The sequence below is a fragment of the Aulonocara stuartgranti genome, assembly GCF_965226115.1.
Source record: "Aulonocara stuartgranti genome assembly, chromosome: 1".
Taxonomy (NCBI): Eukaryota; Metazoa; Chordata; class Actinopteri; order Cichliformes; family Cichlidae; genus Aulonocara; species Aulonocara stuartgranti.
The window spans coordinates 32,073,997-32,134,080 of NC_138939.1; the positions used below are offsets into that span (position 1 = coordinate 32,073,997).

The 60,084-nt window shown below is 40.6% G+C and overlaps 1 protein-coding gene across 1 annotated transcript; it reads left to right on the forward strand.

The window, feature by feature from the left end:
• The first annotated feature begins 1,042 nt into the window (after window positions 1-1,042).
• lingo1b (leucine rich repeat and Ig domain containing 1b) lies at window positions 1,043-20,822 on the forward strand. Its single transcript, XM_082541155.1, has 2 exons — window positions 1,043-1,331; window positions 17,301-20,822. Exons 1-2 carry the CDS (start codon window positions 1,320-1,322, stop codon window positions 19,158-19,160), a joined length of 1,872 nt encoding a protein of 623 aa, XP_082397281.1. The 5' UTR covers window positions 1,043-1,319; the 3' UTR covers window positions 19,161-20,822.
• The last annotated feature ends 39,262 nt before the right edge of the window (window positions 20,823-60,084 follow it).

Genomic DNA, 60,084 nt, shown 5'->3' on the forward strand with positions numbered 1-60,084 from the left:
CTGGCTAGGGTGGTGTCCTTGTGTGTGCGTGGGCTCTCTTGGGTAATTTGCCTGCTTCCCACAGTCCAAAAACATGTTAGGGTTAACTGGTTGTTCTAAATCGGCCATAGGTGTGAATGTGAGTGCGAATCTCTGTGTTAGCACTTGCGACCTGTTCAGGATGTACAGTGACAGCTAGGATGGGCTCCAGCCTGACCCGAACAGAAAATTCAAGTATTTGAATGGAAACTATATCCTTTTCATACAGAATCAATGTATATAATAAATCATAAGTCTCCTTTTCTAACACTTACAGCATTTGTCACACGGTTCATTCAGTAGGAGCCCTTCATGTCCACCACCACTCCACTAAATCCTGAGCCTTCTAATCTCCCGTAAACACTCCCTGACTGTGGAGCCTCCTTGGCACTGCCAGCATGTGTTTGCCAGCTCCATATACCCATTAGCACCGTTAAGCCGCTGCTTCTTACCCCCAACTCTCAGTGCTCACAGCAAAGGTGAGTTTGTCTGATGATTACCTCACTTTGCATTGTGGGTGGCAATAATCCTCGACTTTGGCAAGGAATCCTGAAAACAGAAACTTATCCATCCCTATCCTCAAAAGTCTTAAGTTGCCTGTCATTACAGGAGAGATTTGCATATACTGCTAAAAATGAACTCCTATGTCCCTGTATTTTCCCCCTCCTCCCCTTCATAACCAAAGCCTTCCTTTCCCCCCTTATTTTCATCCATATTTTTAAATATATATATTAACACTTCTCCCTCTCCAGCCTCCTCTTCTGTCACTACTACTCTGAATTTCTGCCTCTCACGCACCACCCTGTAATTCAGTTAACCAGATCATTCCGATCGTTCCATAAATAGGAAAAGTACGGTAAACAAAAATCAAAAGGAGATGCTGCCAGTGCGATCAGAGAACATTTCTCTCCATTTCTTTTCAACTCCCCTCGCTGCCTGTGCTCTGAGCCTCTCATTCTCCCAGAGCACTGCAGCTCCTCCTTCCACCTCTCTCATCAGCTGCCCCTCCCTCTTCCTCTCTGTCTCTGCTAGGTGCAGCATGTATGTGAGCGTGTGTGAGCCAGCAGAGCTGCCTGTGTGTTTACATGTCAGCCTATCAGTGCTGCCGGATTTAGCGCATCTGGAGAGGACGGAGGCATTTTCTCAAATGCCCCTCAGACAAGGGATTCACATCTCGGCATATATCCCTCTTTGCCATTTGAATCTAGCCTGTCTTGAATCCTGCATCCCTGTCTCCATGCTTTTGGAGGCATTTTGAATTTCCTTGGCAACATGGAGCTGCCTGAATTAGAATTCTCTGCATGACAGTCCTGGTAAGTACTCTGTCTCTATGGTGGGCTTTGAGCACTGAGTCATTGGATCAGATTTATTATGGTGCAGTGGTGGGGCCAGAGGATCGCCAGGGAGCAAATTAATGTCAAGAATAAAACTGTGTATCATATGCAAATGTGGCGGGGGATATAAAGAATAAGAATTTTACTCTTAGGAGAACTCCAATTGTTATTTGTGCTTTGTCATTCAGATGGATTTCATTTTGCTGTTTTTCTGTTCAATCTGGGTTTGTACTGAGGGAACACACACACATATGGTGTGTGCTTATAACATCTCACTGTTCAATATGAAGCTCAGATATCTCCCATGGTGTGTGTATATGAATGTGTAGTGCACACTGAACACATTATACTCTGAGAGTTTGGATGGATCCATAAAAAAACAAAACCCCAAATCCAACTCATATATCCTGGCTTCCTGGCTCTTTAGAGCCCAAATAAAGGTGTGAATCTGAGCAATAGAGTGTGTGTTGTGCTCTGCCAGGTTGGTTTCTTGCTGCTTCCTAGTCTGCTCATTTGCATTCGTGTTCCTTCAAATGCCAATAAACTCATCCAGACTGACACTTACACATTCTCGGCAGCAGTTTGCTGTTGGCCATTTCCAGTGGCAAAAGAGGGATCCTATGCAGGTGCTTGATTTGCCACAGGTTACATTCAGCAGATGGATGGCGGGCAGTGTTGATGGAGAGGGTGGGCGTGGGATATGTGTGTGTGTGTGTGTGTGTGTGGGGGGGGGGTGACTTTGTTTGATTATTTATGCAGGTCAAATGAACGATCGCTCAGTTTTAATTTTTATTGCCTGTTATATTTGCATCTTCGTAATCATGGCTGCAACGCTTCAGCAGGCAGACAGCAATGGTATGGGTGGGGGGGGGGACTCTTCCTCTCTGTTCTCAACAGTGCTAACAACCTCTCCAAGCCACAGACCCCCGACAATCTCTGAGTGATGGGCTGATAGGCTCTGCTCTTCACGTCAACATTTTATGAGCTAGACAAAGCTTTTAATTGGGTCCCTGTAATCAGGTTAGAGTGGCTGATTTGACTCTCTACTTTTGAGGTTGGGGGTGGGGGTTGATATTTATGCTTGTCACTGTGTGCACGTCCGCAGCTTCAAAGTATTCAAGCCTAATTTGATGAAGTGAAATAAGCGAGGCACGTTTAGGACTGAGATGTCTGATTATAGCTGGTGAACAGCTGGGTGATTGAATCTGTCACTGCTATTGTTCACACAGTTATTCAGCAATCCACGCCACATATTGTCAGTATCAGCTTGTTTTGTTTGCCAGAGTATGTAACTCTGTGTGACTGTGCTGTGAAATACACAGATTGCGTATCATATACGTTTACATTCTATCTGTATAGCAACACTTTAGTATTGTCCTGGATTCCAGTGAAATTAACAGTGATTGACAAATTTGCACATTTCAGAACTTTTTTGTAATACCTCAGTGCCTAAATTGTGAAGCCCAGATATGAAACAGCTGTAACTGTTAACTCTGTAGGCACCTGCGTGTGTCAGACTTGCTATTCAAACCATCTGAGTAATGGCCCAGGCTTTAATGAGAGACTCAATATTTCAGCCATAAAAAAATGGTAACACGACAAACCAGTGGAAGCCAGTCGCACTGAAATAATGTGTGGTTCATTTCATATTAGATGCTAGCTAAGCATCCAAAGCAACAGTTAAAGCAGAAAACAATTAGCTGCTTCCTTCGCTTTAGGAGTCTAAAAAGATAAGGCACCAGAAAGACATTTCCAGACAGTTTCCTTACTAAGTGAAAAAAAAGCTTTTATTTACTAGGATGGTGAAAATGGAAGGACTATGACGTGACTAAGAAAACAATACGACTGCAGGCAAACCTCTTTGTAACTAAATAATAAGGATTTGATGGTTGCAAGGGATAATAATGTGACACCAATCCTCAAATCAGTAACTATTTTAAGCATTGTTTACAGTGTAGCTACCATTAACAGGTTGTATTGATCAGATCAGTCATTTCATTTAGTTGTTCATATTAACTGTAAACTACATTCCTGTCTCTGAGCGTTAAAGGCAGCGACAGAGTACCTGACAGACGTATGCATGCATATGACTTAATAGGTGAAAAGACACATAGGCTCTGAGATGCTCGTCGCTCTATCACAGCCACAGGGAACTTGGACTTACTGAGCAGGGTACATTCAGTAGATATTTAAAATTATTGGTATGAGATCAAAAAATGTGGATAGAATTTTTGGATCTTCTTCTCAAACTTGCAATGTTACTCTGTGTATCAATACATGCACAGAATTGTTATAATTAAAACATGATGCATGCACAAAGAGGACTCTAAACTTGCTTTATGGTGACATCTCAATAAAAACACAATAAAGTGCTACCAAGAAACAATGCTTCTAAAATTCTCCAGCATTATCTGATTTACTTCTGGCAAAATAGCTGGCCGGATTCCTTTCAGGGGCGATGTTTTAGTGCGTGAATGAAGCACTACCACACTGGTCATGCAGAAGGGTGGATAGAGTAGATGGTGGAATCCAACACCTTGACTCCAGGGACCACGGTTTTGATTAGTTTTAGCCAACAAAGGCACTTTGGTTGCAGTGAAGTCAGAGGCAAACAAGCCAAAATAATCATTTAGACCTACAAGTTGGCATATTTTATTGGTAATATGTATAAATGTTTTCAGGGGGACATGTTACTGATCTGCAGCACCTCCTTAAAATTATGATCTCATACAAGTACACAGCTTCAAGGGAGAGATATCTTATGTTTGTTTGCGATCCACAACAAATACATGTGTAATGAGCATATTTTCTTCTTTTCCGACTATTTCTCCTTCCCAGGCAGCTACTGATATATTAGATTGGGCAGTACTGGCTACCCTTACAACCCCTAAAATTGCCTTAATAAAGACAAGAGCAGCACACATGCTACAATCTGCTCCATTCCAAACAAAATATAACCCAATAAGCACAATCAAAGAGACTCTGCTTTTTCACACTGCTTTGTTCCACGTTATCACATGTTTAATAATCTGCGATGTAGTCATGTGTATATAATCCTGAAAACAGCTATTTTTCTGACAGTAAGATCAAGAGCAGATCATCAAAGCTAAGCTGTTTGTTGTGTAGTGAATTTACAGTTTTCCCCATTTCAAATAAAATACTAAAGAAGCTGAGAAAACATATGTAGGATAAAGTTACAATTAAGCTATATTTGCAAGCACTTTCAAAAGGGACCATTATGATTAAGTGAATGCCACAAATGGCCTCACACTTCGTGAATGGTTACATTTTTATTTAAAGCCTCTGTATGGTCACTGATGCCTCATTTCTTTCTGATCTTTGATACTGGGTTCAAACGAAAGCCTGTTTCACTACAGCTAAAATCAGGGCACTCCTCCACATAACAGTTCATTTGTGATGTCCCAGAAAACAGCCAGAAAACATCTAGGGTGTTACTATTAAAACATTTTCTAAAGCAAGATCCGTGGTGAATGAAGATGCTGCTGCATAATGAGCACCATCAGCTACACTGAAAACGAAATTGCAGAAGTGATTGGGGTGAAGACTGTCAGACTACGTGTTTATACAGTGTCTGCTGGATGGAGAGGTGACAGACAAAGGCAGATCTCTCACAGGATAGTCAAATTTGCGTTCTACAAATATATTCAGAAGGTCACAGTTCTGCTGCTCTGCAGCAGCCTTCTTCATTTAAATTTGATAATAACAGCTTTATGCAAAATATGAGCCAGTCAGGGGCCAGTAGGATGGAGAACGGAGGTTGTTTCATCTTCTTGCATATTGGCAGCCTCAAGCCCAAGTATAACATGGCTTACAACGATATGAAGTCGGAATTAATGGAATTGATCACAGAGAAAATCAGTTGTCTTTTTTCCTACATTGTAAACAGGACAGTGGATTACTGATCTATATTTCTGTAATCTTAGAATTGTAAGGACTAGGGCAGTGAACAGATAAGCCTCTGGAATCTTAAGGCACTCTAACTTCATATTTGTACTGTATCCACTTGCCCAAGTGATTTTGTGAGAAAATCTCTCAAAATCTCTCATTGTGCCTTCTATGATGGCCTATAAGAGGCTTGTCTGCTGTAAAATGCCTTTAGCATGGCACCTAGCCCTTTCTTTTCAGTTTCATCCCAAACATCTTATATTCCCAAATGGTGGGTAGGGGATAAAGGTTTGTGTAATTTCGAGCTCATGCTACTTGACTTTCAGGATGAATGGGTGTTAATGAAGAAAGAACCTCTTTTGTAGTACTACTGTTAGACTGCCGCTGAACCAAGAAACCCATCTGCATGGCAATACCATGTAATAGGTTAAGTATATTGTAGATTTCTTTCCTGGAAAGGATCTTTTTTTAAAGTCAGCCTTCGCTGTGGATCTCGCTGATTTTGCTATTAAGCCAGAAAAAGTCAAACAAGATGTGATTAGCTCTTAACGTTATTAAATAATCAGTTGTGAGACCAAAAATGAAATTAGCAATTAAAATAATGTGATAAAAAATATAAGGAAAATGTCTTTAAGTAGCAAATTAAATCTCTCTTAAATGACATTTTCCATATTAGCACAAAATCAAATGACACTGTAAAATGAGAACGAACAGCGCTGTATGCAGCTTTCATTCTCTTTCAGTTAATTGTATTGGTTCATCAGCCTGTCTGCCTGTGTCCCTCTGGCTCTCACTGGCCTGCCCATAAAGCTGTAGGCAGCTGTTCACAGCTCTAAAGCTTCTAGCACAGAAGTTCCCACACACTGATTTTAAGGTACCTGACCAGAGTATCATTTGGAGAGTAGAGTGCTAGGTAAAGCCAGTCAGACATATAGGTACCCAAAGACACTTATTAAAAAAGGGCAAGCCAACTCCAGAATGAAGGTACGTAATGGACCATTTAGAAGTAAAGAATCCAGATGCATACAGAATGAGTAAGTAACCATGGGTCAGCCTTGGGCAATGTGGTATTGGCTCACATTACTCATAGGAACACCAAAGTACTTGAAGGCTCTTGAGCTATGACTTTTTGTTTTCAAGTCTACTTTCTGAATCCAATGGCTGCTTCAGACAGCAGCTGTATTCATAACTGACCGTAAACTAGCAATTCTGCAAAACAGTTTTTTTGTTTTGTTTTGTTTTGTTTTTCCAACAAAGCAAAATTCAAATCAACCCCTCTAGCAATTGCAGTGTTGGAAGTTAATATATTACATTTCCGCCTGTTCTCATGGATATGGAGAAATGAGCTGTTACGTTTTTTGGTGTGCATGATTTTGTAAACAATCCATTTCAAAAGGAAACATTTCGCGACAGGACCATCAACACAGCATCATGAGTCAACATGCCAACCAAAAATACAAAGTTTTACAAAATGTGACAATTGCTGTATTTTAAGCCCTATTTTATTCTAAAACTAACCAAATGGTAATTTTTGATGTCTAACACTAACAACATGTGAAATGTTTGATTTGAACTTGGATTGTCTAAAGTCAAGAAAACTTGCTCCTCTATCATCAGCCTTCAGCATGCAAATCCATATTTTTTCTTGTCTTGTAATCAGTACACACTGCATGACGGTGGACTCATGAAAAATCATTTTTAAGGACACAATATAATGTAGGAAAATCAATAGATTAAAGGAACTCACAAACTGCTGTGAGACTAGGGTGTACAATAACAGTTGATTACAATTCTGTGTATTTATGATTGCCATCCCGATCTCATGTTTTATGTCTTTAATCAGCTATTTCAAATGAAATTCTAAATCTATATCATGTGTTTCAGCCAAGTCATTTTTTCCATAACCGATCATGACCCAGTTATTTTTAGTTTTCCTATAAACAGCCCTGCTCCCTTCTTGTACACACTCTAGTGTAGGAGTTTAACATTTTGGGAAATGTCTAATGGTAATATTTAAAAGCAAAGTCTGTTGCAATATCAGTCAGATTAATGCAAACCTTGAGGTTAACAGAAACCAAGACAGTAAAATTTAAGCTTTTATTCACACATACCTCAAATAAAAGTCATGCTTGAATAAAAGCATGAAAAAAAGCTTTTATTCAAGCATGACTGACACCCACATGTTTCAGCAGGAGTCTTCTTCAGGGTGTGACATGTAGGTGGAGGTTCAGAACTGAGCGCTTTAGATTTCCCTTTTTGCACATACCTCCAAGCCTGGACTCCAAACAGTAGCTCCTAAATGAAAATAAACAGAACTGAACTCTAATCATTAGTGCTTGTTACACTGTGATGTGTCAAAATGTGGTGTGTGGGGGGCTCAATTCATGTAATTTCATGGGTTCAAATCGGCATTAAGCTGAAAGTGGTTTTATATAAAAATTACCTGACTTGATTCATTATCAAGAAAATACTGGTACCAGTAGACAAAATAGTCTTTATCCGTGGGTGTTTAGCATAAAGAAAGGGTCCACTGAATAGGGTTCACTAAGATCAAAAGTGATAAGGTTAGTCTCGTCCACTGACCACACAGGAGATGACAGAGGCCTTATAGATGATTACTTCCAGACCTGCAGTGTAGTGGATGAACATTTGCAACAATGCAATTTATGCAAACTTGCTGCTGGCCATAACCCTTGGGGTGCCTTTGAGCATAGTGGTGGTCCTGATGAGGTGCTTCAAGGGGCATCCCTTGAAGCAGTAAAGCATACATGATCAAAAGCACCACGCATCAAAGTGAGCACTGTTAAAAGACTGCATGAATTATTGGTTTATTGTGCTGCAAATGGAAAGGTAAATGTTTGCTTTTAGTTTTAGGCTCTCATACTATGTCTGATTTGAGCCAAGTGATGACACAAACAGGATTTAGAAGTGCGCATGTATTAAATATATATTTATTGGCTTGCGACCACCACTACAAGCCACGGTCTGGATAAATTCTGTGTTGGTCAGAGTGTAGTAAAGGTACCCCACAATAGACAGAGTTGGATGGAAAGCCTAGACATCGTTATTTTCTGTTCTATTAGGCACAGTTGCCGGTAGAGAACATGCTGCTGTGATCGCTTTATGTCCCTTGCCATCTTTAAGGCCATTAATCTATAGTGTCACCTGTCAAACTGAAAATTACGGTATTCGTCATGAATGCTTAAGTGTCAGTCCCTGCTCGAATTTGCTGGAGAAACACATTTAGGTTTTAGACTAGTATCAAGGACCCAGAATATCCAAAATTCCACGAAAGTACTCCACGAAACCAGTTGGCTGAGAAAAAGTTCCAGGTGTTACTGTCATGGATTTTGCAGTTGTTTGAGTTCTTATTACTTGTTATGATGGATTATGGGGTAGATCTGGAGTGTAGGTCCCTTTGGAACTTTAAAGTATCACTGCAAGGACTTTTTGTCTCGGGTTTAGCAAGCCGTGGGTGATTTACTGTGCATTACAAAGACATAAAATTGGCTCAGGTTAATACATACTCTAAATACACTTTACTTTTTGCATGAACCGTTGCCTGGAAAAGTTTTGTGCATTTTGATGTCATGCTCAGTGATCACTTTAATTACCTAAACTCCTCCTGGGACAGTCTTTTACCAAAATTTAGCACAGGGGTGAACGTCTTCATTGAAGCAACTTCCGAGGCAAAAATGCCTTTCTGCATGAAAATCTGAGACTGAGAGTACACTTCTGTCAAATATAGAAAGCTCGAGTTTGCTGACCTAGGTGTGTTTCTGCATGTCAACAAGGGTAGTTCCCATGCACTGAACTATTTTGTCGTTCTTTAAGCATTTTTTCCTGGCATGGTGGATAATCAGGCTATGCAGTTTCTTTTTAGGTTTGCAGGGAGTGTTACCTTTGACTTTCTGTGGGGGATTTGTTTTCACAGGATATCTCGTATCTGACTCCTTCTGGAGGATGCTGATTATTTGGCAACATTGACTCTAAAATACTTTTGAGATGTTTATGCTCACCCAGCAAGTATTTCTTCTAATATTATTGCTGGTCAATGAATATCATGTCAGGCTCAGTGCTATCAGCGTATGCTTCCATTTAAACATTCCCATGCTAATCATGAATCACTGAACTTTGGGCTATGTGTAAACTGATTAATTACAATTAATTGTAATTCATTTTGATTTTGTTATTCAATTAATGACAGAAGAACCTTTGGTCTCGATAATTAAAGTATGCAACAGAACACAGAAGGTATCACAAACTGAACTGCAGGTGAAGTTCACAATCGTAAAATACGTCTCTGGATAGTCTAAAAGACATGTCTGCTTTTATCTCCCACAAACACTTCACTTCCACGTAGCCCATAAGCTTATCTTATTTATTTGATTTTTGGTGTCTAAATGTTTGCTTTCAATTTATTGTCAGTTGAACACAAACGCGCCAGTGGAGGCAATCTTTATTTCTTAATCCTATGTGTTTATTTTATTGCTTCTGAGCTGTAGCTTTTTCCTTTTATTCTTGCTGTTCATTAAACAATTGCAGAATAGCAAAAGTTGTTTGGGATATGTTTGCCACTAAACAAGTTATATATAAAAAGGATGCTAATAAGCAGATTGTTCACAGCAGTAATAAGCAGAATCAAAGCTACAGGTCACCCAACAGTAAAACACTGTTAAGAACACGCACTGAAAAATGAGAGCTGAACAAGATAAATTATGTTTAATTTTAAAATAAACAAAAGTCTTTATTTGGCTTAACTAAATACAGTTTTACATGAGTATGGTTTGAATAAAAGTATATCAAACTTTCACAGAAGAGGACATTAACTCTAATTTAATCACAGTTTCAAACACTTCTACAAAAATGGATCAATAAACAGCACTTCTCTGCTATGTTGAAAATATAGACACGTCATCCGTGTCCATAATGCAGGTGCATCAATAAGTGCAAAAAGCAAAATCATCTATTATATTAAGGAATATAGTCTACAAACTCAAGCTGGTGATTCAAGATGGCAGAAAAAAAAGAAAGAAACTCGAGCAGTCCAAGACTGCAAACAGATCTTTCTTATAAGCGTATCCTTATGGATAAGTTAAGATAGCAGCGAGCTAGAGATAGCTAACCACCACCAAACCTGCATCCAGGTTAGTTAGAGATATTTTGTTGAGAATATACATACACAGACACACACACTCAGAGCCACTATCCAGGATGAAACGACAAAAATCCATGAGTACATCAGTAAGATGGCAACAACTGATCATGTGCTTAGTATCTCAGGCAGCAGAAACCTGAGAAAGAAGAGGAGCAAAAAGAGGAACCATCATGCAAGGAGAGGCCCCTACACAGCATGTACCAGTGGCAGATAGAAGAAGTGGCTGTTGTTAAAAATCCTACCAATAACACTGTCAGTCTGCCCCAGGGCAGCTGTGGCTACAACTGTAGCCTCCACCAGTGTGTGAATGTGAGAGTGACTGAATAGTGGAATTGTAAAGCGCTTTGAGGGCCCCGAAAAGCACTATATAAATGCAATCCATTATTATTATTATTATTATTAATAATACCAAAGTTAAAATGAAAGACATCAGAGAGGCACCGATTATGCATCCCAATATGGCAAAATGTCTCTCTAAAATGTGAAATGTACACAAATGCAGAAGTTGCAGTAAGCTGAAGTAACAACTGAGGGAGATATTTTATTTCAAGCCAACATAAGATATTTTGGGATAGCGTTTGAACAGACATTACTAACACATTTACATGTATATACATATTAGCCAACCAGCTTAATCGTTTCTGGCGATTAAGGACACTGGAATGTACTGTCTTTGTGGCTGTAAATATATTATCTCCCCCGATATCATATTCTGCATTCGTGTCCGTTTCACATTTTTAAGAGGCAAACTGTGAAATGGACATGGTGGACTGGCATGTCCATTACATAGTTTGCCGTGATACTGGGACAGAAGCATCATGGAAGCACAGAAACAAGCTCTAGGCACAAGAACGATAGCGGCTGTGGTCTACCACACCAACCTAATCTCAGGTGTAGGCTGTGCAAAAATGATCCTGAGACTATCCAGCATAAAACAGCAGGGTTTAAGGTGCTAGCAGGCCGGGCATAGATGGAACACCATGACCAAGTGGTTGGCATAGTATACAGGAAGATCTGTGCCGAGTATGCCCTGGAAGTCCTAGGCCTCCTAGGGTGGTTGAGCATGATCGAGCTAAGAGTTTGTGGGACTTCCAAATAGAGACAAACTGACCGGACATAGTAGTGCTGAACAAGCAGAGGAAGAAGGCTGTAGTGATAGATGCAGCTCCAGAAGAGTGCAGTCCTAGGAACAGCAAAGACACTCCACAGGATCCTCAAGCTCTCGTTGAAGACCCAAGCTTATATACTTAAGGATTAGAAACATGGAAACAAACTAGCAAATCTAGCCAAATACATTGATGCTACAACTGACAGTATTTTACCCACCTCTAAAGAAGAAAAAAAGTAGAACAGGTTTAATAACCGTTCTATTTAAAACACTGAAGCATCCTTTCAATGTAAATACTACAACAGACCTTCTAACATTATGCCACACAATAGGTACTTAACAATAACTAAAAACAGCTAAAGGGCATGTATGCACTGATGCATATAGGTCATTTGTCTGTATGCTACTTGGAGACATTCAGTGACCCATTAGCAGTGCACACATTTCTCTCAGTTTTCCCTATATCAAACCACACAGCACCACAAGAGAGGAGATGCAGCGATTCAAGGCAACAAGAGACTAATGGTGAGCCCAGACATGCTTTTGAGAGAAGACTGTGACAGGGTGAGAGGTCCGCAGAGAAAAATGCAAGCAGTCATAAAAGGGCAGAAGAGAAAAGGCTTGTCCACTCATATTCTCCTCCTACACAATGCTTTCAAAAAAAGAATGGAAATAATCAGGATCACGACAAAGACTATGTGAAATAGTAGATCAAGCGATAAAATTCTCTCAAAGGAGAGAGCATTTTTTTAAAGCTCACGCTAACATGTAAAGACTATAAACTACAAACAAGGATTGCAGATGAGAGTTTATTTCCCAGCTTTTGTTTCCAGAGTTCCAGCTCAAGGTCAAAACGAGGTGGTGATACAGTGAGTAGATATGGACTGTAAGGCCAGATTACACAGATAGTACCCTTGCCCTTACTACACGCTGAATCATAAATTATGCATGATACTCTGGTTAAAAAGTAAGAAAAAAAAAACACGGCTGCATTCAAGCTTGCTTGTTTTCGATCAGCAGCGACATCGGCATACCTCATCTTCATTCATATTCTCGACAAGATTAAACTCATATTTGGAGCCAAACAGATAATCGCGTTATGTCTTGATAATATTTCACTACAATCTGAGGTTTAGAAATTGACACAGTGGATCAAAGTTAAACATGTGCTTACATTATAAATGGGATTTGGGGGTTTAAATGCAGTGCACTGTAGCTTGTCCATATTAAAACATATTTTGCCAACGTTTTGTAAGAGGCTACGTGCAGTCAATTTGTAAATGCAAGTAATAAGTGTCCATTCTGTCTAGAGATTAACCTATTTTCATTTCATTTATTTATTTATTACTTACAGCTGTTACCAATATCAGTTTTTAGTAATTAAGACTAATAACTGATGTTTTTGCTGCAAAATATTACAGTCTTGTCAAAATGTTGAATAACAGAAAGCCCAAATTAATTCATTTTGACTTTATAGCAGAAACGAGACTAATAATGATTACTTCAGCTGGATATGTGCATGCTGTGCTAACCTGAAGATGTGTCACTTTCAGCAAATTGCCACTCCTTATGTCCTTTTGTCTGTGCTTTTCTATGTTTTCTTCAAATATTTAGTCAGTTTATCAGCGATTTTAGCTGTGAATGATCATGTATGTTTAAAGCTTGCAAAATTCACATGATGGAACATGTAATGGAAGCGGTTATGTTAATTGATTTGTTCCGTGTCTCTTCCTAAATGACTAAACTATGGCAGAAGAAACGTGAGACTTCCAGTATAGAAGGCTTATCTCTTCTTATCTAGTGGAAACATTTGTTTTTCTTCTTGATCATTTACTGTTCTGACGCTTGTATTGCTCATTAACCACCATGTTTTAAAACAGCGGTCCCCAACCGTTTTTGCCCTACAGGCTGGTTTATGTCTGACAATATTTTCACGGACCAGCCTTTAAGGTGTCGCAGATAAATACATCCATCCATCCATCCATCTTCATCCGCTTATCCGAGGTCGGGTCGCGGGGGTAGCAGCCTAAGCAAAGAGGTCCAGACCTCCCTCTCCCCAGCCACCTCCTCCAGCTTGTCCGGGGGAATACCAAGGCGTTCCCAGGCCAGCCGAGAGATATAATCTCTCCAGCGTGTCCTGGGTCTGCCCCGGGGCCTCCTCCCGGTGGGACATGCCTGGAACACCTCGCCCAGGAGGCGCCCAGGGGGCATCCTTGCCAGATGCCCGAACCACCTCAGCTGGCTCCTTTCGATGTGGAGCAGCAGCTGCTCTACTCTAAGCCCCTCCCGGATGGCCGAACTTCTCACCCTATCTCTAAGGGAGAGGCCAGCCACCCTTCGGAGGAAGCTCATTTCCGCCGCTTGTATCCGCGATCTCGTTCTTTCGGTCACTACCCACAGCTCGTGGCCATAGGTGAGGGTAGGGACGTAGATCGACCGGTAAATTGAGAGCTTCGCTTTTACACTCAGCTCCCTCTTCACCACGACTGACCGGTGCAGCGTCCGCATTACTGCAGCCGCAGCCCCAATCCGTCTGTCGATCTCCAGCTCCCTTCTCCCATCACTCGCGAACAAGACCCCGAGATACTTGAACTCCTCCACTTGGGGCAGGAACTCATCCCCGACCCGGAGTGGGCACTCCACCCTTTTCCGGCTGAGAACCATGGCCTCAGATTTGGAGGTGCTGATCCTCATTCCCGCTGCGTTACACTCGGCTGCGAACCGCTCCAGTGCGAGCTGGAGGCCCTCACCCGATGAAGCCAACAGAACCACATCATCCGCAAAAATCAGAGATGAGATTCTGAGGCCACCAAAGCGAAAGCCCTCCGCCACTTGGCTGCGCCTAGAAATCCTGTCCATAAAAATTATGAACAGAACCGGAGACAAAGGGCAGCCTTGGCGGAGCCCATCACCCACCGGGAACGAGTCCGACTTATTGCCGGCAATGCGAACCAAGCTCTTGCAACGGTTGTATAGGGATTGAATGGCCCGTAGCAATGGGCCAGACACCCCATACTCGCGCAACACCTCCCACAGGACGCCCCGAGGGACACGGTCGAATGCCTTCTCCAGGTCCACAAAACACATGTAGACTGGTTGGGCAAACTCCCATGCACCCTCAAGTATCCTCGAGAGGACAAAGAGCTGGTCCAGTGTTCCGCGACCAGGACGAAAACCGCATTGTTCCTCCTGTATCCGAGATAAATACAACAAAATAAAATCAGTACTGGTACCAAAATAAGGAAGATTTATTCATAACACATGGGAAGAGACCAAGGGAAACTGAGTTGACGATAAAAGATAATAATGATAAAAACTGATAAAAACCCTGACAACCATAACTTTCACACCCGAGCCTTAACTCTCATGGCCCGGTACCAAACGACTCATGGAGCCGGGCGATCGTGGCTCAAGAGTTGGGAGTTCGCTTGTAATCGTAAGGTTGCTGGTTCGAGCCCCGGCTTGGACAGTCTCGGTCGTTGTGTCCTTGGGCAAGACACTTCATCCGTTGCCTACTGGTGGTGGTCAGAGGGCCCGGTGACGCCAGTGTCTGGCAGCTTCGCCTCTGTCAGTGCGCCCCAGGGTGGCTGTGGCTACAATGTAGCTTGCCATCACCAGTGTGTGAATGGGTGGATGACTGGTTGTGTATGGAGCTTTGGGACTAGTAAAGCGCTATACAAATACAGGCCATTTACCATTTACAGGTCTGTGGCCCGGGGGTTGGGGACCGCTGTTTTAAACTAATTGTTGCACTGTTTTTGGCTAATAATTCTAGAAAAGCATGTTTATCTAAGGGATATCTTGTGCTAGCGTAGCAGCTAGCATAAGCATAGCATATAATATTCCATTATCTGCTTGTGTAGCCCACAAAAATAACAGAATTCCAGTGTGTTGTGCTTCTTGTTCAGTTTGTTTTAGATACCACCTAGAAAAAAACACACAAAAATAATACCACTCTTCATTCAATACTGCAACAACTCAAGTCTAAAAGCACAGATAACATCGTGCATATCTTTGTCATATCAGTGATCAAAATAACAGTATTTGATGCCCTGAGATGAGAATGCACTGCTATACCTGACATCTGCATCGCTATACTTGATGGCTACGTACATTTGTGAAGCCTACCTTCACTCGCTCTAGTCTGTGCTCTTTGCCCTTAGCCATCTGTAGTGAAAGGCTATTATTTGGGATTCGTAACCAATCAAACAGAACACAGAGTGGTGACTGCAGAAAGAGGCGACTGCACGAAAGCCACTTTAAACGAATTCACTTTATCAAGAATAGTTTTTTAACAGCATAATAGTGGGAAAAAAATATGAATATCAGATCTGATAATTGGATGACCTCTATTTCTGACAGCATGTTTTTTCCCTCTTTTTTTTCTTTCTTTTTTTACAAATCCCCATACATGCTGGACTGGCGCCCATAGCGTCTGACATAAGCAGCCAGCAGAATGAACAATTCTGGAGGAAGTGAAAATGGAGGCTGCAATTATTTTCCCATTGGAACTACTCAGACCACAATCCAAGCCGCCTCAGATCCATGATTTTAATTAAATAAGAGGTGCAATTTGTATTGCTACGCTGAAAAAAGAGCTTCAATAAAAAGTGGAATTTTTTTTTTTTTTTTAAACTGTTACTGCCTGTTAAGCTAGTCGGGCAGGTCCCAAAATTCACTGCACAGAAAATCTGAAGCATTTTCATATTACATTGTTCTGTGGTAAGAACAGGATCTGGAACGCTTATTCATCTTCCACATCTTATGACAACATGATGAATATTAAGACACAGACTATTAACCTCTCATAATGAACTATCATACTTTTGAGAAGGAAAAAACCTCACAAAGATATTTCTCTTTAATCATTTGATAATCATGTGAAATTTTATTTCCTACTTCAAATGTATTAGAGTATACTACTACTTTAGGCACTTAGATGCTTTTTCTTCCCCATTCAAATATAAGGGATTAATTATCAACCAAAACAGAGGTGAGGCCACCAATGAAATGAAATGACAAAATCACTTTGAATGAGGCTCTTTGAAGATTGTATCCCACAGATAGAGCTGTGACTTAAATTGTGTGATTGATGTGAGAAGTAGAGCTTGAAAGTTTTACCAAGTTAAAGTGCCCCTGAGTCAAAATCAAATAAGGGTTTAAAGTCCTCTGACAATCCTCCTCTCTCTATCTATCACCACTTGGCAGCAATCTCTGTTTTATATCACTTCAAGGTCAACAGCTTAGCAACAGCATGGGATGTTTGGGGGAGCCATTTAAAGATGTACCACAGCATTTTTGTCTGATTAAAAAAAAATTTTGTCTATGTGGAGAGACAACGTGTCACTAATATTTGCAGTAATTGTCTTCGGCGCACTCTGAAGACAGAAGCACAGCAGGATTGTTACACTGTGTGACCAAGCCCTTTTATTGATTGGATAATTCCATTACTTGTGAGGAAAGTCACTATAATGAAATTATACGCAAGGAAAAGGGGGTAGGCGGCTTATATCTTTGTGAAGCTGTGCAGATAAAATCATACAAGTGAAACTGTGATTTCCACTGACTTTGCAAAAAGGAGACAAAATATGCCCCACATAGTGTGAATGGGATTTCAACACTTCCTTTTCTATATAGGAAAACATTTCAGTGTTACTGTGCTTTCTTTATTTTTAATGAAAAGTTGATAATTACTATAAGACAAATGTAAACTTATGCAAATACACATACCTTTTAATTCCTAAAATCCATCCCCCCCCCTCCCATGTTTCTACAGGTAAGCAGTAGGATGGTGTTTGGAGAGGCAGGAGGGCACAGCTACTTGGTGGCGTGCTGGCAGCCCATCCTGTTCCTGATGCTGGGCACCGTCCTTTCTGGCTCCACCACTGGTTGCCCTTCCAGATGTGACTGCAACGCTCAGGAGCGTTCAGTCGTGTGCCATCGACGGAGACTAGCAAGTCTTCCTGAGGGCATCCCCACTGAAACAAAGCTGTTAGACCTCAGCAAGAACCGCCTGAAGACCCTGGGGCCTGAGGAGTTCATTAATTATCCTCAGCTGGAGGAACTGCAACTTAACGAAAACGCAATTTCTTCTATTGAGCCTGGGGCTTTTGGCAACCTCATGAACCTTCGGACGCTCGGTTTGCGCAACAATGAGCTAAAGCTTATTCAGCTTGGGGTGTTCACAGGCCTGAACAACCTCACCCAGCTGGATATAAGTGAGAACAAAATTGTCATTCTGCTCGATTATATGTTCCAGGAGTTGTACAACCTGAGGGCTTTGGAAGTTGGTGACAATGACCTGGTTTTTATCTCACCCCGATCATTTCACGGACTCAGCAACCTTGAAAGTCTCAATATTGAGGGATACAATCTGGCCTCAGTGCCCACTGATGCCCTTAGCCATTTGCATAACCTGTTGTCACTTCGATTACGCTATCTCAACGTCACTGTCATAAGGGATTACTCCTTTAAGAGGCTATATCGACTAAGAGTACTGGAGATATCTCACATGCCTTCTCTGGATACCATGACCCCAAAATGCTTGTTCGGACTCAATCTCACTTCACTATCCATCACAAATTGCAATCTTACCGTCATCCCCTACCAAGCTATCAGTCACCTGAGATATCTTCGTTTTCTCAATCTGTCTTTCAATCCCATTCGCACTGTGGAAGGGAACCAGCTGTTCAATCTACAGAAGCTCCAGGCTTTTCATTTGGCTGGTGGAAAATTAGTTGCCATTGAGCCCTACTCCTTCAAAGGCCTCAACCACCTCCGTGTACTCAATGTATCCAGCAATGCCTTGAGCACTCTGGAGGAGTCTGTTTTTCACTCAGTTGGAAACCTGGAGACACTGGCATTGTATGACAACCCACTGGCCTGCGACTGTCGTTTGCTCTGGGTCTTCCGTCGGCGATGGAGGCTAAACTTCAACAGGCAACAGCCCATGTGTGCTTCACCAGAGGTTGTGCAAGGAAAAGAGTTTAAGGATTTTCCAGACATACTCCCTCCTGACTACTTCAACTGCAAAAAATCAAAGATCGAGGATTACAAGGTTCAAGAAAGCCACGTAGACGAAGGAACTACAGTTAATTTTGCTTGCCAGGCCGAGGGTGATCCAGTTCCTGTGATAATGTGGCTGTCCCCGAAAAAGGAATACATCACTACCAAAACGATGAGGTCAAGACTTTCTGTCTCTAATGACGGTACTTTGGAGGTGCGTTACGCCCAAATCCAGGACAATGGCACTTACACGTGCATTGCAAGCAATGCGGCAGGCAACGACACCAAAGCTGCTCACCTTTTTGTGCATAGCTACTCCCCGAATTGGCCCCACCAACCAAACAAGACATTTGCCTTCATTTCCAACCAGCCTAGTGATGAAGGTGCTAATGTGACCCGGGCCACAGTTCCATTTCCATTTGATGTAAAGACACTTATTATTGCAACCACCATGGGATTTATCTCTTTCCTTGGAGTGGTCCTCTTCTGTCTTGTAATATTGTTCCTCTGGAGTAGAGGGAAAGACAATACAAAGTCAAGTATAGAGGCTGAATATGTGCCACGTAAAGAGGAAACAGAGGAGGCCAGCCCAACTGAGGCACCGGTGCAGTTCAACATGAAAATCATGTGAACCTCAAAAGGACATCATGTAAGCTTACAAACTGCAGTCGAGATGCATACTATACTTGCTTCAAATATGTACTCTCTTTATGAGCGATAGAAATTGCACAGCAGAAACGCATCTTGACTATATACCCTAGACTTTTTTCTTTTTTTTTACTTCAGGGACTGAATCTTTCAAAACAAAAAACGTGTTGAATTTGAAATATTCTAATTTCTGTAAATTTGTATCGGCAATACGCAATCAGTATGTTAACATGCACTCATTAATTTTGTGTGTCTAACAAAATTGAGGCAATATTTTAAACAAAGCACATGGACTACAGTTTACAAGATAGAGGGATTACTATCTGGAAGGATTGGGAGATTAGCCTGCAGGTCCTTCTATCAGCAGAAAAAGGACTTGTTGTTAGCATCTTGCTCCTGTTTGTTGATTTCTGCTTTCATGGATAAACAAAGCACAGTAACCCATTATTAGAGCCCAGGTTCTCCTTCTTACAGGGCAAAGTTGAAAGCTGCTTCCTTTTGTCCCATCACTAGCAGCTGACAAGTAAGACGTGGATATTTTTAATTTTAGAGATCCAGAAAAAACAGAAGAAATTGAGAATAGTTAACACTGCTAAATTTGACAGATAAAGAAGCAAGTCATTTTTACACACAGTAAGTATTAAAAAAATCAGAAGGTCATATCAGGACAAAGACGTTGTAGTTTTACCAGAAAGCACATTTTTATATCCTGTTTCTGTGAAATTTAAACATCATTAAGAATCAGTTGGCAGGTTAGAGACAGAGGAAGTAAGTGTTCTTCACCACCTGCTGTGTGTCAGTGAGCTGTGGCCTTTTAACTATTTTCCAAAATCATTAATTTGTGTTTTGAAGTTTTCCCTGTGTTCTCTGCTATGTTTTTCCTTTTAGAAGCCACGTCTAAACACTTCAAATGCTAGGCTGCGTCGCAATGAATTGTCACAGACAAGTCATTTTTGTGAACTGGCTCATTTTTACTGTGTCAGAAAGTTTCAATACCTGGTGTGTTTCCTTTACCAGGTGATGGTCAAATTAGAAGTGTGCATGTTAACACACTGAATAAGAAAAATAAGCCACAGTTTGTGCTCCTTTCAGCCAATAAAAGGAAGTTTGTCATTAAATGTATTGACTTGTTGCGGTATACATATTTTTTCCTGTATTTTATTCTTCCTTGTACATTACGCTATGGCACAATATGAATGCTTTTGATGGCTGGGTTTTGAACATATTAAAATCTAAAGAGCAGATTAAATAACCAGTTTTTAATTTAACTAAACTGAAAAAGAAGGGTATTTGACGACTGTCTTCACATTACTCTAATAACAATTTATCATCAAATGTTAAAAAGTTTATTGGTTTACATATTTGGCAGCTTAAGAGTCATGAACATTTGATCCAAGTCCTGAGATTTTATTGTCACCTTAGATATGAAAAGCGGTGGCATTATTAATTTGTTGCCTTAAGTACCCATTTTCCAGCATGCAGCTGAACAATATTCAGTATTTTGGTACAAAATGGAGCTTTATGCCTCATAAGGATTTTACATTGTCTAATTACGTTCACAGTTGACGTCTGCTCTGAAGATAATGTGTTCATTAACTCTTAATATACTTGACTGAACAAATGGACAGATGGAAATTCTATTAAAATAAAGAACATTTTATACTATGGAGTGTTTATTTTATCCTCATGTACTATGAATGAATTCAAATGAGTTATATCCTATGCTACAAACAATCTTTACAGAGTCTCTGTAGAAGGCACACAGTAGAGCACTTTTAGATAATAGTATATGTAATTGTGCACTGCTAATTAAAAGGCATGCCACAGCAAGATCATGTTTAAAATGGGATACCCTATTAAATTTCTGTCATCCCAGCTCACTCTCTTCAAGCAGACTTTTGCCTTTTTGAACTTCATGCTAAGGTTTACTGTTAGCATGACTATGCGGCAAAGTTCCAAGTCATACGATGCACAGCTACACGAAGCGCACTGAAGAAGTTTACTTTGATCAAAAGTCGCAATTCTAAATGTTAAGCCGGTCATATTTTTTTCTTTGCATAATTTTTGATGATTGATAGTCATCACAACAGATGCCCAAAACAGAAATTTATATGAGTGTCAGTTTGACAGAACAATAAAAAACTCAAAACCTGAAAACATCAAGTTTTGTCCGATCTGATCAAAATGACAACCACTTCAAAGTCCACGAGCATCTTTTGTTTGCTTGTGGAGGGGTTAGTAAAAAAATACAGTGGTTTAAATTGATAATGACATGAAATAAAAATTCCACTCATGTGATGCATCTTCAAAAATTTAAAGAGGGTATGTGCTTTATTCATTTATGATCATAATGATATCCAGGCAGATGGAAAAAGTTCAGACAAAGGTGCTAAAGGTTACTGAGTAGAGTGATACTTTCTGAAGAACTGAGAGTGGTAACAAACTGAACTCTAACTTTCATGGTTAAAAAATACAGATTACGCTTTGCCTTTGTAATGCTGATGAGGATAAAGAAGACTAAGGTTAAAATGAGGCTTTGGCAACACAACCATCAGCCCTGCTTGTTCCCTGTAGTGGCAGTGCTTTCCTTTTATGACATCTATGCATGTCACTGCAGCAGTTCCAGGGCAGTCGGGATTAAAATACTTAATAAGAAAGCATCTCAATAACTTCTCCTTCCATTACCACTTCTGTAAGGAGGGATTACGCTTGAAATAAAAGTGCAGCATTTCCTGAAGGCGCATATTTAAGATGATAATTCTTGTTGATAATCGTTGCCATTCGCACAGCAGTGCATATCATTAATGGGAACGTTACAGTGCTTTAAAAGCTTGTTATGAGATAAAAAATGAACATATATTTTTATGCTGCATCTGTGCAACAGATAATAAGCATTTGACTTGCTTCACGAAACTCAGCAATACCTGTTCGCTATAAGGCAGCAATACTCATAAAAGCAGAAAGGAATTTCAAGGACGCACAAAGCATCCCAAGATACAATAGCTTTGTTGAATTCCTCTTGATCTCAGCAGAACCCCCCCCCCCCAAAAAAAAAAAAAAACCTCACTGTTCAACACCAGTTTAAAATAGTGTGTCTGTGATGGAGCCCATTTTCTTCATTTCTGATGGGCTGACACCAAAATTGGCCATCTACTATGATTGATGAAGATTTTATTCCACTTTCACAGTCTATTGCAGCTGCACTAGGAACATGACAGCTACTGGAAGCTGTCCAGTAGCTGGTTTGAAAGAGCGTTTAAAGGACAGAATTTTATTTATACCTCAATTTCAAGCAAGAGAAACTTGCAGGCCCGACTTTATAGAATTACAACTCCACTGTGGCTTATAAAGAGACAAGTAGTAAACAGGCAGACATTGCTGGACCAAGTAATCACTGAAACTTAAAATCGACTCACAAATTGTGGAGAAGCAGAGAAAAATGGATGATATGGCTGAGTAAACTGTGAATGAATGATTTAAAGAAAACAGTATTAGGGATGCACCAATCCAGTTCACTACACAAAGTTTTTTCAGTACTGACTGAAATAGCTGCAGCAGGTGGATATAGTCAATGTTATTCTATGCTTATTCTATAAACTGTCAGCGGGGCACTCCTACACTTGATAGAAGCAAAGCTAATATAGCAAGAAGAGAGCAAACAGAAAAGGGTCAACAAAGTGGAGGTATATATCGTGCTTGTTATGTCAAAAAGTTCTGCTTCCTTGCTTTCAATTGTTTGTTAAATTATCGCAACACAAGTGCAAATAGAGGACCAAGCTAGCTGAGAATGATGGGAAAACGGTCTGCTATCTCTCTCGCTCATTGCTGCTTCTCTGTTACTCTCTCACTTTTGAATTTTAGGTTTATCACATGCTGGGAAGCTTTCATTGCACCTGCAGCAACATAATAAGTTGCTCCTCCATCATCTCAATTAACATAATCTACACTTCAGCTGTCGATCATCTGCTGTGCTCCTGGTGTGTGGGGAGGGATATAAATAGGGAAAAAAAACAGGGTGAAACAGAGAGCAGAGGAAGAGAAGAGGGAGCCTAGCAACTCTCAATGACAGCAAAACAACAAGAAAATCTTTTTTAATAAAAAGTTATTAGTTTACTATTTGAAGCCAGTGTTTAAGTCAAGCCTGATGTGACCTCACACACTAAACAACAGTCATTTCCTCCTCACGGTGATGAATACAGCTAATTAATTTAATACTGGTATTGAATTGGTACTTTGTGTGGTCGTGGTATAAGAATGTGCCGTACTCTGGAAAACAGGTCTAGTGAAATCTCAGAGTTTGTTATCCCTCGGATGAGGGGAAACTCAGAGTCAGTTATCTTAACAGAATGTGACCCTAACCTGGTGTCTCTCAGGTTTTCTTCAGCTAACTCTGACTCAGACTAACTCTGAAAATGTAAAGTTTGGATCTAAATCACCTAAATTATTCTTATTCTTTTTTTCTTTTGGCATCTGAACATCACGGCATACATACTGTCACACACATGTTCCTTGGTCCACTGGATTAAAATGCCATCTCTGCTTTTCATTTACCTCTTGCAATGGTCAATCAAGATATTGGAGCTCCATTCGTTCACACATAACTCTGGGTGAATGTACTCAGAGCTGACTGAACCAACTCTGATCAGCCTTTCTAAATCAAAAAACCCAGTGTGTCTCTGTTATTCCATTCAGAGTTTAAAATCAGCATCAAGTTTGATGAACTCACTTTCTATAACAGGGCTCTGGACTCTAAAAACTGCATGACTGAATGTCAGTTTATCATCAGTAATGTGCAACTTATGTGTATTTATTTTATAATCTTAATAAGTCATCCATATCTGAAGTAAACTCTAGATTAAAATCTAATCATTCTCAACCAACCCGATGTAAAAGTTTAGCGTTATGAAACCCTGTTTCTGGAGAAGTGTTGTGCTCATCGATGAAGGCTGCAGTTATGTAAAAGAAAAAAAAATGTCCCCATTGCTTGTAGGAGAGGAGATTAAGATTAATAACATATTCAACAAAATAACCTAAGGGGAGAAAAGTAAAGCCACTTCACACTGAATAAAAAAGGAAAAATGTACACAGTCACTGACAAAACATTTTAAATTTGACAGGTAAGAAGGGAGTTAAACCTGACGGGTGGTTATGAGCCTCCTAAAAACAAACTGCATTTAAAATAAACCTAAAATCAAGTCATGGTTATAAGGGATCTTTAATTTGTCATTCCTGTATCATTTAATAGTAATACTAATGTCCATTCAGCCTTGTGTCTAATTTCTGTATACAGTTACAATGAGCCATGACATAGTCATTACCTGCCAAATGTTCTGGATAACTCGTCCGAAAATCACAGCAAGTCACGTGGGAACGAGACAGGTGGAAGAACACATGGATACACAGAACAAAGCAAAACGTTCACTGGAACTTAGTAAAAGCTGGACAAAGGATAAAGGAAAGAGAAAACTACGCACACGCTGAGGGCTTATAGGGAACTAGACAGCTGGGGAGTGACCATAGCTAAAAACTATTACCACTGTTCCCTGTAAGCTGCACGCGTGCACAATTGCACACAACTGACATGTTCTCCACACACAGAAAGTCTGCGCTGCGTAAAAAAAAAAAAATCCAACCTGAATTGAAAATAAAATAAACACATAACAATTCATTATGTGCTATTTTGCAATGTGAGTCAGTGAGTGACCGGCGACTGGCTGCTCCAGCCAATGATGCGATTTGCATATGTATTAATGCAGCTAATCGACGTCATTGACAGGCTATGACAGCATCCTTATTCGCCGCAACCGGTGTTTTAGCTAGCAAAATAGTGTGGCCGATTAGGAGTGAAAAATAAGGTGAAATGTAAGTTCTTAATCCGATTTATGCTCATCGAGTGTCATTTATTTACAATTTTCATTGATCATTAAATACTGTCACTAGTTTGAGTAGTAGAGATGCAAATAATCATGTCATTATATACTGTATTTTGCAGAAAAGTGTTACAGGACTCTCTCCCAGACCACAGTAGTGCAAAGCCAGAGCTTCGCACACTGGCTCATACTCATAATACAAGTTTCAAAACTGGAGTTTATAGTTGGCTTGGTTTGGTTGGTAATTCATGTTTTGCCATAGTTAAAATTAAATATTTAGACTTCCAATAATGACCTACACAGATTTGTCATTTTTACTTTTTACTTAACTAAAAGTATTCTAACAGAAATTTAAATGCTGTAATTTGATTCTTTTGATAAACCATGTAACTTGGATAGATGCGATGCAGCGCTCACATCTGATGTTGCTCACAGTGGTCCAATCATAATAAATGCAAAACTCAGTATACTAGAACAACAATGGAAACATAAACCAAAATGCAGTCTCAAAAAGTAACAACTTATTACTTGGAAAGCCATTAGGAAAAAAGTAATTGAATCAGAATCCAAAACTTCAAGCACAAGGCGAAAAAATCCAATCAGAAACCCTAATATATTTAACAACAACCCTACACTCAAATACACAAAACCCACAAAACTATGAAAAAGTGTGTATGTGTTGACGAGAAGAGCATTGGCTAGTAACAAAATATCTATTTCAAATAATTTGATATAGAGATTATTTCCAAAATAATGTGTAGCCACATATTGATGGCAAGATATTGTTAAAATATTGCGAGCACAATGAGCTGACTGCATTATTGACCATATTGTACCTTTTGCTTGATAAATGTTTAGCGACCACAGGTCTAGCCAACATAATTGGACAAATAAATTACTGATCAATTAAAACTGAGCAGAGACAATTTACTCTGCACACGATAAAATGATGTCTCTTTACAACAAATCTGAAGCAAAGGTTATCTGAGGAGAATTTACATCCCTCACACAGGCTGACTTAATAGCACAAAGATATCTCATTGGTTAATATTGTATACAGGGGTTGGCTGCACAGCTGGAATCCCAAGCTGCTTTGGAACCACAGAGCATGCATCCTGATAAACAACATCAGGAATTCAACTATTTGTCTGGAAACTTTTGCAACTTCTGAGATGTTTATAAATAAAGTAATAGTATGGTTTCTGCGCAGCCTACCAAAAATGTGCCAAATTCTGTACTGTGAAAAAGTCTTGAGCTAACCCTCATGTCTTTGTATTTTATCAGGAAATTTGAACATAGATGTGTCAGTTTGTTGAAATGTGCAAAGACACGTGGAATTACACAAGGAAAAAACCGTTTTTACAATCGTAACAATCCTTTGAATATTGACTGCCTTTTGTTTTATTTTCTGTCAAAATGATCTCACACTCCCTCAATAATGTTGAGGTCCGGGCTCTGAGGAGGCCAATACATGACTCTAAGTGTTCAACTGTATGTTTTTCTTCTCAGGTAATCAAATGCTTTCCAGACAAAATCAAAATGATGATATGTACTGATGGTACTTTCTGAATTGATAACTCCATCAGTTCTGACAAGATCCTAACACTACTGTCTGAAATGACGCCCCAAACCAAACTGTGACATAGCCTCCACCATGTTTTACAGATGGCTGCAGTCACACACTGTTATGCTGTTTTATCTTGATGATGATTTGAAGCAAAAAAAAATGTGATTCTTATTTTCTAAAATCTGCTGGCACTGATTTTCAGTCGAGTTTTTTTGTATAATTTGGCATACCCCAGTCTTTTCTCCTTGTTTTCAATCATTAAGAATGGTCTTTTGGCAGCCACCCTTCCACTGGGATCATTTCTGATGAGGCATCCCCAAACACCAGACGGATCAACTGAAGAGCCACACGCATCATTCAGGTCTTGTGTCATTTCTGGATCTTTTCCTATTTCTTAAGCAAATGACCTTCAGCTAAGGTTTGTCTGCTGTAGATTGTTGTTGGCCCTGACACTTATTTCATCCTATACTTCACTAGTATGCTAAAATGTTTTAATGACCCACCACACACCATGCTGAGATATGATATATTCAATTTCCAGCTAATACTCTTTGGAAATTACCTTGTTGGTGCAAAAAATACTATTTTTGCATGTCAAACTGTGTTAACTGTTAGAATTTTTCAAGTGTCCTAAGAAAAACTGGAAAAAGCAGCCAAAAGAATGTCCAAAGAAAGAAAAGGCCCAGAGGAATGTTGCCCAACATCAGTTTTAAAGATAAAGAAGAAAGTCTGGCTCCTTGCAAGCAAAATATAAGGAAATGAGGGGTGCCTCAAGGCTGTTACACAGTACTGTATGTGTATTTAATTATGCTAGTTCACAGTCCTTTAACTGTCTACTAAGAGTGTATTTAGAATGTATTGTTCATTTTACCTTACACAAAATAACAAAGGTAGGCTGTTGTGAGCCTTGAATGTTTAAGATGTACTTAGAGTGCGGTTGCTTTTTGTGGTCAATGCACTTTATTATATTCTCCACTCAAATATGCTCTTACTTCATCTAAGCACCCAGTGTGCTTAAAATGGCATCTACATTACCATATAGATAATATAATTTGAGACTTTGCCATCAGCCTGTGAATGCAGTGTGACAGCTTTGGATGGAATCCCATCTCAGCCAAAGGCATTTCGTTTTAATACAGAGGTGAATATATAACGCTCTTCTTTATTGGTGAAAGAAACAAAACCCATGCCAAAGCAGCATTAACCAGGTCAAATTATTATATATTTTTTTTCAGGAAGACTGAATATTTTAAAATGCACATTTTTTAAGGTTGAGGTTTTTCCACAGCTTTGCGTTTGCTTAAAAGCCAAGAAGTCCCCAAGCAAAAATCTGTGGCATATAAGACACCAAGGAATAAAAATTTGATCTGAGAGAAGCAGAGTGTGTGTGGGAGTTTGAGGAGGTTGGGCTGCATGTGGACTAATCTGTTATGACATAGGAATGGCCGACTCCGGTTACTTTCGTTTCACACCTCTTTCTGGTTTTAAAGCATAATATTTTGGCATAGGAGCAACATTTTTTAAGCAGTATGTTTTGTTTTCTGTATTTACTGACATAAACACGGCTGAAGCACTTTCCCACACAAGATAAATAAATACATAAATAAACTGATATATGAGTGCATGCTACTTATGGCACTACAGAGCCCACTGATGTGCCTTTGTTTATCTTCCGTTCACTTTATTAAATATGCTTTCTACTCATTAACTGACTGTCCTCTTGATGCATAGAGTCATAATGTGGCATTCATTTTTGCCATTTAGTGTCAGGTTGGTAAGATGCCCATATTTCATTCATCGCTAAAGAATGGTTTAAGTGTTTTCTTTTGAACTCGGCATTTAATATGAGCAGGATATTTTTAATAAGTAATGTTGAAATATGAGACATATTGGTCATTGTTGTTTCATCTAATCATTCATGGGGTATGTGCTATAGAAAATAACATGGTATATAGTCAATGCAATGTCAAAAAAGCTAGAAGTGAACAGTGACATGTTTTTCAATGCTCAGATAAGAAACTAGCAGTTCAGGGTGACAGGGGACATGTTCTCTATTCAGTTGTGTTTTAATGCTTATTTGAAGATAAACACTGTAAAATTATAGTATTATAGTAATAACAGGAATCAATGTGTATCAGGATTCATAACAGAAAAAAATGTTAAAAATTATTGGATTGTTGCCATGTTAATCTTTGTGTGTGTGTGTGTACAGATCAAAATCTAATTAAAATTCAACTGCGGTAGAAGGTGGCCTTATAACTGTGTTTGACATTTCTGTAGGGCACTGATATTTTAAAGTTTTTTCGATTTCCAAACACATTTTTAGTTAAATCAGTGGTTGCTCAATGAGACTGAAATAATCCTGTTTTGGTCTCTATGTAACAAATGTGTTTACAATTCAATTTATTTCTTCTTCACACTGTGGAAATTATGTCACTATGACAAAACCTGCCTTTCTGTTAAGCAATTAAACCATGAGATATCTTGTGCATAACATGAATCATATATATCTATCTATATATGGGAGTGAGACAAAACATTATTTTGAGCATGCAGTTTACTTAAAACAACGCTTAAACTGAAATAGGCTGTTTTACACCTGCTCAAAATTTTTGTATTTTCTGCCATTTTTCAAGTGGTCTTAAACTTTTGAATTCAACCTGATCACATATATAACTTTGTCTGGCACTAATTACTCCTAACATTCTTGCTGCTCAGCAAGTAATTCTTTTATAATGAGCTTCCAGTCCAAGATCCACACCCCTGTACGTGCAAATATGTTTTTCCAAAGTGTATCCAAGGTTGATGGGCTTCACTAGTGTGACTTAAGTCAAGTCAATAGCTGCTGAGGAATACTTTGGTATACAGAGGAGTTCAAATCAATGACTGTAAAGTGCCCGGGTACTGTGGAGGTTTCTTTTTGTTTAGGGAGGAACATATTTGTTGAATTATCATTGGACAACATATAGGCCAGTAATGATTGTGGATTTAAGCTTTCATTATTTAATATTGGGAACCTGACATTTATCTACTTATGTGTATTTTTATCTAAACAATTAGCAATGAGGGCTGTTGATCAGTTCAACAACAGTGCAGATCTTTTTTCTTTTGTCATGTAAGTTCTTCCTAAACGGGACACTCAAAGAACATTTTAAGTTAATTTTGCAGCAAGTCGACCAGGCTGGAGTTGACAGACTGCCTCTGTCTGTGTGACCATATTCCCAAAATCACAGTGATAGAATTCATTAATCATTAGCAGCCTGCAGGCATCTGACCCACACCCAATATGCCTACTGCGAAGCCTGTTAAACTGAGCCAGTCAGCTAGTGCTTTCACACATCAGTGCCGAGATTACTGGGTTACACAAATATAGATGTGCCAAAAGGAATAAAATGGTGTTATTAGGTTTTCAGGTTTGCTCATGTTGAACATCTTTTTTTCTCAGACTCACGGTTGCAGACCAATCCCTCACTTCCCCTTTGGCACATGGTGATGTGTGGCACAATTCGTAATATGAGTGGCCCATCTCAGAGCAACAGAGCAAGGTCCGTTAGGGAGCAAACCATTTTTAATGGAACTAAAATGCCCTCAAGCAGGCTTTATAATTGAACAATTGGAGAATGATATAAATGATAACACTTAATAAAAGGAGAAACAGTTCTTTACATGTAAATACTATGTATATCTTTTAAGAGATGTTTGTTTGTGCACACATATATCATTTGACATTCCAGTTCCCTGTGTAAAAGGTTTAACAAAATCAAGAGTTATTACAGTGCAGGTAGATGCATACCTGCTTTTTGTTGCTATGATACTGAACTGTAGACACTGAGGAGACTGTCTTGCAAAAACATCTCTGGAGTTTTCAAACTAACTAAGTAACGTGTGTGTGTGTGTGTGTGTGTGTGTGTGTGTGTGTGTGTGTGTGTGTGGCATGAACAATGAGTTTAAAACTGTTACAGGATTGCAAGTTGTGGTTCCCAAACAAGATCAAAAACACTACTCTGGTACTGGGCAATTTTGGTTTTATTGCTTTAACGGCGCTGCCAGGATATGATAGGGTTATTGATCAATCCCTGTGAGTCAAAAATGGCTTCACTCAAAATCTCAGCTAGTGAAATATGTGTCTAAAAAAGTCTGTAGCACTCTACAAAATGGTATCACATATAATCCTAAATCCAACAGTCATTCCTCATCATGAATAGTGAGCAGCATTGCAGGGTGTTAATAAATGTAAAGGATGTTTCATAATGTAAATATGTAAATGTTCAAGATCACAGGGAAGCTGGAGCGCATCTTTGTAGCATAAGCCTGCATGCTACCTAACCTACATTTATCTGGATTATGAGAGAAAATCAGAGCTACTAAAGAAAACAACACAAAGCCTGACAGTTTAGCATTCAGTACTGCGAGGACCACGAGCTTCTGATAAGGAATGATTTAGTGAGAGCTACTTGCTTATATATGTTTACATAACTGACACTACCAGATTTTTAGCACTGAGACAAAAACACATTTTTTTATATAGTATGCTTGGGGATCATGGTATTACCTTACTTCCATACTTTAAAATTTTTGTAGGGCATTGCTGAAAAAGCCCATTTTGATAAAAACAAATAAACATATAGGAATTGTTCAAGCCAAGAAGGATAGTGGGCAGGCTTTGCAAACCTGAAAAATACAAGTGCCATACAAAAGAACTGATCAATAACAGATTAGTAATCAAACCGGCAAACTGATTTTCTCACACATGTATAAGAAGAAAGTTATTCTTCTTAAGGAGTGAAAGCTTTTTCAAAATATGACTTTGATCATTGTCCGGTTGCTACAAATTAATAATGATATTCATTGTCGTTATGTATATTTTTTTGTGCAGTTGGAGGACTGAAGTCAGTGACACCCACCTGTAAGATAAACTTGTAGATTCCACCAACTTTATGAATAGTTCATAATCATCTGTCTGCCTCTGGCTGTCTCTCCGTCCGTGATTTTATTTCTTTATAATTTTTTGCCATCAAACAAAGGTTTGCTTCCATCTACTATCTTTTTTTTTGTATGTCATCAACAACTCAATGCAAAAAAAAAAGTTCTGTTCAGTTTAGACAGGTTTGTCAATAAGCCCTGTACTTTTGCACTTGTAGTGTAGGTAACCTTGACTCTTAGCACTGATAAAGCTCAGCCCTAGGGGTGTAGATATATGTCACTACTGATAATGGCCATAGTACTTGAACATTACACAGTCATACAATGTTACACGTTACTCTTTGTATGATTTCTGTTTTTGTACATCAACATGGTCTCTCCACTTATTGTATTGTGTTTCGATTGTATTTCATTTGCCAAAAAACAGACAAAACACATAAAAAACCAAATATTTTTACCTCTGTTTTAAATGATCTAAAGGTGTTAGTGGTTTTTTTGGTCACAAAAATCATAACATGTAACAAAATTTTATATAGTGACACCCTTAACAACATATTGTCATGGTACTGGGTCTATTTCAGACTTGATTATATTATTTGATTATTGTTGTTCATAGTTTTTGTTTTCTTTAGTGATTGTAGTCCTTCCTCCCTTAGTAGTTATCTTAGCCTGTGTTTAGTCTCTGTTCTCATGTTTACTCTATGCTTTTCCTGTATCCCATGTTTCATGTCTAGTCACCCGTGTCGCTATGTTCCCAATGTCTCCCCAGTTACTGTGTTAAGCTTAGGTGTCCTGAGTCTGAGTTTCGGTCTGTGTGTTTCCTGTTTTATTTTGTTAGTCTTTGTCCAACATCAGTGTATCTAGTTTTGCTTTCCCTTGTCTCATTATGTCTGATTAGTCCCAGCTGGGTTCCTCCAGTTCCCCATCCTCTCATGATCCTTCCTGTGTATTTTAGTCCCCAGTCTTCCCCACACTTTTTGCCACGTCGTACCCTCTCCATGCTGTGTGTTGTCTCTGTGCTCCCTGTATCCTAGTAGTTTTCGTTTCCAACTTTGCTAATTTCCTAGCGTTAATTCTTAGTTTCCAGTTTTTCACAAGTTTCAGCAATAAAGTTGCCGTTTTAAGTTACGTTTACATGTTCGAGTCCTGCATTTTGGTCCTTTCTCCTGCCTGTCACACAGCAAATCATGATACATATATGGTTACCCTACAGAACTGGGAGTTAATTATTGACCTCTAATATTGTTTCAGTCTGTCCCCAACTATTTATTCCTTTGGTGTCATGGTCCTGTGGCCATGACTCAGTGACTTTGTGTTTATGTTCTTTATTGTTATTACTTTCATTATTATTCGTGGCTGTTTTGGGATGGTTTGTGTTTGGGATTTTAGATACTGGGTTCTGGGTTTGTGCTCCCTCTATTGGTCCCTGGTGTTAGTGTTCCCCTGTCTCGTCAGGTTAATCAGGTCCAGCTGTTTCCCCCACCTGTGTGTGATTTCCCAGTGTCTCTCTGTGTACTTATAGTGTGTGTTTTCCTCTGCTCCTCGTCGCATCGTCTGTGTTCATACCCTGTGAAATCCCCTGCGTGCTCTCCCTGCTGTTCTCCCTTCATGTTCAGGTTTGCCACTCCTTTGTGTAGTTTCGCCCAGTTTAGTTCATCCTTAGTTCTGTTTTGCCATCTCCACTTTATGTTTGGTATTATCAATAAATCGCCTTCACATCTGAGTAAGTGCTGCATTTGAGTCCTCCTTTCCACTCTTCACACGGCCGCTGCCAAACAGTCTTTCCAGGTGTGACGTTAGACATACTCAAAGCAAGTAGTAATACAAATTGCAAAATAAACAGGAAATGCAATGTTTACTATAGAGTTCAACAGCTTGCATAGCCAGGTACTTGAATCGAGGTTTGTAGTTAGATAGGATGCATTAAGAATTAAAAGCCCTGAATAGTTTTTTCCCAGTGACTTCAACAACAGATGGTGGGGAATATGGAATCACCTTGACATGACAGGTTTTTTTTGGACTGAAAACATCTGTCAAACGGCCCAACAGTGATCCTCTCTTAAACGAAACAACTTGAGGAACAGCCTACTAAGCTTGAAATTAAAATAATAAATCTCGCTTTTAAATAGGGCAAGGCTGCCTTGGAAAGTTAACAGCAACTTCTGACTACGAGTCCCTGGGTATTTTATTAAAGGTTTGGCAGGAAGCAGGAAGCTAATGGACCAAATTCATTGAATTAATGGTTTATCCCTAACCCCCAAAATTTCTAGATTGTGCCTGGCTCTTTTAGAAAGCTGGAACTGCCAGGCAAGATATGCCGTTGAGAGCAGAAAGACAGTGTGATAAATTTGCACTCATGACAAAGGAAATACTCAGCAGTATATCTATTACAGTTTCACAAGACTCTTTGCTACCAAGATTATTGACTGCCAAATTTTCATACTTAAAAATGGAAATTCACCGTTTATATATTATCAGTAGATAAGGAATGGAAAAAAAAGATTCTCGTCACCAACATTTTTATCAGTGCACATATGCAAGTACTATTCAAATCTGTTATTTGACTGTGTTGAAGGGGGATTTGGCTGGTGAGAAACCTTATGATCTGTGACGGACTGGACACCTGCTTAGGACCTACCATGCCTTTTGCCATATGACAGTTGAGACAGACTAAATCGGAAAAGCGATTAAGAAAATGGATGGATGGATTGATGGATGGATAGGAAACCTGGGATCTGTAGCAGTGCAGTAGAGGGAAATGACTCATTTAGACATACGTCACAAAAAACTGTGCTGCTTGCTCTGAGGTTTACTGGTCTTTGTGGATTTCTCTAACAGCCTTCTGCAATATATAGGCAGATGTTTCATGAGCTATCATGGCTGATTTCCAACATCCATTCAGTATAAATGTAGTATAGCAATAACAGCAGGTGATACTAAAGTGCATCATAAGTCTGCCCTGCATCACTCCAGCAGTTTGCAACTGTAAACATTTCCATAGTACTTCAAATTATCCTGTTGTTGTTCAAACTGTCAAGTAGCCTAGATAGATAGATAGATAGATAGATAGATAGATAGATAGATAGATAGATTTAAACAGTTGAAGTGACAAATGTTTCGCTCGCCACCTTATATAGCATACAGCCCCAACTTTACCAACATCTTCACACATAGATCATTAAGGTAATGAGAAGAATAAAAGGGACGTGACTAAATAGACAGGTAGAACCATATATTGCTTTCTAATTATTTTCTAGTTCTCAGTGGCTTCAGCTAACAGGAATGAGATGCTTTAGCACACAAAAAAAAAAACCCTCACTTTATTACAGCTGCCTATAAGATTTAATTATTCATTGGTTTATGTTGCCAGAATGTCTTTGCAAAGCTTGCTTATTTGTCAAAAATGTCACCAACTCTAAATTGCTTTAATGCCCTCACAATATTTTGCCACTTGGAGGATTTCTTTCATTGAGCTTTTAGTGCACTTGGAGGGAAATATCAATTTTTACCACAAAGTCACTTCTTTGAAAGTTACAGAAGATAACACACTAAAAATGTCTGCAGCAAATTTCTTCCAGTTCATGTTCATGTTTCATTTCCAAAACAATGCTTCACAGCAAGAAGGTCCTGGGTTAAAATCCCACCTGGGGCCTGAGTTTGCATTTTTCAGTTCTCTCTCTTGCTTTTACAGTCCAATTTAGAAACACCAATTAGATTAAATGGCAAGTCTAATCTGACCGTAGGTGGGGATGAGAGTAATTCATAATTCTGTATTGAATATATCAGAAGAAAATGGATGTTGGATGATGGAAAATGGAGCTATATTCACACTGTCTCTACTTCTTGACAGAAAATGCCAAAGTGCTACATGAAGATAATGATTATCAGACATCTAACAATACATGTAAATTGATATTTTACATGATGTCTTGGTCAACACCTTTTTATGGTCTGTATGTTGTCCTAATGCCTTTTTACATCCCTTGGACAGCTTTGTAAATTGCCTTGTTAACAGGTACTATGCATTTAAAGCCGCGTTGCACTAAGCGATCTAAAACCAATGCAACAATAATCTCGGCTTGTTTGTTTGTGTTTTGTTTGTTTAAACCACTCACGGTAGTGAGTAGACTTATTAACAACTTCTCATTTACACATCCAGTTTCAGAGCAGCACTTATTCATTTACAGTTCTACAGCTAGCTGAATATAATCTTCTCTCTCTCTCTCTTACGCTATGTTTTTGGTCTCCACTGTTTCCCCAGGGAAATCTCGGTCTCTTTAGCTGCTAAATGCTCCACTATGTTCACCAGCTCATCACCGCCTGCATCTGTCTGCTTCTTGGTGCTGAGTAAGTGCTGTGCAGTGGGGGGTTTTTGAAGCTTTGTTGCCAAAAAAACAGCTGCTTGAAAACAATACAATTAAAGGAGGGAGAGTCAAAAAATAGAGAAGCAGGCTGGACACCTCAGTGGTAAGCTAAAACTTACTGTGAAGACTAGGGAGGACATCTTTTATTAATTTATGCCGTGGTGACACATTGTTAGCTTTAGTTTTACCATAAAATTTTAAGTATTTCTCTTTTTTTGTAAATGGTTATGAAAATAAACATTCAGTTTAAAATTATACAGTTGTACTCTGATTATGATGACAGTTCTGCAGTGGAAATGTGCAATGCCTTACCATTTTCATGTCTTTATGTTAACAATTTCTTAATTAGAACACTAGCTGAGTTACTGATTATTGATATGATGATGTTATTGTTTGTTACGGTGGGGTTTTGCACAGTGTGAAATTAAGACGCGTGAGATATGTGCTTCTGTTTTCTCAAAAAAACAGCAACAAAGAAACAAGAACAGCAAAACATTGCTAGCAGTGAGAAACAGTATAATCACTACTACAAAGAAGCTGTCACCATGTCATTGTAGCCCCTTCTTCCTACTTTGAGATTTGCCAGTCAAAGACTTTAATAACCGTAGCATCAACTGACAACAAAATAAAAGAAATGAAGCTATATTATTTAGTAATATCACAATCCAGAGTATTAGACAGATACTGGAAAACAAAAGTCTTGGAGGAACTGGAGGAAAGTCCTGAAAATATTTTCTGCCTTACTAGTAAAACATGAAATAAGGTCAAACAAATTTTGTAAGGTTATCCTGTTAACAGGTGCTGTGCCATCACCCTTATTTACATAAGAGTAGGTGTGCGAAAACAATGCCATTATAATCAAATGACAAAAAGAAAGAAAAGAAAAGAAAAAAGAAGAAGTTAAGTTAACCAAACTAAATTAAACTTCAAGAGAAAAGAGGAAAAAAAATGCTGCAACCTCACAGCAAGCTGCCACATCCCTTCTCCTTCTATACAATGGGTGCTTTTCATTATGCTGACATGTCTCCTCACTTCCCACACTCATGTCTCTTCCTCATGTCTTAGCTGCTCCCTGTGAGGATGTGAGGGATCCATTAAAAAGTCAAAAGGAGAAATCCCTGGATTGTCTTCAGTTTTATGTATAGATCACTGTTAAATGTTCTGATTATTTAGAGCATTAATTTAATTCTTGTTAATTCTGAGTGTGTTAATTGTATAAAAAAGAACACAAAATAAAAAATATAACTGCTGCTTGTTGTGATGCTGTGATTAATACATTTTCCAAAATATTAAACACGCAATGTATCTACTATAATAAATAAAATGGGATTATAATGCATGCCACCATTGAACTGCATTCGCTTATACTTTCTGTGCCTTCCTATTCAAAACACTATAAACCATTAAGCCGTGTCATATATATTGAGTTGTTTATGTGTTGTACATTAGATACATGGGTGCTTCCTCACATAAGCTACTCCAGAAGCCTCCTCTCCTCTTGCAACTTGTCTGCTCGAGCACGTTTATGGGATTGGAAGAGCGTCCATGATGCCGGAGGGGGAACGATTTCTGGGTCGTGCGAGGAAAGAGGATGCGAGGCAGCAAAAGTCATGAAAAGCGCTCAATCACTGACCTTACACCTCCTTGGCCTCACCTGGTTGGCCTTATCACCTGCACAGGCCTCATTTAGAAAACAGTGCATAGGATCCATACTTATAAAGTAGGGGTGCATATGCGCACCTGCGGGCAATGTTCCCTTTTAAATCCAAATGAGTATGTGTGGCTCAGCCTCAGACTTTGCCCTTTAAACACACACATTCAACTGTAAGCATTCAATACAAAGCACTTCATGAATGTTGATGAACAGACGTGAGTCTGATGGTCAGTGGTTCTTTAAAATGTAATGTGCAGAAGTCTTGAGCCACCTCTCGTTTCTTTAGATTTTCCCTTTTCTTTCTTTTTTCTTCTCAGCAGGAATTCTGACGGTATTTTTCTTCATCACTCATATGTGACTATTTTAAGAACAGTGTCTTTCTTTGTTTGTTAAGCCATTTAACACTGACCTATGAATCATTCGAAGTATAAAAGAGGCACCTAACAAGGGATGAACCAGTGCTGTGTCATAACAACACAGTGACAGAAAACTTGGCAAAGAACCCATTTCAAATCGTTGCTTTAGCCACATGTTTGCCAGAAAAGCAATGCACTGGAAATCAGTGGCAACAGATCTGATGGAGTGATAAAGACAAATTAGAATGTTTTTCTTTCAAATGATTATCAGTATGCATAGAGGAGATTGAGAGAGAGGCCTTCTATTAAACACAGTGAAGGCTCGGTTGTGGTTTAGGATCAGTAATGTTGGGCATCTTGTCAAAATTGAGGGAATTATCATAGCAAAAAAGTACTTAGAGATTTGGATGCAATGACAATGCAGTGAAGGTATGTCTGGACAGATAAAATCTCAGTGGAACACCATCAGTCATGCATGGGTTTTCAGAGGCCTGCATGACTTCATGCATTAGCATTACTTTAGACCATGTGTATTCCAACCTGGCTGGAGCCTACAAAGCCACACCCCTCCCCCACATTGGACAATCGGACCATCTCTCCCTGTTCCTTACACCTAGGTATTCACCACTCATCCAACGTGTGAAACCTGCTGTGAGGACAATTAAAGTGTGGCCAGAGGGGACAGACGCAGTGCTCCAGGACAGATTTAAAAACACAGACTGGAATATGTTCACCCACACAGACCTGGACCAGTACGCCTCATCTGTACTGGATTACATCTCCGAAACCACAGACAGTGTCACCACCCAGAAACGGATCACCATGTACCCCAACCAGAAGCCTTGGATGAACCGGGATGTTCGTCTCCTCCTGAAGGCCCGCAACACCGCCTTTAGGTCAGGGGATGCACACGCCTACAGTACAGCCAGGGCTAATCTAAAGAAGGGCATCAAAAAAGCCAAACACCATTACAAAAAGAAGGTAGAAGAACACTTCTCCAACTCCAACCCCCGACGCATGTGGCAAGGACTCCAGACCATTACAGACTACAGGACCACCAAACCCTCCCCCGCATCCTCTGATGTCTCCTTCCTCAACGAGCTCAACAACTTTTATGCTCGTTTTGAGCGAGGGAACCCCACAACCACAACCAAAGCAGACGTGACGCCAGACCACCAACCTCTGACTCTCTCCCCCACCGATGTAGGAGCGGTGCTGAGCAGGATCAATGTCCACAAGGCTGCAGGTCCCGATGGAATCCCCGGGCGTGTTCTCAGAGCGTGTTCTGAGGAGCTTGCAGGAGTGCTGACAGACATATTCAACCTGTCCTTGGCCCACGCTGTGGTACCGGCCTGCTTCAAATCCACCTCCATCGTCCCGATACCCAAAAACTCCAACCCATCTTGCCTCAATGACTACCGCCCAGTAGCACTCACCCCCATCATCACTAAGTGCTTAGAGCAGCTGGTCCTAGCACACTTCAAATCCTGTCTCCCCCCCACCCTGGACCCCCACCAATTCGCATACCGCCAGAACAGGAGCACAGAGGATGCAGTCTCCATCGCACTGCACTCTGTCCTCTCACACCTGGACAACAACAACACCTACGCCAGAATGCTGTTTATAGACTTCAGTTCAGCATTCAATACAATCCACCCCTCACAACTCATCAGGAAACTGACAGACCTGGGCATCAGTTCCCTCATCTGCAAATGGTTACTGGACTTCCTGACCAACCGCCCCCAACATGTCCGGCTGGATAACCGCTGCTCATCTACCATCACAATGAACACCGGTGTACCACAAGGCTGTGTGATGAGCCCTTTCCTCTACTCCCTCTTCACCCACGACTGCAGACCTGCTGATGGTTCCAACACCATCATTAAGTTTGCAGATGACACCACGGTGATTGGCCTCATCAGTGACAACGATGAGGCCGCCTACAGGGAGGAGGTGGATCGTCTGGCTGAGTGGTGCGACACAAACAACCTGCTGCTTAACACCGAGAAGACCAAGGAGCTCATCGTGGACTACAGGAGGAATGCTGACCCACATCCACCCATCCACATTAAGGGGACGGCTGTGGAGCGTGTGAGCAGCTTCAAGTTCCTGGGAGTCCACATCTCCGAGGATCTCACCTGGACGACCAACTGCTCCAAGCTGGTCAAGAAGGCTCACCAGCGCCTCTTCTTCTTGAGGACTCTGAGGAAGAACCACCTGTCCTCAGACATCCTGGTGAACTTCTATCGCTGCACCATCGAGAGCATCCTGACCAACTGTATAACAGTCTGGTACGGGAACTGCTCTGCCTCGGACCGGAAGGCGTTGCAGAGGGTCGTGAAAACTGCCCAGCGCATCGCCGGAGCACCACTTCCTGCCATAAAAGACATCTACAGGAAGCGGTGTCTGAAAAGGGCTGGGAAAATCATCAGAGACCCCAGTCACCCATCACATGGACTCTTCACCCTCCTGCCCTCTGGGAGGCGCTACAGGAGCCTCCGGACTAAGACCACCAGGTACCGGAACAGCTTCTTCCCCACAGCTGTCAGACTCCTGAACTCTGCCTCCTGACATCTGACCCACGTTAACTCATGGACTGAACATACACACACACACACACACAATGGACAACTGTACCCTCAAACACACAATAATAACATGGACTGAACCACCACTCACAACCACTAGCACTTTATATAGCCTCTGTAGAAACTATCCACACCCTCACTTACCTTAACTGCACTACTGTATAGCCCTGTGTAAACAATCATTCTGTACATACGATAATTTTTAACCCTACAACTGTTTACAACTTGCATAGTTCCCATTTCTGTATAGCTGTATATCTCAGATTCCTGTAAAGTTATTTATTTCATATTCTGTATAGTTTTTCATATTTATATCCTGTTCATATCCTGTACATAGCTTGTACTCACTACAGCCTGTACATACTTATAGTTATAGAATATTCACAACATATGTAGCCTTGCGGAGCCGGCCGGGCAGACACCGAGACAGAGTGCAACGATTTTATACGTGACAACATACACAAAAAAACACACACAACAAAAATCAGAATGGTGAGTTGGATCAGGTGGTCATCACGGAGGGTGGCACACACAGGCGTCAATGCATTAGCGCCGTGATTACAGCCGGATTGGCGTCCTTGCGGTGGTGCCGTAATGTTTGGTGATAAGAAAAAATTCCAAATAATTCTGGCTATAGATTTTGTTTGGGCAAACAAAGGTACTAATAATTGACATCAAAGAGAGACAAAATGGCAAAGATGAAGAAAGTCGAAGAAGATCTGGAAGAGATTAAGCATTCACTTAATTCGTTGACGTCGGAAATTGAAAAAGTAAATAAGCAACAAGGAATATTAATGTCGATGGTGGAGCAAATCAAAGAACTAAAAGATCTGGTCAAGGAGAAAGATAAGACAATCCATTTTTTGGAAAGGAAGGTGGACGACCTAGAACAGCAGGCTCGACTCGAGGAAATGGTCATTACAGGTCTGGAAACTAAACACAGAACATATGCGAGAGTTACCGAATCTGGGACTGGTGCAAAACGAGGAGAGGACGTGCCCCCGATGGAGGAGCTACAATCGTTGGAACGGCAGGTTGTGGAATTCTTTTCGAGTAAAAATCTTCCCCTGCATAGTAACAATATATCTGCATGCTATACTCTTCCTAGAAGGCACAAAAATGCTCCTCCAGCAATTGTAGTGAGATTTGTTAATCGAAAACACAAAGTAGAATTGCTGAGACGGTCCAGCCTTTTGAAAGGAAGTGGAGTATATCTGAATGAACATCTTACAAAAAGAAATGCAGATATTGCAAGACAAGCTCGTATTTTACGGAAGGAGAAAAAGATTCAAGCAACCTGGACCAGGAATTGCAAGGTGATGATTAAACTGAATGGAACACCAGAAGAAGCCAAGGTTGTAACGATTAAGGAACTTGAGGAATTGGACAATTATACGTGATAATATGATTAAGATAGACAAATGGTTGCGACCAATTATGGCTATAACTAGTTTATTTTTGGCAAGGTCAAATGCTACTTCGGGAGGAAAAGGACAAAAGGAAATTGTAAAATTGGATATGGAAGATAACAAGATCAACGGACTTTAAAATATGTTGATAAATGAATGTGAGATTGCTTAGGATCTTTTCTTTCCTTTTTCAGTTTTTTTCTTTTTTTTTTTCTCCTTCTTTTCTCTTTTTTTGTTTCCTTCTCTTTCTTATGAGGTAATAGATAGCGCTAGAATAATTTATGCATTATGTTTGACGACACAGATTATAAATCATATGATTTTGAAGTAGGTATTGACCCTGAAAGGAATGTGCTTAATACAATTAATGTCACATGTGATTATTTTACAGAGGAGCAATTCAGGGATAAGGTTGATATAGCCAATACATTTTCTTTAATTCATATTAACTGCAGAAGTCTTTATAGAAGTTTTGCTTCGATTGAAGATTTTCTGTATAGTCTGAGAGGCAAGTTTCAAATAATTGCTCTGTCTGAAACATGGTTAGATGAGAATAAGGGTTGTAATTTTTGTATTGAAGGATACGATTTGTACTTTGTGAATAGAATTAAGACAAAGGCAGGAGGGGTGGCACTTTTTGTTAATTGTGATTTGAAATGTAAAAAAGTTGAATGTATGTCTGTTGTTATGGATGATTTAATGGAGTCTGTGACAGTAGAATTGGATATAGAAAAGAGAAGTAATATAATTGTAACGTGTATATATAGGAAACCGGGATCACAGATTGAGTTATTTACAGAAGCAGTAGAAAATTTATTGAGTAAGGTTAAGGGAAATAAGACTGTATGTTTGTGTGGTGATTACAATATTGATCTTTGTAAAGTGACAAATGATAAGGCTTCGTCAGATTTTTTTGAACTATTATATGGTAAAGGATTTTATCCTTTAATTATAAAGCCGAGTAGAATAACGGAGAAATCAGAAACACTAATTGATCATATTTTTATTAATAGTTTGGAGAATAATATTGAAAGTGGCCTCATCATAAATGATATAAGCGATCATCTACCAGTCTTTTTTATTTTCGATTTAAATATGAAAAGAAAGAAAGAAGCTAGTTTTGTGAGTTATAGAAGGTTAAGAAATGATGAAGCAATTAATAGGTTTAGACAAGATCTCATGGAAACGGACTGGAAGGAGGTTTATGTTAATGAGGTCAATATTGCATACGGAGTATTTTTAAATATATATTTGGCCTTGTATGATAAACATTGTCCATTGATATCATTTAAGCATAAGAAAAAGAATATAAATAGGAAACCTTGGATAACTAAGGGTCTTGCAAATGCGTGTAAAAAGAAAAATAATTTATATAGGGAGTATATAATATATAGAACTAAAAATGCGGAAATGAAATATAAACTATATAAAAATAAGTTGGTATTAATATTGAGGAAAGCTAAGAAAGATTACTATAATAAAGTTTTTCAGGAAAACAAAAATAATATTAAGGGCATTTGGAATATTTTTAAAGAGGTATTGGGTAATAAGAACACACCCAAAGTTCGGCCTAATTATTTTATTAATAATAATCAAGTTGTTAAAGATAAGACCGAAGTAGCAAACGAATTCAATTCTTTTTTTGTAAATGTTGGACCTACTTTAGCAAATCTAATCAGGAAAAATGATGATCCAGGAGATGAGGAAGCCTGGATAGGTGATAATAGAATGGTTAATTCCATATTCTTAGCCGATACTACCATAAAAGAAATAGTGGCAATCGTAAAAAATTGTAAAAATAAAAAATCTACTGATTGTGATGGTATAGACATGGTCATAATTAAAAAGACAATAGATTGTATAAGTACTCCTCTTTGTTATATTTTTAATCTTTCGCTACAGTCAGGAGTATTCCCTGACAGAATGAAAGTGGCAAAAGTAATACCATTATATAAATCAGGAGATAAGCATAGTTTTAACAATTATAGGCCAGTGTCTCTTTTATCACAGTTTTCAAAATTGCTAGAAAAACTCTTTGCACAAAGACTTGATAGTTTTATTGAAAAATATCAACTAATACATGAAAACCAATTTGGATTTCGTAAAAATAGGTCAACGGCATTAGCGTTGTTGACTTTTATTGAAGATATTTCATCTGCAACACATAATAATAAATACACAGTGGGAGTATTTGTGGATTTAAAAAAAGCTTTTGATACGATACAACATTCTATTTTGATTTCTAAATTGTATAACTATGGAGTGAGAGGAGTAGCATTGAATTGGTTAATGAGTTATTTAGAGAATAGGTTGCAATATGTTTATTATTTTGGCAATACTTCTGAAAGACTGAAGATTGTATGTGGTGTTCCTCAAGGTTCTATTTTGGGACCTAAACTCTTTAATTTATATATTAATGATATTTGTGACGTATCTAAAAGGTTAAATTCGATTTTATTTGCAGATGACACAAATTTTTATTGCTCTGGAGAGAATTTGAAAGACTTGGTTGAAATTATGACTTCTGAGATGTTAAGAATAAAAAAATGGTTTGATGTAAATAAATTATCTTTGAATCTGACAAAAACGAAATATATGATATTTGGCAATCGTGTAAAGGAGGATAAAGTCATTATGTTTATAGAGGAAGAATTGATTGAAAGAGTTACTGAATTTCGTTTTTTGGGTGTAATAGTGGATGAGAATTTGACATGGAAATCTCATATTGAACATATTAGAAAGAAAATGGTCAAAAGTATTTATATTTTGGGTAGTATAAGAGATTTATTAAATTATAAAACAATGCGTATTTTATATTTTTCTTTGTTTTTTTCATATATCAACTATTGTGTTGAAGTTTGGGGGAATACATATGAGAATACCATAAAACCTTTAAACCTATTACAGAAGAAAGTTATACGAATAATTCATAATGTTAAATATAGAGAACATACAAATAAATTATTTATAGAATCAAAATTATTAAAATTAGGAGATTTAGTGAAATTACGGACATTATTAATTATGTTTAAGGCTAAAAATAATATTTTGCCTTTTAAGTTACAAAGAGTATTTTTGATGTGTTCAAGGGGAGAAGAGAATAGAAGGAAATTTTATTTTAAACATCAGTTAGCCAGGACTACACAAAGATTAATGAGCACAACGGTTAGGGGTATAAGACTGTGGAATTCACTTCATTATAATTTAAAGAATTGTATAAATTTACAATGTTTTAAAAAGTGTTATATGTTTAAAACGATAACTCAGTATGAAGAATGCGAATGAATGTGATGTTGGTTTGGGATTCGACCGGAGAGAAATGTCAATATTAGTTTGTTCCTGATTTTTGGTGCCCACCGGTGATATAAGTTCGATGGTAGATAGGGGGCAGGGTTTAATAAGAATATTTTCTTCTTCCTGCTCCTTTTCACACATGGTTGTTGTGTTTTGTTGACAGAAGATGTGGTTGTTTTGTTTGATTGTAGTACCAAGTGTGAAATAAATAAAAATGAAATGAAATGAAACATACTTCATACCGTGTACATTATAACATAATAGACCCATTTCTGTAATATACTTACATATCTATATTATTGCTAATATATATTGTAATATATCTATATCACTAAGCACTTCTGGATGGATGCAAACTGCATTTCGTTGCCCTGTACCTGTGCATGTGCAATGACAATAAAGTTGAATTCTATTCTATTACGCATTAATATTACTGAAGCGGTGTGGGATCATTTTGACAGAAAATTGAATAAAAGGCAGCCAACATCCAGAGAAGAGCTTTGAAAATTCTTCAAGATGTCTGGAAAACTATTCCTGAAGACTACTTAAAGAAAATAAAGAGACTGGAGAAGGCAGATTGTGAGTAGAAGTCTGCTTGTTCTGCATGCCTGACAATACAGCTGCATTTAAACCATGATTCTTGGAGATATTAGAGGTTTATGAAAACTATTTGTGTATTACTCTTTAATATAATGCCCAAAATATTGTTCGGGATGATTATTGTATCCTTCCTAATGTGCTTTCTTTACTTTTACAATCAGGGAAAAGTAAGTCACACTGTGCTGAATCTTGATACAATTTTAATATTTCAGCTGTGAGTCAGTAACATACAGCCCAGCCCTTTCATCTGTGCTTCAGGCAGCAGAGAATGTGATGGTGGCAGCAGTGATGAAATGCTGAGCAGAACTGGATTTCAGATTTTAGTGAATAAAAGCTTCTAAATATTCTATTATATGTTTAATTATCATTAAGCCTATAATAATATATTATTATATATAATTAAATGTGAATATATATATAGAGATAAATTTGATCTGTATAGTCTGGTTTAAATTATCCACCTCACCATCTGTGTTGGCAGAGCTTTGTCACAGTTTTGCACCTTCTCCTGTCAAGTTTCTTTATTAAATCCCAACTTTTGTGTGGGAAGTGGCCTTTGCATCTTTTCTGTGTGCACAACAACAATAAATTAGGCTCCTGGTAAAGGAGGGACATAAATCACAAAGAGTGTGAATAAATGACAAATGTATTACCTGGTTTCTTCTGATTTATTGTAGAAATATGTGCATATTTACGTCAAAATGAGAGAATAAAAAGTGCCAGCCATAGTCTCTGAGGTGGAAGAAAATTCCACTGGTATAGCTACTGCAAAACTGTTGATGTGCAAAAGACACTTAAAATTGTCAACTATTTGAAAAAGGCTGCAAAGGGATTCTGAGATTGCAGAAATTAGATATCACTTATGTTCCATGGGTTAAGAGATTAAGCAGAGCATATTTACCAGACAGTCACAAAGGTTAGAAAGAAATAGACACAGTTAATGTGTACTAGGTACTTTTAGAGCTGCAGACACTTATGGACACCTTTAACAAAAGAAGCCCAGAGCAACAAAGACATACCTGCAGAATCAATGCGTAATTGTTCTTTCCAGCTTGAACTGAGCTCTCGGGATAGATTTGTTTTCAGGGGAGGAAGATCTGTTATCCCCGACACATTCCTGGAAGACATCCTTCAACGTATATATTCTTCACATCTGAGCGATGGTGAATGCACCTATTGGCAAGGAACGAATGTAACACACACAGACATTTATTGCAAAAATGTGACACTGCTTGCTGTCAAGATTGCAAAGAGGCCATGGGCTAAAATAGCACATAACTGCTCAGATCTGATAACTTTGGACTATTATTCCAATTTTTGTGAAATATCACCTCTCAAATATGAGGTACTGCTTTGTGAGACAAGGATTCCAGATATTGTGATTTGTGCTCAAGATCCCAAAGACTTTCAATAAGATAAAAAAAATTGGAGCTAGAAATGACAAATTACATCCTCGCTCGCTGGGATACCTGCAAAGCATGCCGAAGTGCAATGAGATGTAAACAACTAATGATGACAGGAAATTCGTTGGGCCAGATCTTTACCTACTGATTTTGCATCATCTTATTAATCTCACCTGGAGTCTGAAAAGTCCTGCACAAACACTACTGACATTCTTCAAGATCCACATTTAACAGGCACTTCTGCAAGACTGGTAATCAACCAGACAAAGTAATATAACCATACTGTAAAGAACACGGACACTAAACCAAGGGGATATGATGTCAGTTGAGCCTCTGGAAACACATGCAACTTGGATGAAGGCCAGTGTGATTAAACCTGCTGTCTGGGGACATTCTTAGAAATAAGTGTTGTGCTCTCAGAGGGGTCCTTAATCCAAGGCCAGTCACACAAACACAAAGTGTGGAAAGTCACGAACCGCATGAAACCAGTGTCAAAAAGCTGCACTGGTGACCGGAAGCTTTATACAACACATTGAAATGATTAATTCAGAGACACAAATACCTTAAGAAGCCTGTATGTGCCAGGCAATGTTTGAATAAAATCAGTTCAGAAAACAAAAAGAAGAAAAATGTTGAATTGTAAATACAATTATTTCTTGTTATGTAGAAAATTCCCTGAAATTTATTCAAGGTACTGATCGTGAATGTATTGTATTGTATGTATTGTATGCCCTGATTTCTGACACTGTATCTACACACACACACACACACACACACACATATATGTATATATATATATATATATATATATATATATATATATATATATATATATATGTATATGTGTGTGTGTGTGTGTGTGTGTGTGTAGGTATGTGTGTAGAAACTGCCAAGCAAAGACTCACAGCCTTGGCCAGCCGCTTGAGGAGGTACACCAGAGAGATAGAAGGCAGGAGAATAAACCAGCTGTTCTCCACAGAACCAGCAAAGGTGTACTCTCAGTGGCAAGAGAACAGCACCACCAAGGCTGGAGACGGAGCAATACTGGAAGAGCATATGGGAGAAGGACGCAACCCATAACGGCAATGCTCAGTGGCTAGTGGATCTGAGGGCAGACCACAGCGACCTCCCTGAACAGGGTCCAGTAACCATCACAGTGGCAGATATCCAAGAAAGGGTCTCCAGTATGAAGAGTTGGACAGCACCAGGGCCCGACATGGTTCACGCCTACTGGCTAAAGAAGCTGACTGCACTCCACGAGCGTCTGGCAGCACAAATGAACCAGCTGCTAGTTAATGAGAGACACCCGGAATGGCTAACCGAAGGTCGGACGGTCCTGATCCCCAAAGACCCCAAGAAGGGACCGGTCCCCTCCAACTACCGACCAATAACCTGCCTCAGTACTACATGGAAGCTCCTGTCAGGCATCATATCGGCTAAGATGAACAGGCACATGGGTCAATACATGAGCGGGACACAGAAAGGAATTGGCAAGAATACCAGAGGCGCAAAACACCAGCTACTGGTAGACAGAACAGTCAGCCGAGACTGCAAGACCAGACTGACCAACCTGTGCACTGCCTGGATTGATTACAAGAAGGCCTATGACTCAATGCCCCACAGCTGGATACTGGAATGCCTAGAATTGTACAAGATCAATGGGACCCTGAGAGCCTTCATCAGGAACTCAATGGGGATGTGGCGTACAACACTAGAGGCCAACTCCAAGCCCATAGCACAAGTCACCATCAAGTGCGGGATCTACCAAGGAGATGCTCTGTCCCCACTGCTGTTCTGCATAGGCCTGAACCCCCTCAGTGAGATCATTAACAAGGCTGGCTACGGATACCGACTACGGAACGGAGCAGTTGTCAGCCACGTCCTGTACATGGATGACCTCCTCTATCTGCACGGTATGTACCACCGGCAGATAGAGGAGGTGGCTGATATCCAGAAATCCTACCAGTGGCTGGACAAAGCTGGACTGAAAGACAGCACAGAGGCACTAATCATGGCAGCACAAGAACAAGCTCTGAGCACAAGATCCATAGAGGCTGGGGTCTATCACACCAGGCAAGACCCCAGGTGCAGGCTGTGTAAAGATGCCCCAGAGACAATCCAGCACATAACAGCAGGGTGCAAGATGCTAGCAGGCAAGGCATACATGGAACGCCATAACCAAGTGGCCGGCATAGTGTACAGGAACATCTGTGCCGAGTATAATCTGGAAGTCCATCCATCCATCCTCATCCGCTTTGTCCGGGGCCGGGTCGCGGGGGCAGCAGCCTAAGCAAAGAGGCCCAGACCTCCCTCTCCCCAGCCACCTCCTCCAGCTTATCCGGGGGAATACCAAGGCGTTCCCAGGCCAGCCGAGAGATATAATCTCTCCAGCGTGTCCTGGGTCTGCCCCGGGGCCTCCTCCCGGTGGGACATCCCTGGAACACCTCACCCAGGAGGCGCCCAGGGGGCATCCTTGTCAGATGCCCGAACCACCTCAGCTGGCTCCTTTCGATGTGGAGCAGCAGCTGCTCTACTCTGAGCCCCTCCCGGATGGCCGAACTTCTCACCCTATCTCTAAGGGAGAGGCCAGCCACCCTTCGGAGGAAGTTCATTTCTGCCTCTCGTTCTTTCGGTCACTACCCACAGCTCGTGGCCATAGGTGAGGGTAGGGACGTAGATCGACCAGTAAATTGAGAGCTTCGCTTTTACACTCAGCTCCCTCTTCACCACGACGGACCGGTGCAGCGTCCGCATTACTGCAGCTGCAGCCCCAATCCGTCTGTCGATCTCCGGCTCCCTTCTCCCATCACTCGCGAACAAGACCCCGAGATACTTGAACTCCTCCACTTGGGGCAGTAACTCATCCCCGACCCGGAGTGGGCACTCCACCCTTTTCCGGCTGAGAACGATGGCTTCAAATTTGGAGGTGCTGATCCTCATTCCCGCTGCTTCACACTCGGCTGCGAACCGTTCCAGTGCGAGCTGGAGGCCCTCACCCGATGAAGCCAACAGAACCACATCATCTGCAAAAATCAGAGATGAGATTCTGAGGCCACCAAAGCGAAAGCCCTCCGCCACTTGGCTGCGCCTAGAAATCCTGTCCATAAAAATTATGAACAGAACCGGAGACAAAGGGCAGCCCTGGCGGAGCCCATCACCCACCGGGAACGAGTCCGACTTATTGCCGGCAATGCGAACCAAGCTCTTGCAATGGTTGTATAGGGATCGAATGGCCCGTAGCAATGGGCCAGACACCCCATATTCCCGCAACACCTCCCACAGGACACCCCGAGGGACACGGTCGAATGCCTTCTCCAAGTCCACAAAACACATGTAGACTGGTTGGGCAAACTCCCATGCACCTTCAAGTATCCTGGAGAGGATAAAGAGCTGGTCCAGTGTTCCGCGACCAGGACGAAAACCGCATTGTTCCTCCTGTATCCGAGGTTCGACTAACGGACGAACTCTCCTTTCCAGCACCCTGGCATAGACTTTCCCAGGGAGGCTGAGGAGTGTGATCCCCCTGTAGTTGGAACACACCCTCCGGTCCCCTTTCTTAAAGATGGGGACCACCACCCCGGTCTGCCAGTCCACAGCTACTGCCCCTGATCTCCACGCAACATTGCAGAGGCGTGTCAACCAGGACAGCCCTACAACGTCCAGAGCCTTCAGGAACTCGGGGCGGATCTCATCAACACCAGGGGCTCTGCCACCAAGGAGTTGTTTAACTGCCTCAGTGACCTCGCCCCCGGAAATTGGCGGGTCATTCCCCTCATCCCCAGACTCTGCTTCCTCCTCGGAAGACGTGTCAGTGGGATTAAGGAGGTCCTCGAAGTATTCCTTCCACCGCCTGACAATTTTCTCAGTCGACGTCAGCAGCGCTCCGCCAGCACTATACACAGTGCAGGTAGAGCACCGCTTTCCCCTCCTGAGACGTCTGACGGTTTGCCAGAATCTCTTCGAGGCAGTCCAAAAGTCTTTTTCCATGGCCTCTCCGAACTCCTCCCACACCCGAGTTTTTGCTTCAGCCACTGCCCGAGCCGCATTCCGCTTGGCCTGTCCATACCTGTCGGCTGCCTCCGGAGTCCCACAGGCTAACCAAGCCCGATAGGACTCCTTCTTCAGCATAGTGGCTCCCTTCACCTCTGGTGTCCACCATTTGGTTCGGGGATTACCACCACGGCAGGCACCAACCACCTTGCGGCCGCAGCTCAATGCAGCAGCTTCGGCAATGGAGACGCTGAACATGGTCCATTCGGACTCAATGTCCCCAGTCTCCCTCGGAATGCTGTTGAAGCTCTGCCGGAGGTGTGCGTTGAAGATCTCGCGGACTGGGGCCTCTGCTAGACGTTCCCAGCACACCCTCACTACGCGTTTAGGTGCACCAGGTCTGTCCAGCGTCTTCCCCTGCCACCTGATCCAACTCACCACCAGGTGGTGATCAGTTGACAGCTCAGCCCCTCTCTTTACCCGAGTGTCCAGAACATATGGTCGCAGGTCTGCTGATACGATTATAAAATCGATCATCGACCTACGGCCTAGAGCGTCCTGGTGCCACGTGCACTTATGGACACTCTTATGTTCGAACAGGGTGTTCGTTATGGCCAAACTGTGATTAGCACAGAAGTCCAATAACAGAGCACCGCTCGGGTTCAGATCAGGGAGGCCGTTCCTCCCAATCACGCCCCTCCAGGTCTTGCTGTCGTTACCCACGTGAGCATTGAAGTCTCCCAGCAGGGCAACAGAGTCTCCAGGTGGAGCACCCTCCAGCACCCCCCCCCCCAGGGACTCTAAGAAGGCTGGGTACTCTGAACTGCCACTCGGCGCATAGGTGCAGATGACAGTCAGGACCCGTTCCCCGACCCTAAGGCGCAGGGAACAAACCCTCTCGTCCACCGGGAAAAACCCCAACGTACCGGCAGCAAGCCGAGGGGATATTAGGATACCCACCCCAGCCCGCCGCCTCTCACCAAGGGCAACTCCAGACTGAGACAGAGTCCAGCCCCTCTTCAGGAGACTGGTTCCAGAGCCCAAGCCATGTGTAGAGGTGAGCCCGACTATATCTAGCCGGTACCTCTCAACCTCACGCACTAACTCAGGCTCCTTCCCCACCGGAGAGGTGACATTCCATGTCCCTATTGCCAGTCTTGGCAGCCGGGGGTCAGTCCGCCAGGGCCTCCGCTCCTGGCCGCCACCCGGCACACAATGCACCCGACCCCTATGGCGCCTCCTGCGGGTGGTGGGCCTGCGGGAGGATGGGCCCATGTCTCCTCTTCGGGCTGTGCCCGGCCGGGCCCCATGGACTAAGGCCCGGCCACCAGACGCTCACCCTCGGGCACCCTCCCCGGGCCTAGCTCCAGGGCGAGGCCCCGGTAACCCTATCCCGGGCAGGGTAAACTGTTCCCTCGGTTTCCTTTTCATAAGGGTCTTATGAATCGCTCTTTGTCTGGTCCCTCACCCAGGGCCAATTTGCCATGGGAGACCCTACCAGGGGGCAAAAGCCCCCCGACAACATAGCCCCTGGGATCCCTGTGACACACAAACCCCTCCACCACGATAAGGTAGTGATTCAAGGAGGAGTAATCTGGAAGTCCCGAGGTCAAAATGGGAGATGCCCCCAAGGGTGGTGGAGAATGACCGAGCTAAGATCCTGTGGGACTTCCAGATACAGACGGACAAAATGGTGGTGGCTAACCAACCGGACATAGTGGTGGTAGACAAACAGAAGCAGACGGCCGTAGTGATCAATGTAGCGGTTCCGAATGACAGCAATATCAGGAAGAAGGAACACAAGAAGCTGGAGAAATACCAAGGGCTCAGAGAAGAGCTCGAGAGGATGTGGAGAGTGAAGGTAACGGTGGTCCCCGTGGTAATCGGAGCACTAGGTGCGGTGACTCCCAAGCTAGGCGAGTGGCTCCAGAAGATCCCGGGAACAACATCGGAGATCTCTGTCCAGAAGAGCGCAGTCCTGGGAACAGCTAAGATACTGCGCAGGACCCTCAAGCTCCCAGGCCTCTGGTAGAGGACCCGAGCTTGAAGGATAAACCGCCCGCAGGGGCGTGCTGGGTGTTTTATATATATATATATATATATATATATATATATATAATGGAATGGAAAGACTGTAGCTCAGACAAACTGCCGTCATTTATTTTTGCATTTGGTGATTAGTTAAACGGGGGAGAGGGGTGTAAAAATGGGGAGTTTTTTAAAAAAAGCAGATGGTCTGATAGAGACAGAGCTGGGCGGGCCAAAATTCCAAATTTGCAAATAATCTGCGATTCCATTTACACCTTATATAAAAATAAAAAAACTCAAATATGTGATTTTGAGGAAAGAAGATGAGTTTTTTGAAGTTTAACCAATACCAGAAGAGGGACTTTAGTAAAAAGTCAATGCAGGGCACTCTCTTCTGAATATAATGAGCACCTCACTGCTGATTATTACTAATAATCTCATTAGGAAATCAAATATTTCATCAAGCAGGGAAATGTTAATGTTCTGAGTGCATGATAATGCACTTACCTCTAATAATGTGGTTCTCTGATTTCACACCCTCTTAAGGTCTAATATTTAATGCATTAGGTGAACTTTCATTCAAGGCCACAATTAAGAAACACTAATACTACAATGAATGTGGATCTAACTGCACCCATCTCTTCATTTCAAGATATTTTTGATACCTTGGAATAAAGAGACCTCTGATATGCAGGTAGATACCCTGAAGCACAGACCTTCAAATTATTAAAAAAAAACCTAGAAGGAAAATGTTGTTTGGGCATAAAAATCATTCATTTCAACTCTCCTTGGGCAGTTTGTCTGTTTATTTGAAACTGCGAGAGCTAGTTACTTAGCCATAATGGCCTTTCCAGCCTCGGTGTTTATGAATAAAACTGACAACACATTTTAATCAAATCTATCTAACTTGCAGGTTGGTCAAACATATCCTATTGTATATAGAATGTGTTCCTAAAAATGGGTAATGTTACGGGTTTTTTTTCAGTATATTTAGAATTCAAATTGGAAAAGAAAAGGGTCACATGGTTGCAAATTATGACCTTACACCCCTTTGTAGTGCTTCAGTTTTCCCATTCATCAGTGACGATATGTCAAAACCACTGTTCAACAATAGCCCAAATGAATTTGTGCTGCTTCTCCTCAGATAAAAGAGGCATTGCTACAGGGAAAATGCTGAACAGCTACTGTGTAAGCCCTCCAGCATGTCATCAACTTGAAATCTAAGCACTGCTCTGCTCATCACAACATAGCACTAGATCATAATCAGACAGAGGGAGCAGAACTGCAGAGATGTGAGATGTTACACTTGACTGCACAACGTGCAGATGAGCCATATATGAACGGAGGCAGAAGACAGGGAGAGAGAGATCATAGTGCAGATTGATAGTTCCAAATCAATATTCAACTCTTAACGTGACATTATTTCTCTAAACTGTGGAACCTTCTTCTGTTTATTATATGTTTTTATACAAATATTATACAATGATACATGTCTGTGAGTTTCCATCGCTCTTTAAGTTTGATTTACATTCAGTCAGACTATATTCATCTGTTTTTAGGTGCTTTTGTTGCATTCATCGTGTTGCTGGTCTTTCCAAGGTTAACATTTGTGGATACTGCATGCATTACACTATCCCTATCTTGTGTGTACACAGCAGGTTACTTTACTGACAAATATTTTCATTATGACTAATCTGCTGGTTATGGGATCATGTTGGCTGATTATGCATTTATGGAAAAAAGTTCTTTCCATCTACTCAGATCAAAGTTTTATCCCCCTACAAAATCTGAAAGTTATATATTAACTATGACATAAGAACCAGGGAAGCAACACATTCTTTATGTGTTTATCATCTTTACTGTGGATTTTTACAATCATACATTTATGCACATCTACCAAATTTTGCTGAGAAAAATCTGTATGTGAAGCACATGCCACCTACATTGTTTGATTTTGGAATCAACATGACTGTAAAATTAGTTCCGTAATTTTTAAATTAAAATATGACTAGTGTGAGGTCAGCCCCATAAAAATAAAGTGTGTTGTGATATATTTCAAACATAATGTGCCTCTTTAATGCCTCTACAATGGGCAGCTTTGGTTGCTTTAGTCCAGTTTCTGTCCCCATCAGGTTAACCAGGTATACCATTTCTATATCTGATTTCACAGTACTCACGAAAAATGAATTCGACTCAACAGAGCTGGAGCACAATCCCTAAGTCTGCTGTGAAATTTTCATATGTAGGTACAGTCATATAACACTGTCACATCCCATTTAGCAATAGGAGAGCACACAAGGCTGAAAATAGTGACACTGAAGATGGTGTCTGCACAGAATATAACTCTCATTTTAATTAGAGCCAAGGGTGCTCTTATCCCAAAAGCACAATTTCATTTTGTTTTATTCACTTTTGTGTGTAAAAAAAAAAAGAAGAAAAAGAATGAAAGAAAAAAAAGAGAAGCTTAAAGGATATTTTCTAGGACAAATCGTTTTAAAGGTTATTTTACGTCTCTCTGGACATTTGTATGAGAGTCTCCAGTATGAAGTGTTGCACAGCACCAGTACCTGACATAATTCACGCCTACTGGCTAAACAAGCTAACTGCATTCCACGATCGCTTGGCAGTACAATTTGAACAAGCTGCTAATGAGTGCAGTCAGAATGGTTAAGTGAAGGATGAACAATCCTGCTTCCTATAGATACCCAGAAGGGACCAGTCTCACCCAACTACCAGCCAAAAACCTGCCTCAGCACCACGTGGAAGCTCTTGTCGGGGATCATAGCGGCTATGAACAGGAATATGGCTCAATACAAGAGTGGAGCCAAGGCAGGAAATTCACAAGGCAAAACACCAGCTATTGATAGATTTGCTTGTGACTGTAAGCCCAGACTGACCAGTGTTCCCTGTCTGAATTGACTACAGGGAAGCCTATGAGTCACACATGGATTCTCTAATGCCTACAACTGTACAAGATAAACAGGACCCTAAGAGCCTTCATCAGAAATTTGATGACCATGTGATGAACAACACTAAAGGCCAACTTCAAGCCAATAACTTTACTCGCCATCAAGCGTAAGATCTACCAAGGAGATCTGTCCTCACTGCTGTTCGGCATAAGCCTGAACCTCCTTATGCTGGCTAAGGAGGTCTCATTAACTAGACTGGCCACAGGTACAGCAGAATGGACCAATCGTTAGCTACCTCCTCTATGTGGATGAAATCAAATTGGATGCCAGGAGTGAACGAGACACTGTTTCGATCTATATAGGAGCTACAGCAAAGACATCGCAATGTAATTCGGACTAAAGAAGTGTTGTCACATGGTAACAATGAGAGAGGAAGGTAGTCAGAACTTATGGGATTGCCTAACCATAATGCAACATTGCTGACATTAGGACAGTGATAAGTACCTGAGAATCTGAAAGAGGCTGCTAGGAAAGCCATGATCATCAAATACTTGTGGAGAGTGAGGCAAGTCCAGAGGAATCAGCTAAATGGGAATCAACACCTACGCCCTACTAGTCGTCAGATACCCTGCTGAGATAATCAGCTGGTCAAGGAAAGAGATAGAAGCCACAGCTGGCCAAAAAAGGGGATAGAAATCAAGACAAAGGTTTTACACCAAGCCCAGCACCCTGGGACTATATGCTAAGTGGGAAGAAAGAGGCCAAGGAGTAGTGCGTGTCAGAACCATTATCCAGGATGAAACAACAAAGATCCATGAGTTAATCAGGAAGATGGCCCCAACAGATCATGCGCTTAATGAATACCTCGGGCAACAGAAACCAGAGAAAAAAGAAGAGCAACAATAGAAACGAACGTGGAAGGACAGGCCCCTGTAAGGTATGTACCACTGGCAGATCCACAGAGGCTGAGATCTGCAGGCAAGACCCCATGTGCAGGCTGTGCAAAGAAGCCCTGACACAAAATGGGATACACCCCCTAGGGTTGTTGAGAATGACCAAGCTAAAATTCTGTTGGACCTCCAGAGCCAGACAGACAAACTGACGATGGTCAACCAACCACACATAGTTGTGGAGAACAAGCACAAGCAGTGTGTAGTGATAAATGTAGTTATACTAAGTGAAAGGAACATCAAGAACACGGGAAGCTCGAGAAATACCAAGGGCTAAGAGAGAAGCTAGAGTAGATGTGGAAGATCAAGGCACACCATTAGTGGGTTAAATAATATATTGATGAAATCTTGGCGTGTTCCACACAAAAGAGGAAATAATGTGTTTACACCCCCAAAGTACTTGCAATTAATCAATAGAACATGCTGCACTGACAATGGGAAACTATTATGCAGCCATTTGCATTTTGTTTAACGGTTGTTTAAATGTAGTTTGATTGCTCTATTTTGATTAATTGCCAATCAGCTATTTTGTTTCCAGGAAATATCTTAGACACATAAAAAAGACATCAAAAATTCATGCTATACACTTAAATAAATGATTGCCAGACACTGAAGTCAGACATTAACCCCAACCCCCTTCCTACCTGCTCCTGCCCTCAAGTCAGCTAAAAAAATACTCATTGTTTTTTTCAGATGGACTTCAAAATAATTAATTTTCCTTAACATGACATGATATAAAATACCTAATTCCAAATAAAATGCCCATGTCACAATTATTTAATTCCGGATTTAAAGGAAACAACTACTGCAGTCTGCAATAAATTCTCTTAATGGTACCATCTGTGAAGCCTTCAGTTTGAATCAGTCTTACTAATTAATAACTTTCTCTTTCCAAATATTATGGACATGGTGTGCTTACAAACTCTGTATAATCCATCTAAACACAACGATTTTGAATATTGATCACAGTGATTAAAAGCCCAAGTAAAAATTCTTCGAAATGTTATTCAACATTTACAAACTTCACTAAGTTTTTTCTAAAATCTCTGCATAGCCATAGCTCAGCATTCGTTCAGTCAGCCAACTCAACTTCTTTCTGCTTTGAGAAAGAAAAAAAAAGTGGAGACAATATTTGGCATCTAGCCTGACGTTCCTACCTACTCAGCACAGTGCCGTGATAATAGACAACTCTTGGCCAACTATTACTGGGAAGGCACAATCTCATGAAGTTGGATGAATAAATCTTGGGCCTGAAATTCAAATTCACCTGATATGTAGCAGCAGAGAAAAGAAGAATAGATAATTATTCACTTAAGCATATAAAATCTCAACAATTAGAGGCCTAGAAGAGATGCCACTTCACACGACAGGTTATAGAGCATTGATAAGCAGTAGATGACCATCAGCACATGGATTTAAGCGTCAGGTTGACAAAGACTGTAGCTGAGCGAAGCAGCAACTCAAGAAGAGGGGCTCAGCGGTGCAGATGCAATTATGATATGAAGATTGGTAAAGGAAGCTGTCACAGAAACACATTCCTTCGAGCTGACACATTTTTCCACTGTAGCTGAATCTTGAAAATGTCCTCTGGGCTCTGTGCAGGACACGGTTGTGTTCATAAGATTCTGGCCAGTCTGAAATATAATTTTAACTCTTAAAATTGCTCAGCAACAATGGTCATCTTAAGGCACATTGTATAGTAAGGTAAAGACCCTAGAACATTATAAAGATACACAGAAAACCAATGATCCAAAAATGGCCAATCACTTTTAGGCAGAAAAAAATAAAGAGATCTCAATAATGAATCATTTTGTTTCATGTATTCTACATTGGAAACTTTTAGCTTTGTTAGAATCTGGAAGGAAGTCAGCTCATAGCAGACCTCGTTGTTTGTATCTATTCTTCTTGGTTTAAGAAAATGAATAAAAGAAGGATTTCAACTTCACAAAGTTGATCAAAACTGTAAATGTCTTCTAACATGCACACATCTGGGTTTTCCATTTAAGTGGAAGTATGCACAAAGTAATCAAATCCTCAGAGACCTGCCATCTTCAGAAGTTTTCTGATGACTCTGCGGTGGTTGGATGCATCAGCAGGGATGATGAGACAGAGTACCGGGCTGTGGTCGACTCCTTTGTCACGTGGTGTGAGCAGAATCATCTGCAGCTCAACGTGGCAAAGACCAAGGAACTGATCGTGGACTTCAGGAAGACCAGGAAACACTTGACCCCTGTTTCAATCCAGGGGGTCAGTGTTGACATTGTGGAGGACTATAAATACCTTGGAGTACACATTGACAATAAACTGGACTGGGCTAAAAACACCACAGCACTTTACAGGAAGGGCCAGAGTCGTCTCTATTTTTTGAGGCGACTGAGGTCCTTCAACATCTGCCAGAAAATGCTGAGGATTTTCTATGAGTCTGTGGTGGCCAGTGCGATCCTCTATGCTGTTGCATGCTGGGGGAGCAGGCTGAGGGTCGCAGATGCCAACAGACTTAATAAACTGATCCGTAAGGCCAGCAATGTTGTGGGGATGGAGCTGGACTCCCTCAAGGTGGTGTCGGAGAGGCGGATGCTGTCCAAGATAAAGACAATGTTGGATAACACCTCCCACCCACTCCATGACATGTTGGTCAGTCACAGGAGCTCGTTCAGTGAGAGACTGAGATTACCGAAAAGCACCACTGAACGACACAGGAAATCATTCCTGCCTGTGGCCATCTCCCTGTACAACGCATCCACTTAACACACTGTTTGCTGCTACAACTACACATGTTTCTTTTCCAACTATTTATTTATAAGTGACTTATGTATGTATGTATGTATATATATGTATATATTGTACTATTCTTAGTTAGCATATTGTCTGTCTTGTCTTAATGTTGGTTTATAATGGAGCACTGTAACAAAAAATAATTTCCCCCAGGGATCAATAAAGTATTCTGATTCTGATTCTGATTCTGATTTAGGAACAGAGCTATAGGGGTCTAACACAATAGT